Source organism: Tenrec ecaudatus, chromosome 9 (genome assembly GCF_050624435.1).
Source record: "Tenrec ecaudatus isolate mTenEca1 chromosome 9, mTenEca1.hap1, whole genome shotgun sequence".
In the NCBI taxonomy this organism is placed as follows: domain Eukaryota; kingdom Metazoa; phylum Chordata; class Mammalia; order Afrosoricida; family Tenrecidae; genus Tenrec; species Tenrec ecaudatus.
Window position 1 is genome coordinate 160,460,149 of NC_134538.1, and position 65,439 is coordinate 160,525,587.

The 65,439-nt window shown below is 41.1% G+C and overlaps 2 protein-coding genes and 1 pseudogene across 2 annotated transcripts; all 3 read right to left on the reverse strand.

Annotated features, from left to right (window-relative positions):
* Nucleotides 1–19,007: 19,007 nt before the first annotated feature.
* Nucleotides 19,008–19,940, reverse strand: LOC142456643 (olfactory receptor 2A2-like). The gene has a single exon (XM_075557791.1). The coding sequence runs from the start codon at nucleotides 19,938–19,940 to the stop codon at nucleotides 19,008–19,010; it is 933 nt and encodes a 310-aa protein (XP_075413906.1).
* Nucleotides 19,941–39,646: 19,706 nt separating this feature from the next.
* On the reverse strand, nucleotides 39,647–40,584 carry LOC142456256 (olfactory receptor 2A5-like; annotated as a pseudogene).
* Nucleotides 40,585–57,290: 16,706 nt separating this feature from the next.
* LOC142456644 (olfactory receptor 2A12-like) lies at nucleotides 57,291–58,223 on the reverse strand. The gene has a single exon (XM_075557792.1). It carries the CDS (start codon nucleotides 58,221–58,223, stop codon nucleotides 57,291–57,293), a length of 933 nt encoding a protein of 310 aa, XP_075413907.1.
* Nucleotides 58,224–65,439: the final 7,216 nt, after the last annotated feature.

Here is a 65,439-nt window from a genome sequence, read left to right on the forward strand (position 1 = left end):
CAGTGCTACACACAGCATGACACAGGGCTCACCTATCTCTTATCTATTTTTTCTTTGATTTTTTTTCTTTTTTTTTCATCTTCATTCACTTTTTCTTCTTTTCCCCTCTGCTTCTATCTCCTCCTTTTCCTGCCACAGTCAGCAGATTCAATTTTCCTTTTTGTTGTTTTCTTTTTTGACTGGTTTTGCTTTTGTTTTGTGTTTGCATTTGTGGGTGTGTGTTAACATGTTTGTTGTTTTTGCTCCTGTCTTTGTTGTCTCCTTTCTCTTTCTTCTCTTCTCCCTCTATTTCCTTTCACAAACCACTACCAGCCTCCAGACCACTCCTGTTTGCCTACGGCAACTCTGAAGGCCCACTTGGGGGAGCTCAGGCCCACATTTGTTGGCTTTATATGCATCTGGGGAAATCATGCCTGTCCTCCTCCATACGTCAAACAGCTAGGGGTTCTGCGCTTAAAATGACTGGGGAAACTCCATCCTAAACCCTGAGACCCTACAAGTGACTGGGGGAACTTCTGCCCACCATCAGTGGTGCTCTATGCTGCTGTGGGAACATCCATTCAACTTCCATGGTGATCACCCTGACTGGGGTAATTCCACTCACCACCCACTCTTCATGAAGGATAGTACACCTACACACCCTACTCAGCATGCCAGTTGCAAAGGGAAGCACCACACACCACCCAGGGTGCTCCAAGAACCATGCAACAAACCACTACTGTTTACTTAGTGATCAACCAGAGAAACGCCACCCTCATGAGTCCACAACCACAAGACCAGCATCCCGTGAGACAACTATGCAACTAACATTCCAAATAGCAGAATACTGGTCGGCAAGGGTGGTAGTGAAATCAAAGGAAGATACAGAGGTAGTTTGACACCACCACCACCACCACCACCCCGTGCAGCTACCTGCAGATAGTTCACAGAAGCACTCATAAGAGTTTCCCAAAAGACAGCTCAATGCTCTTCGACTCTGGAAAATGGCTCTGGGCTCCTCTAAAACAACACATTAACAGAAATCTTCCCCAACAGGGAAGCAATACAGAAAAAGGATGAAGTGATAAAGGAGATAAAGGCAATGCACCAAAGGGAAATACAAGACATAAAGGATGAAATAACAAAATCCAGTGGCAAATTAACAGACTTTGCCAACAGACATGAGGATGCAGAGAATCCCAACAATGACCTAGAGGAAAACCAAGAAGACCTAAAGAAACGGGAAAAACAGTCAAACAAGATAGCCAGAAAAGGTGAAGAAAACCCGCGAGCCATGACTGATGCTATGAATAGAAACAATATTAGAATAATTGGACTACTGGAACAAGACGCAACAAAGAAGGCAACAGGGAAAATAGTGAGAAAATTCTTAGGGGGAACCTTCCCCAGCTTAATAAATGAAAATCAGGCAATCATTGAGGAGGCTGAAAGAACACCAGCCAGATGGAATCCCAAGAAGAAGTCACCCGGACACATAATGTTCAAATCATCCAACTATGAAGAAAAGGAGACCATAAAAGCAGCTACGGAAAGCAAATAGTCGCGTATAAAAGGGCCCCAGTCAATGGATGTTCAGCCTAACAGTGAAAATGACGAAGAGGAGGGAATAGAGCAACATATTCCAAAAATTTAAGGAAGACAACAATGCTAACCCAAGAATACTTTCCCTGGCCAAAGATAGATGGAGAAGTAACTGTCTTCCCAGTCAAGGAAAAACTCAAAGAATACATACAAAGTAATCCAGCTCTACAAAATATCTTTGCTGATTCAGTATGGGCAGAAGATCAACACTCACCGAGGGCAAATAAGTGACCATCGCATATAACAACTCCAATGGATTAAAAAACTGTGGTACATACTTAAAATGGGGTACTATGCATTGCTAAAAAGCAGTGATGAATGCATGAAGCGTATTGCCTCATGGGAATAACTGGACGAAATTATGCTAAGTGAGGTAATCCAAGTTCAAAAAGACAAGTACAACATGAGTCCGCTGAGATAAGCTTAAAAAACAATGCAAAGGGGCATAGGGAAAAATCTACTGTATACAAACATTTCCTGGGTAGTATGGCAGGGGCCAGACAAAATCCAGGGATACATATGGTAGCTAACTAAAAAGGAGGCAGGGGGTGGATAAAGGGAAAAATGATAGAAATATGTAGCAGGGGAACAGTGCACTAAATCACCCAAGGGCAGGGTATTGTTAATATATCCACGGGGAGAGAGGGACCCAGACTTAAACCTGGTGCTCACTCCAAGATGTGAATGCAACACACTGGCATGAAACAGGAAACCACTAGAGAGTTCTGAGGGCTTGGCCCCAATCCCAACTACGTGGACAGTTGCCCCTACCCCCAGTAGAGTTTACTTCAGAAGACAGCACTGAAGCTACAGCTCAGGGACATGTCTGATCAGAGCACATGGGAACAAATGAAGGGGGTGGAAGAGAGTGGAGCACCTCCTGGCACACCAAGCCTTGAGGACAATATCCCCGCTCAGACCAGCCAATCCACAGAGAGGACCACATGACTGGCCTCACTAGGAGATACGTCATTTCTCACTAACCCATAGACCTAAAGGAGCAACACTGGAGACACAGTGTCTCGATTGCCCCTGATCTGGCCCCACCTCACCAAGACAAAACACTAAGGCCATGCAAGAGGACAGCAAGGGGAACAGAGAAAGGAAGTCTGAGGGAGTACCAAAAATAGACTTTGGGGTTAGGGCATGGCACCCCATCAGACTCAACTGGAAAACACTCCTAAAGGTCAATGAACAGACCTTCAACAATTTACAGGCTTTTTGTTTGTTTGTTTGACATTGTTTTTTATTGTTGTCGTTTTCTTTTCTTATTTCACATTGTTTTGCTTTGTCTTGTTTTTTGTGCATATTATCTCTGCAGGTCTATCTAGATAAGATAGGCTGGATATATAGTATGGAGAAGAAAACAATGGAACTGATTGTTCTGAAGGGACATGGGAGAGGGGGAGTTGGGGGAAAGTAAGTGTTGTTGACCAACCCAGGGACAAGGAAACAACCAGTGATCCACAATCAGTGGCAAAGGAGGGTGTAAGAGGCCTGGTAGGGATTGATCAAAGGCAATGTAACTGAGAGAAATTATTGAAACCAAATGAAGGCTGAGAATTATACTGGGACAAGAAGAAAGTAAAAGGAAATAGAGGAAAGAACTAGGAGCCAAAGGGCATTTATAGAGATCTAAATATAGGCATGTAAATATGTAAATATATTTATATATGAGGATGGGGAAACAGATCTATGTGCATATATATATAAGTTTAATATTAAGGTCATTGATAGACATTGGACTTCTACTAAAGTACTCCCTGAATGCAAGAACACTTTGTTCTATTAAATTGGCATTCCATGATGCTCACCTTCCCGACACAATCGCTGAAGACAAATGGGTGCATAAGCAAACGTGGTGAAGAAAGCTGATGATGCCCGGCTATTAAAAGATATAGCATCTGGGGTCTTAAAGGCATGAAGCTAAACAAGCAGCCATCTAGCTCAGAAGCAACGAAGCCAAAATGGAAGCAGTACACCAGCCTGTGTGATCACGAGATGTCGAAGGGATCAGGAATCAGGCATCAAAGAACAAAAAAGCATAGCCCATCAGTATGCAACTGGACATCCCCTTACAGAATGGTAGTGGGAGGAAATGAGCCACTCAGGGTGCAGTGTAGCAATGATGAAACTTACAACTTTCTTCTAGTTCTTTAATGCTTCCTCCCCTCTGCTATCATGATCCCAATTATATGTTACAAATCTGGCAAAACCAGAGGATGTACACTGGTACAGATAGGAACTGGAAACACAGGGAATCCAGGACAGATGATCCCTTCAGGCCAAGTGGTTGTTAATATTTTGAGCAAAACCGTACAGATATATATTCTGGTTTATGGTAAGGATGAAGAAGGTCAACTTTGGTCCCTTGTAGAGACTATTAGATACATTTTTGTACAACCCAAAAGGTCAGCGAAAACTTTAGAATACTTCACATCATTCCTCTTTTTGGAGAAAAATACTCAAGATATGAGAAAACCTAGGTCAGAAACCCAGTCATTAAGTTAATTTTGTCAAGTCAGTATATACTGCTTTTTCTATCACCTTAGACAGCGATTCTCAACCTGTGAGTTGCGACCCCTTTGGGGGTCAAGTGATGCTTTCACAGGGGTCACCCAATTCATAACAGTAACAAAATTATAGTTATAAAGTAGCAACAAAAATAATTTTACGGTGGAGGTTCACCACAACATAAGGAGCTGTATTTAAGATTTGAGGCCTTAGGAAGGTTGAGAAGCACTGCCTTAGACTAAGGGATCTCCAGTGATGTCAGGAGGGAAAGATGGGACTGGGAGATAAGGGTGGAGTGGGAGGGGAGCTGAATGCATGGCATAATGCTGTTCAAGAGACTGATGCCACGGCAATCTTTATAAAATTTTGTGAAATGTTACAACAGAAATTTATTATTTTATAGAACTATTTGTAGTTATTTATTACAATGAAATATTTTTATATGTGTACCATGTACATATCCATATGCCTACAAGGCTAAAACTTTATGCTAATTTTTTTGAACTTTTTAATGTTCTCTGGTTAGGGTATTATTTCTATAATGTAATAAGGCTTTGAATCAAGTGCTTTCACCTGCATGTGGTACAAGCACGTGCTATTAATTTCTTGCTGACAGTGTTTTTATAGCTAGAGATTTTGTCAAAATGTCACATGGTTTAGCTACAATTTTGTCGTAAGGAGTATATGTTAACCAATATCAAAAACATTTTTTGAGAATGAGAGCAATTAAAGGAAAATAATTTGTTTTAATTGAAAGATTTCTTGTTAATTATTAAAATGGCAATTCTCTTCCTGGTATTTTCTGCTTTCAGTCAAGATCCTCCAGATGTCCATAATGGTATCTCTTATTCCACATCCTCTTCAGAAACCAGCATGAACCTTTGGCAGTTTCTGGTCAAAATTACTGCTGGGACCATTGGTGGATGGTTTCGGCAAAAATGTATTTGTGTGTAATATTAATGATATTGTTCTATCCATTGAGCATCTGTTAAGACACTTTTTTCTTTTCTTTCTTTTTTTAAGTCCTTTTATTAGGGACTCATACAACTCTTATCACAATCCATACATACATCAACTGTGCAAAACACATTCGTACATTCATTGCTCCCATCATTCCCCAAACATTTGCTTTCCACATAAGCCCCTGGCATCAGCTCCTCATTTTCCCCCTCCCTTCCCCACTCCCCTCTCCATCATGAACCCTTGATAATTTATGAATTATTATTTTGTCATATCTTGCCCTGTCCGACATCTCCTTTCACCCACTTTTCTGTTTTCTGAGGAGGTCACATGTAGATCCTTGTAATCGGTTCCCCCTTTCCAACCAACCCTCCTTCAACCCTCCCAATATCGCCACTCACACCACTGGTCGTGAACGGATCATCTGCCGTGGATTCCCTGCATTTCCAGTTCCAGTGTACATCCTCTGGTCTAATCAGATTTGAAAGGTAGAATTGGGATCATGATAAGTGGGGGAGGAGGAAGCATTTAGGAACTAGAGGAAAGTTGTGTGTTTCATCATTGCTACATTGTACCCTGACTGGCTCTTCTCTTTGGAATAAGTACAGATATCTATCTCTTCCAGTCAGATGGCCAAGTCTTGTGTTCTAAATTTCCTGGCATCGACGAGTGTTTTCAGGGTTTCATCAGCTTGTTGAAACATTTCAATTGGTAGTCCATCCATTCCTGAGGTTCCTTGTTTTGGGTTAATGCTTTCAGTGCACCTTGAACTACTTCCTTCAGTACCATTGGTTGTTGATTGTGTGCTACCTCGTGAAAAAGCTGAATGTTCGTTCTTTGTCGGAGAGTGACTCTGTATTTTTGCCCTCCCCTTTTGATGCTTCTTGTATCACTCAATATATTGTCCATGGAATCTTTCAATATTGCAACTTGAGAGTTGATTTTTTATTAGTTCGTTCTGTATAAGTTAAGCAAGCGTGATCTTCCTTTGTGTTTTTCTAACTCTAGGTATTTGTACATTTCATTACAATATTTTACTTGATATTCTCTCGCTTACCTATGAAATATTCTGTTTGGCTCTTGACTTCATCATTTCTTCCATGTGCCTTAGCTAAGGAGCAAGTGTTAGTATCTTCTGTAATCCACGCTGATTTTTAAAATGATATTTTCTTTCTTTATGTGTAGTGATCTTGATGTCTTCCTGCAGCTTATCTGGCTCCTGCCCATAGTGTTTAATGCTTCAAATCTGTTTTTGAGATATTCTTGAACTTCACAGCAGATAGACTCTAGGTTGTATTTTGACTCTTTTGGACCTGTTTTAAGTTTTTTCAGCTTCAACCTGAATTACAGAGGAGCAATTGATGGTCTGTTTCACAATCATCTCTTGGCCTGATTTTACCTACTAATATTGAGCTTCTCCATTGTCTCATCACACAGAAGTAATCATTGCATGCAGATTTTTCTGTTTTCTGTCTATAGGAGTCCAAGTGTACAAATACTTTCTGTTATGTTGAACAAGTATTTGGGAAGAAATTGTTCGTCATGCAAAATTCTATTATGCAATTGCCAGTTTTGTTTCTATAACAGGGTAGATTTTCCAACTACTGTTCCTTCCTTCTTTCTGCATGTAAAATAAGACATTCACAGTGTCCAGAAATTAGAATGTGGACATCTTTGGGAGCTTGTGTTCTATCTAAAACAGTTGGTACTCTGACTTCTACAGATGGTGTCTATCCCACATACACACTATGGTTGCAGAGTGGTCCCTATACGGCTGAACTGATCACATCATTAGATCCAGTCCCAATTTTTATATGCATATTAAAGACTCACAGCTCATCAGACAAATCCTGGGTGGATGCAACTGAGACTGTGATCCTTTCTGAAGTGTCATTCCTCTCATCCTCAGACCTGTGAAACTAGAAAACACCTTTTCTTCTCTACTTATGCACAGGCATGAGACACCAACTTTAGACATTTCATTTTAAAATGGAAAACATGGAAGGAACATAGAAGAAATTAATGGAATTTTGAATTCTTCACGGGAAAATTCTTTAGGTTTTCTGGGCTGGAAATCACCCTCTGTGAGGCGAGATTCTGCGACCTGAGCTGCATCCCGCCCTGGGGCTTGATCTTCCTTGTTCATGGTGAGTAGCTGTTATTTGCAGCCTAGGAATTTCCTTCCTGTTCAACATTGGAGCCAAAATCCTTCCTTTGATTCTGACCTTTCCCTCTTCCTTTCATCCCGCACTGACTCTGTTTCTGCTGGTAGAACCGTCTCAGAATCTCTAGATCTCTGACATATGTATTAGAATTCAGACCATAAGATAAGTGATTTATCAGCAGATATTTACTGGAAAAGGTCTATTATATTCATTTAAAATATAAGCTGCAGATAGAGTTTTTGTTGTTGTTTTTGTTTGTTTATTTTCCATGTGAGGAGCTCCACTAAATTAAAGAGCATAGCAAGCAATTTTTTCTTGATCGTCGCAGAAGACAAATGGGTGCATAAGCGAATGTGGTGAAGAAAGCTGATAGTGCCCAACTATCAAAAGATATAGCATCTGGGGTCTTAAAGGCTTGAAGGTAAATAAGCGGCCATCTAACTCAGAAGCAACAAAGCCCACATGGAAGAAGCACACTAACCTGTGTGATCAGGAGGTGTTGAAGTTATCATATAGCAGAAATCAAAGAACAAAAAATCATATCATTGTGAATGAAGGGGAGTGCAGATTGCGGACTCAAAGCCCATCTGTAGGCAACTGGACATCCTCTTGTGGGGAGAAGATAAGCCAGTCAGGGTGTACTGTAAGCAACGATGAAACATACAACTTTCTTCTAGTTCTTTAATGCTTTACTGCCCCCGCCCCCCAGACCCCCCGCCCAATCAGGATCCCGGCTAGACCAGGGGATGTACACTTGTGCAGATAGGAACTGGAAACACAGGGAAATCAGGGTGGATGATTTCTTCAGGACCAGTGGCGAGAGTGGTGCTCCCAGAAGGGTAGAGTGAAGGTGGGATAGAAAGGGGGAACCAATTACAAGGATCTGCATATAACCCCCTTCCTGGGGAATGGACAACAGAAAAGTGGGTGAAGGGAGAAGTCAGACAGTGTGAGACATGACAAAATAATAATAACCTATAAATTGTCAAGGGTTTATGAGAGGCGGGGAATGAGAAGCTGATACCAAGTGCTCAAGTAGAAACCAAATGTTTTGGGAATGATAATGACAACAAATATAAAAGTGTGCTTTACACAATAGATGGATGTATGGATTGTGATAAGAGTTGTACAATCCCCAATAAAATGATTTTAAAAGAAGAAAAGAAAAATGTGCTTACCTTATCTCAATGTCAAGACATATCAGAGACACACAGTTTGTTTTTTTTCCTTTGGTGCTTTATTTCTCAGAGGCTGGTAAGAATGATTCTGAGGACTAACTAAGGCCAGTTGTGCTGCAGGTTCGAGCTGTGTCTATCTCACTGGAGTTGACTCTTCCATAGAATGATCTATCTAATTGGAGGGCAACATGGGTGGCTCTCACAGGCAGTGTGGGCAGGGTGATCATGTGCTGCTAGGGCTGTGCTGGGCAGGATGAATGCCTGGCCCTCACAGCTGTGGCCCTGGAGAGCGCTATAGAAGGAGCTACTCAAGGGGGCTACGTGTGTTAACAGACTGGTGTCAGGCTTTTCTTGCTGGCAGCAGCAGCAACAGGTTTGTCATGAGCACTGAGGATGCATTGGGCAGACTGAACATGCTCATCCAGACCAGCATTCACTGGGACCCCTTAATTTCCCATTGTGGATGTTTGTATTTTCAGGTTTTCTGTGCTGATCCATTGGTAAGTGGATCTATCACTATACCTGTACCAGGCTGTTTTTGACAGGGAGTTGTCTCCACAAAATGCCTTGGCAAAACAAAAATTAGCCCTCCAAGCCACAAGAAAGGGGTTTGAAAGAAATCACACACGTAGTAGTGGGAAAATCCAACCTGTAGGAAATCCAACATGAGTCCACAAACAATGCTAGGCACCAGCGACATGACATCACACAAGTACTCTTAAACTCATCCAACAAGATCGGCCAATACCCTCAACCATGCCCCCGCCTACAGTAGGGATAGGAAGGATACATGTCAGACTGAGGATAAGCCCCACACACTTGTTCAGTTGTTCTTTAAGCGGGTGTGGAGAGGGGCACATGAACTGCCTGTGCCATATCGGGGCTCAATTTGAGTTCTCTTTCAGGGTGCACTCTTGGGATTTTCTGCACTTGGGTCTGCACACTGGTTCTGAGCTCCTCTTCTGGTATTTCTTTTCCGTGTTTTTCCTTGCTCCCCCGACGTGGCTGGAGTGGCCATTTCAGTCACAAACTTTCTCATGGCCCCCACCATGCAGCTCTGCACACTTTCCAGAGAGAGCATGTACCTTTGATAATGTAATACCTAAAACTTCCATTTCCCTCATAAAAGGTACTTCGATTACAAAAGTGCTTCTGCTGCATGATTTTTTTCAGTATTGAGAAGCAAGGACCAAGGCAAATCACCCCAGAAACCCAACATATTAATCACCGTGGCTCTGTAGTAGGTTTTGAAGTCAGGTAGTGCAAGGCCTCCTGCTTTATTCTTCTTGAGGAGTTCTTTGCCTATCCTGGTCTTCCCTTTTCATATGAAGTTGGTGATCAGTTTTTCCATTTCTTTGAAGAATGATGCTGAAATTTTATTGGGATTGCATTGAATTTGTAGATTGCTTTAGGTAGTAATGACATTTTCACTCTATTCAGTTTTCCAATCCGCCATCATGAAATATTCTTCCATTAGTCCTTTGTAGTAATTGGCTGTGCTTTTCTTCATGCAGTTCGTTTGTTTCTCTGGGTTAGGTTTGTTCCTAGGTACTTCAGTTTTGCATGGCTATTGTCAATGGCAGTGATTCATTGGTATTTATTTTGGTGTTCCCATCACTAGTATGTAGGAATCGTGTGTTAGACAGGGTTCTCTGGAGAGACAAAATCAGATTGCTAGTAATTATATATATATATATATATATATATATATATATATATATATATATATATATATATATATATGATAGATAGCTAACACAGAAATTAACTGTTAAATTATATAGATAGATAGATAGATAGATAGATAGATAGATAGATAGATAGATAGATAGATAGATAATACAAAAAATGAACAGTTAAATTATACAGCCGTACAAAAACCTCAGTGCAACTCACTCCCCTGAGAGAGTTGTAAGACACTGGCAGTCCTTTAAGTCTTGAAGGCCACCAGTTCTGACAGAGGTCCAGTTACGTGATAAATACCTTGGAAGGAACCACTACCACAAAACTCCATACAAATCCAAAGTTTATCTCACCTGAGATAGCTTCCAAAATAAACAACGATATTTGCATGCTTACGGTCTTTCATCATAATAATTTCTTGCTGCACAACTGCAAAATCTTCTCCTGGTTCCAATTTTATTACTTTAATTGCTGCCAATTGGCCAGTGTTAACATTTCATACCTTTATATCTCTGTGCATTTGCCCTCTACTGAGAAGATAATATAATCCCTGTAGTGTTTCTGTGCTAACATAAGCAATTTTCAGTTCATTTCTTGTGTTATATATATATATCTTTATAAATATATCTTTATAAATATATATATATATATATATATATATATATATATATATATATATATATATATATATATATATATATATATATAATTACTAGCAATCTGGTTTTGCCTCTCTAGAGAGCCCGATCTAACACATTTTGGTACCAGGAGTGGGGTGTTGAAGTAGCATTTATAGTGTTGTTAAGACTAATCATGCTGGAGAGCCAATTTAAGACACCCATATTTATGGTTTTATTTCTGTAGAAGCACTCCTGGTACCCAATTGATTTCTTCTTGTAAATCTACTATCATAGTATTCTACTAAACTGTTTCCAGCAATCGTGTTGTGGACCCCTTAGGAATCTCAATATATAAGATAATGTCATCTGGGGTGTCTGCGAAGAAGTTTCACTTCTTCTTTACTCAATTGTACACCCTTGATACCGTGCCGTTGTCTTATGGCATTGGCCAAGACTTCCAGCACAATGTCCAATAAATGTGAGGATAAGGGACATCCATGTTGGGTTCCCCTCTTCCGTGGAAGGGTTTTCAGCTTTTTTTTGATTGAAGGTAATATTGGCTATTGGTTTTTCATATATGACTTTTATTGCATTGAGAATTTTCCCTTCCAATCTTATCTTTTTGAGAGCTTTTATTATGAATAGGTGTTGGATATTATCGAATGCTTTTCCTGCATCAATTGATAGGATCGTATGGTTCTTGTCCCTTTTCCTATTAATATTGTGGATTACATTAATTGTTTTTCAAATGTTGAACCATCCCTGTATCCCTGGTATTAATCCCACTTGGTCATGGTATATAATTATAATTATTATTATTTGATATGCTGTTGGATTCTATTGGCCTCTATCCTTGTGCGGTCTTTGCCTGCTTTTGATATTAAGGTTATGCTGAATCCATAGAATGAGTTTGGGAGTTTGCTGTTCCTTTCTATTTTCTGGAAGATTTTGTGTAGCATTGGTGTCAGCATTTCTCTGAAGGCTTGGTAGAATTCTCTTATGAAGCCATCTGTCCCTGGGATTTTTTTGGTTGGGATTTTCATGATGACCTTATTATTTCTTCTTTTGCTAGGTTCTATTCAATTTCTTAATATCCACTTGCATTAATTGAGGGGAATAGTGTTTTTCAAGGTATTTGTTCATGTCCTCCAAATTACTGAATTTGTTAGTCTACACACTTTCATAGTGCTGTGTTATCAATATTTTAATTTTGCTAGGGTCTGCTGTAATTTCCCTGTTTCATCCATACTTTTTAATATGGATGTTTGCCCCTTCCTTTCCCTTGCTAAGTTTGCTAGTGGTTTGTCAATTTTGTTGATCCTTCAAAGAACAAGATCCTTGTTTTGCTATTTTTTCCTGTTGTTCTTTAGTTTTCCAGTTCAATTATTTTTGCTCTTGTTTTAACGATTTCTTTTCTTTTACTTTTGGAGAGATTATGCTGTTGCCTCTGTTCCAACGGCAGTCGGAGCTGTGTTATGGAGCTGACCATGGTTCTCTCCTCTTTCTTCATGTGTGCATTTATTGTAATAAAGTGACCTCTGAAAAACACTTTTGCTGCAACCTATAGATTTGTTACGTTTTGTTATCATTATTGTGAGTTTCTAGGAACTTCCTAAATTCTTCTCTTATTTGGATTAGTATCCAATCCTTTTTGAGAATTGAATTGTTGAGTCACCATGCTATTGTCTTTCTATTTTTTTTAATTATTTTGATTGTTGATTTCCAGCATAATGACACAGTGGTCAGAGAAGATGGATTGAATGATATTTCTGTGTTTGAATTACCTCAAAAAATCTATATGTCTCAGCATGGGGTCTATGGTATAGTATCAGCTATGTGCATTGGAGAACAATTTGTGTTTTTTTGAAGAAGGCTGGAGAGCTCTATAAATATTAATGAAGTCAAGTTGATAAATTGTCTTGTTCACCTCTTCTGTTCCTTTGTTAGTTTCTTACCTATTGATCATAGAGAACAGGTCACTGAGGAGGATGGTTCAGGTGAACAAAGCATGTGGGTCTCAGGGGTGGGTGGTATGGGGCAGGGAGTTATTTCAAGGGACCAGAGTGCTCCAGTTTCCTGGTTGGGAAATGCAATGGACCAGAGTGTGCATGTCACTAGGACAATGGTATGCAGGGAGTCAGTTTACGTGTGTTGCTGGAGTGTTGGGGTGGGGGTGGATAATTCAAGTAGGAGCAATGGTGCAGTGGGTCTCCTAGATGAGGGATATCACGGGTGAATTGCAGTGGTTCACTGAAGCAGGAAACCTCAAGAAAGGGCCACTCACAGGGAACCTGGGGTGGAGGGGCATGTGGCTTTTGGGTTGCTGAGTTGGAGCGGGGCAGGTGAATATGGTGCTTGGGTCTCCAGGGAGCAGGGCAGGGGGTAGCACAAGGGAGCACGGTTGCTCAGGTCTCCTGGGTGGAAACACCATGGACCATGGCTTGAGTGTTTTCAGAAAGGGACACAGGGGACTGCAGGCCATGTCGCCGGTGATAAGGAATACAAGGCAGCACAGCACACAGAGCGCTCCAGAGAAGGGAAGGGAGTAGGCAAGGGAGCACATCGCTCTAGTCACTGCAGCAATGAAATCAGGGACCATGAAACATGGGTCTCCAGGCACAGGAAACACAGGAGAACCAGAGTCTCGGTGAGCACGGTTGTTCTCTTTGATGAGAATATAACAAAAGAACCCCGGGAGCTTCAAGATCACGGTCCTCAGCAGACCTCCCCGAACAGGCCTGCTCACTGCACATCTGGAGATCACACACATGAAATTCCTGAAGGGTGACTCTACCTAAGGATCATGGTCCCAGAAGTCTCGGATTATTATTTTTTCCTCTGTTGGCATGATTTTATTATTCTACAAGCCATACTTTATGGTTCATGTGAAGAGAATTTCATTGCTGCTAGGTTCCATTGAGTTGATTCCTACACATAGTTACCCAACACACGACCACAGGACACATTGCCGTCCTGCACCATCCTCACAGGTGTTTCTATGCCTGAGTCTGTTGTTGCAGCCACAATGTCAATCCATCTCATGAACATCCTTCCTCTTTCCTGTCACCTCTCCACTTAACCAACCATGACATCCTTCGCCAAGGACTAGTTGCTCCTCACAAATATGTATGAATAGATATGAGATGAAGTCTCACTCTCTTAACCTCTAAGGAGCATTCCGGATTTATTTCTTTGAAGACAGATTTGTTTGCCCTTTTAGCAGTTCAAGATATTTTCAATATTTGTCTCCATCCCAACAATACAAATGCATTGATTCTTCTTTGGTCTAGATTCAATGTTCAACTTTCATGCATATGAGGCCATTTAAAATCCTTGGTTCAGGTCAGACACACCTGGTTTGGTGCTTCAGATTGACCTAATGCAAATTGCCTTTTGATCTGTTAATGACTGCTTCCATGAGCATTGATTCAGTATCTAAGCAAGACCAGATGCTTGGCCACTTGAACCTTTTCTCCATTTATCATGATGTTATCTACCGGTCAAGTTATGAGGATTTTAGTCTCTGTACACTGAGTTTGCATCCTTATGAAGGTTGCAATCCTTGATCTTCATTAGCACGTGCTATAAGTCCTCCTCATTTTCAGCAAGTAAGATTGCATCATCTGCATTTTGGGTATCATTAATAAGTCTTCTTCCAATTCTGATGGCATATTTTTTCTTCTTACAATCCAGCCTTTCTGATTATTTTCTCAGTATATGGAAAGAAGTATGATGTGGGTATGCATCCCTGGTTCACACATTTCTTGCCTTTCAACCGTGCAATATTTCCTTGTTTTCTTTACATAATTAACTCTTGATCCATGTGTAACTTGGCTCTTGATCATCAGTTGTACCTGTCCCTATGGTCCCTTTATGGAAAGGTTAAGGTTTTATCACATGATGCTACCCATGACTCCCCAGAGAACATGTTGGGGTCTCTCCTCTAAGGCGTATATACTCCCAAGGGAGAGAAATATATTTATCCCATTAAAAATGAATGATTAAAACTTCAAATATTTTTATAACTTTGAACTCATAGAGACTGAGTCTTATTCCCCCTGTGCTCATCTCCCTGTTTACTTGTAGTCACTCCCAAAATCTTATACACGCACACATACATATGTTTGTGTATATATATATATATATATATATATATATATATATATATATAATTTTATTGGGGGTTCTTGCAAGTTCTAATAACAATCCATATATCAATTGTACCAAACACATTTGTGCATATGTTGCTATCATCATTTTGAAAATATATTGCTTCTACTTCAGTCCTTGGTGTCAGCTCTTCTTTTAATCCTCCACACACCACCTTTTTGACATCTTGATAAATTATTATTATTTTCATATCTTACACTGTTGCCTGTCTTCCTTCACCCACTTATCTGTTTGTTCATCCCCCTTAGGGGGAGGATATATGCTCATCATTGCGATCAGTTCTCTACATCTTCCCATTATCCTTATGGTATCGCTACTCCCATTAGTGTTCCTGAGGGCTTTATCTGTCCTGGATTCGTGTGTCGAGAGCTCTTATCTGTACCAGTGTACATGCTCCAATCTAGCAGAATTTGTAAGGCAGAACTGTAGCCATGATACTGTGGGAAAGGAAGCTTTAAAGAACTAGATGAATGTTGTGTGTGTCATCTGTGCTCTACTGCACCCTGGCTGACGCTTCCCTGCCTTGTGACCCTTCTGTGACGGGATATATAATTGTCTACAGATGGGCTTTGGGTCTCCACTCTGATCCCCCTGGTTTGCAAACATTGAAGGTGCCTGGTTATTAAAAATATAGCATCTGGGGTCGTAAAGTCTTGAAGTTAAGCAAGCAACCATCTAGCAAGGAAGCAACAACAGCCACATGGAAGAAGCACACCAGTCTGTGTGATCAGGTATCAGGCATCAGAAAGCCACCCAAAATCATATCAACTGTGTAAATAATCGCTCTATGTTTAAACTCCCAACACAGACATCCTCTACACTTACGTAAACTTTGTCAATTTTACTGGACACATTTACATGCTAAATTAGATGTTAGGGGCCATTAAGTCCATTCCTGTTCATAGAGACCCTACATACAACCCTGCCTGGTCCTTCGACATCCTCACAGTTGTTGTGATGGTTGAGCCTATTGCAGACACTGTGCTAATCCATCGCATTGAGGACCTTCCTCGTTACCACAGGTCCTCTAATGATCATGATGTCCTCCTTCAGGGACTGGTCTCTCCTGATAACATGTCCAAAGTGTGGGAGACTGGGTCTACCCATCCTTGCTTCTGAGGACCATTCTTGCTGTATTTTCAAGGTTATCTCAAGAACTGATGTGACACATTGAATAAGAATGGCAGAAGACTTGACAAACTTAGAGATGGTTAAGAGGCAGAGCTATATTAAACGGACCTATCATTTTTACTTCCATAAAAAATAAGAGTGGATTATTTTGGATACTCACTTGCTATAGAAGAAACCACAGCTGTAAATTTATAATACAACCCATGTTTATAGTTCTGTTATTTGAATATAGGGATTGATTGATGAAAGTAACATTGTTCTTTTAAAGCATTTGTTGTAAATAAATTCAAACACACGGAGATTTTTCAAAATTGTATAAAGGATTTTTATATACTTTCAACCATATTCACCAAACTTTGAAATTTTAAATTTTGTTCAAAATAGCAATAGGAACATTTTTGGGTGATTATGTATATTTAAAATAAAGTAAACAAAAAAATAAGAAGTAAGAGGATAAGGTCTAGTAACTTTTATATAATTTAGCTGCACTAACAGCAATAGCTGTTTGCAAAGCAGTGTACTATTATTTGGAAATGAAATGGATTACTTGTAAATTTATCCTTTGAACTTTAGTGAAAGAAACCACTGAGGTTTGTTTGTTTGTTTGACACTAGCGTGTGTGTAACCAAAGAATTTAAATCAGTCTCAGTTGTACTTTTCTCACTTTTATAATCACTCAGACCACTCAGACCATTGATTGGATCTGATGGGTGTGGAATCTGGAGGGTCTTAATTATCTTTTCCATTTATGGGGACAAAATCCCACACAGAGAATATCAGCATACATGGAGATGCCCTATCACCCAGCACATCGGAACAACTACAGCACGCGTGGGACGCTTTGTTCCCCTTTGTCCCTTCCTGCCCCTTGCCTTCCTCGTCTTCCTCCCCTCCACTCTCCTCATAGGCCTTTCCTGTCGTGTAGTTTATTTCCTTCTAATAATGGCACCATTAAATCTTTATCTTTCAGAAAATGGCTAGCTTTTGTTGAACGCAATGTCCTCCAATGGTGTCCCTGTCATGAAATGTTTACAGACCTGTCCTCGTACTGATGCCTAATCTTCCATTTTGTGTATGTGCCAGAGTAGGTTTGTGCATTCCCTTCAGATGGGATCTTGAATTTTCCATGGCTTTGCAGTTCTATAAATTGCGGTGATAAAGATGGGTGTGCATATCTGCATTCGTGTTTTGTTCTGTAATCCTTTAGGACATATATGGAATAGAGAGACTATAGGTTCATATAGGACTTCCATCCGCATTTGCTTAAAGACATGCATGGAGGTTTCTATAGTGACTGCACCATTATGCAAGCCCACCAGTAATGGACGAGCATTCCAGTCACCCGACATCCTCTCCAGAATGTACTATTTTATATGTTTGGGGGAGGAATTTTGCTAAAAGTACTATTGAGTAAAGACTTCAAGGATATAGAATGACTTCCAACAATGGATTCAGGCATAGAACAATTGCCTGGATAGCTCAGGACCCTACAGTGTTTTGTTTTATTTTGCAGAGGTCGCTATAGGTTGGAACCAACTCAACGACACCTAACAACAACATTCTCAAGATGTGCAGAGCATATAATTAGGTTCAAAAGCGGGAACTGGCCTTCAGCTTTAGTCTTGCAGGTATCTTGAAACATCTAAGGCAGTGGTTCTCAACCTTTCTAATGTCCCCACCCTTTAATACAGTTCCTCATGTTGTCGTGAGAACCCCTGATCTAAGGTAAGCTTAAGAAAAATATTTTTGTTTTCATAATAACTAGAAGAATATCCTTAGAAATAGGATAAATTTCTGCTGAAACACTCCGCAAAATTTTACAGCCTGTCATTTGGCATCGCCTCCCTCTGTTAGTGAAACCCCATGCAGTCTTTTCCACCTCCCCAATCCAACCTGTACTGACATCAATAGCAATCTCTTAGCTAAAGGTGAGGCTAAAAACCGACTTACTGGATTTCCCACTATCATCATAATAAGAGTGTTTTACCCCAGTTTTCTCAAACTTGAAAGTGTTTTGTCACACAAAAGAGTAATGATTGTGACTGTACCAAAGTGGGCCCTTGGTGACAAGATTTTAACATTGGTAAAGCGGGAAGCCAGTGGGACACCATTGATAAAACTCATATGCTGGCAAAATAGCCATATGGCAGCCCCAAACCTTATACCCTAGCTTTTCTTGCATTCTCTCCCAAAATTGGGACTTTTAAAAAATGCCTTGGGATGCGGGAAAATTGTTAAAAATTGGGACTGTCCCTTCAAAAGCGGGACGTCTGGAAAATGTATCTGAGAGTCTTTATGGGGATCATATTTCCCCACTTCATACTTATTACAACCCAGAAATAGATGAAACAGTGGAGTTTTCTCAAAATTCTTTGTACAAGGTTAGTTTAAACTCAAACAAGTACATTTCATGCATTTGCTCCTAATTCTTGAAGATTGCATTATGATATTTTTATTGGATTAATACATTCTCCATTATTTCTATATTTACTCTAAAGTATTTCTAATAATGACCTCAGAATTGCTGCTTATTTTATTATCTTCGCCACTGAAGGTAGAAGTATATATCCCTGCAGCAGTGTCACTATAAAATTTCTCATTTCTTTAGGAGTTTTCATTTAAGGACTTCACTTCTTCTTAGTTTCCAGCTACAGCCATATTTCTCCTACCTGATCAGCCAGAATGAAGTCTGAGAGTGACTTCATGACAGAAAACCAAAATTTTCTTCAAGTAGCCATATTTCTGATTTTTAATCATTCAAAATTTTAAAGAGATAGGGTATTGTTGTATTGTTCTGCCATCGCCTAAACAGCTACTCAAACTAAGAAGTTATGCTAAAAAATTGGACTTTGTCCCAGTCTCAGATCTAAAATTGAAACACTTCCCTTGCTTTAATCAAGTATGTTACTTTGGGTTTGCTTTGAGTTTTATCCCATCAGCAAAACACATCTCTTAGGGGCAAAACCAACCAACAAAGACCTCCCTGAACCACATCTTCCTCTCCCTCACATGGTCCTGGTCTTCTTCAGCACCCTGCAGAAGGCACTTTTGACCTGGGCATTCCTCAGGCTGTAGATGAGGGGGTTCAGCATTGGGTTGAAGAGACCATAAAACATTGAAAGAATTTTCTGCTGCTCCTGTCGTTGATCACTGTCTGGAATTAAATAGATCAACATAGCTATGCCGAAGTATAAACCAACCACACAGAGGTGGGAGGAGCAGGTGGAGAAGGCCTTTTTTCGGCCTTCCCCAGACTGGATCTTCAGGATGGCCCTCAGGATGCGCGTGTAGGAGACCAGCATGATGGAAATGGGTCCGACTATGATAAGCATACAGGCAGAGAAGATAAGTATTTCATTAATTGAGGTGTCAGCACAGGCTAACCTGAGGACAGACAAAACCTCACAGAAGACATGGTTCACTTCCCGGGGTCCGCAGAAGGGCAATCTTAAGAGGAAGATTATATGTACGAGGGACAAGAAAATCCCACCTCCCCAGGATATGACAGCCAGGGCAACACACACCTTCCAGCTCATGATGATGGTGTACTGGAGAGGGTGGCAGATGGCCACATACCTGTCATAGGACATCACCACCAGAATAAAGCACTCAGTAGCCGCAAAAATCATATACAGAAACATCTGTGTAATACATGAGGCAAAGGAAATAGTTTTTTCATGTTTTGCAATGTTTCCTAGTATTGGGGGGACATTGTTAGTAGCATAAGATAGGTCAAGGACAGCCAAGTGTGTGAGGAAGAAGTACATGGGGGTTTGCAGTCTGGTGTCCAAACAAATGAGTACCAAGATCATCCCATTGGCCAGCAGACTCAATATGTAGAACAGGGAGAAGATCCCACAGAGGAGCAATTCCATATCTGCAGAGAGGGTGAATCCCAGCAAGATGAATTCTGTGACCCGAGTGCGGTTGTCCCCCATTGCTTGTGACAGCTTGTCAAGGACAAAAGTGTGATCCTGGATCAGAACATGACAATGAATGACAATCAGGATCACTTACCTCACAATGATCTCAGTAAGATCCCTTTTGAGTCAGCATTTTTCCTTTGTGCATGTTTACCATTTTCATTTTAGTATTTTATTGGGACATTAGTTCACACTTCCATAAAAATGCCAAGAATTATATGCAGTCCTCTCTCATATGCAATTTTCATGTATATTTCATTGCTCCTTTTCCTGATGAACATGTGAGTTACACCTGTTTTCTGAATCATTTGAATTTATAGTCGACCCCTGAGGCCCATTTACCTAAAATCCTTCATTATTCTTTCCCATGAAAAAGCAGAGTCGTAATTGAACTATAATGCAATGACCAGATTAAAACAAGTGAACATGGTCATGATTGACTCTTTTAATCACAATTGTCTACCTTTTAATCAGTGGTACAAACTAAGGTCCCAGATTATTTCTTCTCTTTAATCTGAAGTAGTCACTCAGGCCTCTTTGCCTGATTGGACTTTGATATGTGAACAGCACAGATCAATGTTGTGTAGGCTGTCCTATTTGGGATCCTTGTTTGGATTCATGTTCTGTCTTTCGTCAGGGGAAGGAGGTGGGAGAAAAGAGCAATGGCCAACATATTGCCTTCCAGCGTTAGGCAGACAATATTAATGTGTCCAGATGTTGGTAGTGCTGATTAGGATCACTTGTTCATAGTGGTGTATATTTATTAAAAGTGATGTAGTATTATGCTTTTACATATTAATATATTTATAATTTGTATATTGATGATGCAATTAACATTTTAATAGCCATTATCATGCTGTTATTTTTCATAGTCTAATTTCTGGGAAACATATTGAAAAGAAATCTGAAGTGGCAGTGGGTTATCCTAAGTGCAGAGGCAGCAGGTTGCACCAGCCAGAGGCTCCATGGGAGAAAGATGAGTCTTAATACTCCCTGTACAGATTTACAGTCTCTGAGGCACACAGGGGCCATTCTACTCTGTACTCTAGGGCTGCCATGAGTCAGAACTGACTAAATGGCAGTGAATTTTCAGCATACTGAAACTATGATATAAATACTTTGTTTCTCGTGAAAATCTTCATCAGTAATTTTAGTTCCCATTGATGAACTTTCTTGGGTCAATTATTAGTAAAGTTTGAAAAATGGGAGTTCTCATGTCAATGATGAATTTCTATTATTTGGCAATTATACAATAATAATGGATTTCATTGATTTATCTGTCTGCCACTAGATCAATGTGGAGTCACTGCTTTTCCTTTTTCCAATGAATTAGAATCCACTTTAATAGTAGTATAACTTGATAGCTGACTTCAGTACACCCTTAATATGTTTCCATAATTTTAAAATCATCTGTATAGGTAGTTTCCCATATTTAACTTTTACATTCTATAACTCAGTCATGGAGGTCATCATTTCACCAAGGAAAGATTTATCATTTTAAACCAACATATCAATTTTATTGCACTTCCTTCATATGAAATTTTTATCATGGACTTTGTCAATATCTTTTATTCATATTAAAAATATATAATTAAGGACAATAGACAAATTGTTGCAGGGAACAATACATGCTTTAAATTACTTTTGAAAACAATTCAGCTTTACTGACTTCCTTTCAGGTGTCAAACCTATTGATTAAAATAAGAATAATTTAGCCTACATTGGTTATTATTATTAGTAGTAGTACAATGTTTTAATAGCACATTATGTTTGAAAAATAAGACTAATATTATCTTAATTACATCTTTTTAAAAACTATTTTCTTCCTATTAAGATATTCATAGACTCTTAGATATTTTTACCCTAGGAGTTCAATCTTTTGCATAAGTTTTTTTAATATAAAGTAGAAAACTTTATTTAAGAGACTAAGGAAATAACAACCCGAAATATAAAAGTAGGTATGATAGTAATTTATAAATGCAATCTACTTAATCTTGTAATGTGCCTATATGTCATACATATCATTTATTTTCACATTTATGGAAGTTATTTATTTTTTCATCAAGAATCATATGATGTGCATTTTTCAATGACAAATTATCTCTCTATCGCACTTTAAATAGATGCATACTATTCCATTGCATACAAATGGGCATGATCTTAGACCATTATTAATCTTTACTACAATGAAAGCATTCCTACCCTCTGAGAATTGGGTGTTGTGACACGTAGTCTGTTTGCAAGCCTGTAGAGCACAGTTGTACTGGGGGTTTTATGAAGTCACCGGGAGGTGGAATCCGGTGGTTGTTTCTGTCGTGTGCTTTCTTTCCCAGCTACTGCATACCTGACTTAATACGCCTTTTCTTCTTCATTGCCATCCTTTCAAGTTGGGGTAACAAAATAGCATCAGTGAAGATGGAATGAAACTCTACAGCAGCTGTAACACTGAAGTAGATCTACGCATTAAGATCTTTAAGCAAATATCCCCACTTTCAACAGGGTGACTGTAAAAGCAACAGTTCATGACACATACATCCGAATGGTCGGCATGTTCATTCTCCACACAGGCAGTGCCTACATGGAATTAGCAAGTCTCCCCTCTGTTCTAATTCTGAGCAGCGTAAGTAGCAGTCATTCTACTCTATTTCTAATCGACCCAATCTTTGAGGAAATAGAGTGATTTCAGAATCTAACTACAATCCAGGCTGGATGACAGGCTAGAAAAGCCTCATTTAGACATAGTTACAGGACACACTTACCTCTGGCATGGTTAGCACAACTCCTCTTAAAATTTTGATTTCAGTTGAAAGAAGTTATGCTGGACTTGTCGGGAAAACAGAGTGTGTGGATGTAGGCTGGGTGACGTATATAAATTGCAATGTCGCTCTCTGTGATCGGCTTCTGCGTCTTGGTGCCCCTATGAGACAGAGTAGAACACGTCCTGTGAGTTTCCAAGGCTGTCTCTAGTTACAAGAGTAGAAAGTCTCTTCTTTCTACTCCTGAGAGATTAGTGACTTTGAACTGCTGACCTTGCAATTAGCAGCCCAATGTGTAACCCACTGTATCACTGGGCCCCTCAGGTAATATACAAGGTGCTTTTAATTTGGGGTTATAAGCAAATCTTATATGTGGCAAGGCCTGAATATGAACCCAGTCATGCTTTTAGGTCTGTCTTAACTTGTAGATTTGTGCTGGCTCTAAATCATCTGCAGTCAACACAATGGGGAGTGCTGGTGGGACACATGCTGAGGGAATCAGTGGGCAGAGCTCTGAGCCTACAGGTAAGCCTGCAGGTAAAGGTGTACATGTCTATTCCGTTTGTCTGTAGCTCACACTCTGAGCCAGGATGCAATGTCACCCAGAATGTCACCGCACCCACGGTGCACAGTGCTCTCCACTGCCACCCTGCACTGATGCTATACCCTGTACTGAACATCCGGTCCCAATGCAAGTGAATGCCTTCCACATAAAAAGTAGGAGGTGATACCACTGACTTTCCCTCAATAATCTACTTTGTGCTAGAGCTGCCCTACACAGGTGACCTGCCTCTGTAAGATGCTCTTGACGCGGTAGGAGGAACAAATCCTAAATTTAGAAGTGTTTACTCCCCTTGGAGATGGTTTTGCAACAGAGTTCTAATTAATCCTACAAGAGGACAGGTTTTACTTCAGGATGAGCTGTGTCTCTACTGAAAACATGTAATCCCCAAGGGCCATGAAACTTTGAGTCAACCTACCTTCTCCCTAAGGAAGAGGAATCCCTGAAGCTTCTCTCTGGAGGAGAGCAATGAGGGTGCCTGCTTGTCCTTGGAGGAAAGTTCTAGGCAATGAGGAGGGCAATACAGACATCACATTCCATCCACTGTTTTCCAAAAGTAGACTGTTAAGACCTGAGGCAGCCCATTAATAGATGAATAGATCATCTAAATGTGACGTGCACACGCAATGAACTATTACTTACAATATTAATATTGTGTGGTGTGCCTTGTACTGCAAGATGCCACTTATGTAAAATGTAGAATATGCAAATGTGTAGAGACAGCATTTGGTCAGTGGTTAACAAGGGCTAGCCTGGAGCAAATGAGAAATATTGTCCAATCAATACTGAGTTTCAGTTTGCATTCATTTAAATTTTTTGAACATGAATAATGGAGATGGTTGGAGCATGTTGTAAATGTCCTTATGCCACTGATTTGCATACGTAAGATTGGTTTAAATGGAAAATGTTAAATATATCCCAACATAATAAGACTTTTAAATATTGGGAGATATGTTGCCAAACACGGTATCCATACCCTAAGTGTCATTACATTAAAAAATGTTTAAATATTTTTATTGGGGGCTCGTACAATTCTTATCACAATCCATACATCCATCCATTGTTTCAAGCATATATGTGTATTTGTTGCTATCATCATTCTTAAAACAATTGCCTTCTACTTGATCCCTTATTGTCGCCTGCTTATTCCCCCCTTCCCTACTTGCCCCTCCCTAATGAACCCTTCACAATTCATAAATTATTATTTTGTCATATGTTATACTGTCCGACATCTACCCCCGCCCCCTTCTCTGCTGTCTATCCTCCAGGAAGAAGGTTACATGCAGTTTCTTGTAATTGATTCCCCCGCTCTACCCTACATTCCCTCCACCCTCCAGGCATCACCAGTCTCACAGCTGGTCTTTAAGTAGCCATCTGTCCTGGATTCCCTGTGTTTCTAGTTGCTACCTGTACCAATGTACATCCTCTGGTCTAGCCATATTTGTAAGATAGAATTGGGATCATGATAGTAGGGGGTGGGGGCAGAATTTAAGAACTAGAGGAAAGTTATTTGCTTCACCGTTGCTACCCTGCACCCTGATTGGCTCATCTCCTCCCCACAACCCTTCAGTAAAGAGGTGTCCAGTTGTCTACCAATGGGCTTTGAGTCTCCACTCTGCACTCACCCACATTTACAGTGATATGATTTTTTGTTCTTTGATGCTTGATACCTGATCCCTTCAACAGCTCATGGTCACACAGGCTGGTGTGCTTCTTCCTTGTGGGCTTTGTTGCTTCTGAGCTAGATGGTTGTTTGTTTATCTTCAATCCTTTAAAACCCCAGATCTTTTGATTGCCAGACACCATCAACTTTCTTTACCACATTTGCTTATGCACATGTTTCTGAAGGTGGGCACGCACTGATATGATTTTTAGTCTTTTGGTGTCTGATAATTGGTCCCTTCTACACCTTGCGTAGCAATTGTGTTGGGAAGAAAGTGTCCGTCCTGGAATTCCAATTTAATAAAACAACATGGTCTTGCATTGAGTAAGTACTTGAGTGGAGGCCCAATGTCCATCTGCTGCCTAATACCAAACCTATAAATATATGCATGTAGATCTGTTTCCCCACACTCTTACATAAATATATTTACATATGTACATTCTAATCTTTAGACCTCTATAAATACCCTTTGTCACCTAGTTCTTTCCTCTATTTCCTTTTACTTTCCTCTTGTCTCACTATCATGCTCAGCCTTCATTTGGGTTTCAGTAATTTCTCTGTTACCTTGCCCTTGCTAAATCCCTACCAGGCCTCTCACACCCTCCTTGCCACTGATTTTGGATCAGTTGTTGCTCCCCTGTCCCTCCCTGGGTTGGTCAGCACCACCTCCTTACCCCCGCTTCCCCCTCTCCCATGTCTCCCAGGAACCATTGGTCCCATTGTTTTCTCCTCCAGACTATTCATCCAGACTTTCTTATCTAGATAGATTTGTAGAGATTACAATATGCACCCAAAACAAGCCATAGCAAGACAGGTGATGAATGAGAACACAGCAATGACAACAAAAAAGAAAACCAATTACCCATAGAAGAATAAATTAATTAAATGGAAAAATTTTTTAAAGAAAAACGTATAAATAGATCAAGGTCTGAATTTTGATCTCTAGGCGTGTCCTTCAGTCAGGTCTGATGGGGTACCATGCTCTGGACCCAGAGTCTGTCCTTTGTACTCCTTCGGGGATTCCCTGCTCTGCTCCTACAGTTGATCGGCCGCACCCCTTTAATGGTTTGCCTTGGTGTCGCAGGGTGAATCCTGGCCAGTACTGACAATGAGTCTCCAGTGTTGTCCTGCTTAGGGCCCTGGGCCAGCAAGGGATGGCGTGTCTCAAAGTGGGATCATATTTTCCACTCTGTGCATTGGCTGTTCAGAGCGGGCATATTGTCTTCCAGACCTGGTGGGCCAGGATGTGCTCCACTCTCTATTCCTCCGCTTTCCTTTGCTTCCGTGTGCTATGATCAGACATGCTCCTCTCCCTGAGCTGCAGCTTCAGTGCTGTGCTCTAAAGTAAATTCTTGTGGATAGAGGGGCAGTTGTCCACGTAGCTGGTATTGGGGTCGAGCCCCCAGGCCCCTTTACTGACTCCTCACTCTGTGCCAGCAAGCTGCATTCATCTGGCACTGGCTTTAAGTCTGGTCCTTTTTCCCTGAGGAGACACAAACAATACCCTCCCCTTGGGTGGGTCAGTGCCCTATTCCCCCACCACACATCATTTTTATTTCCCTTTTCCTCCTCCCCACCCCTTTTTAAGTTGGCTACCATATGTACCCCTGGATTTGGTCTGGCCCCTGCCATACTACCTGGACCTCACGCCTGGAGTGTTTGTATACAGTAGCTTTTCTCTGTGTCCCATTTTCATTTACTTTTCTGTTCTTTCTTTTAATGTATATATAAACTTACATCAGTGGACTCATGTTATACTTGTCCTTTTGTGCTTGGCTTATTTCACTTAACATAATTTCCTCCAGTTCTCCCTATGCAGCAATAGGCTTTATGTGTTCATCACTGCATTTTAGCTTTTTAATCCATTCATCTGTTGGTGGAAATTTGGGTTGCTTCCCACTGCTTTCCATTGTGAACTGTGCCACAATGTACATTGGAGCACAGATGTCTGGCTGTGGTTTGTTTCTTGCCTCTTCTGGTTATATGCCCAGTAGGGGGATTTCTGGTTCGTATGGTAGCTCAATTTCCATCTGTTTTAGAAATCATCAGATCGATTTCTATAGTGACGATACATACCTACAGGTCCAGCAGCAGTGGACAAGCGTTGCTATCCCCCCAGATCCCCTCCAACACTTGTTACTTTCTGATTTTTTGCACGTGGCTATCTTTGAGGGTGTTAGGTGGTATCTTGGAGTTGTTTTAATTTGCATTTCTCTTCTGGCTAATTATCAGGAACATTTTATCATATGTTTATTGGCCATTCAGATTTCTGCCCCTATGAAACTTATGTTCAGGTCTTTTGCCCACCTTCTCAGTGGGCAATAAGTTTTTCTCTTATTGTAAGCTTGCAACGTATTGTAGATTTAGTAATAAGGCCTTTGTCTGATGTGTCATTGCTAAAGATGCTTTCCCAGTGAGTGGCCTTTCTTATTACTCTCTTGGTGAATTCTTTCAATGTACACAGGTGTCTTATCTTCAGTATATCCCACTTGTCTATTTGTGACGCCTCTGTATTTGTATCCTTCCCTATTTATGACAGCCTATGTATTCCCTGTGCTAAGGTTCCCATGTTTGTCCTTATTCCCTCATTAATGACCCTAATTGTTTGGGGTTTTATCTCAAGGTCTGTGATCCACCTTGAGTTTATTCTTGTGTGTGGAGTGCGGTAAGGGTCATTTTTCTGTATGTAGTTATCAATTTTTTCCAGCACCATTTATTGAAGATGGCATCTGCTTCACATTTAATATTTGGGGGGCCTTATTAACGATCAGTTGCCTGTATGCTGATGTTTTTATTTCTGGGTCTTCACCTCTTTTCCATTGGTCAGAATATTTTCATTATACCAGTACCACTCTCTTTTGACTACTGTGTCCGTATACTATGTGCTAAAGTCAGGGAGTGCAAGCCTTCCCACTTTGTCCTTCTTCTTGAGGAGTTCTCTGCTAATTCTTGGCTTCTTCCCCCTCCATATGAAGTTGGTAATCTGTTTTTTCCAATTATTTGAAATAGGATGGTGTTATTCGTGTCAGGATAGCATTGAACTTATATAGTGCCTTGGGCAGAAGTGACATCTTTACTATATTGAGTCTGCCCATCCATGAGCAAGGAATTTCTTCCCTTTGTTGAGCTCACTTGATTTCTTGTAGTAGTGTTTTATAATTTTCCTCATACAAATCTTTCATTTTTTTAGTCAGATATATCCCTAGGTATTTCAATTTATGCTTGGTTTTGTAAATGTTACTACCTTTTATAGCATCTCTTGCATGATCATGTCTGATGTGTAGGGCAGTCCAATAGACCTCTGTTTGTTGATTTTGTATCCTGCCACTCTGCCATAATCCTCTATTGCTTCCAACACTCCGTTTGAGTTTAAGGGATCTTCGACATATAGAATCATATCGTCAGCCAATAATTAAATTTCACCTCTTCCTTCCCCAGATGAATAACTTTAATATTTTTCCTTTGTCTTATGTTGTTAGCTAGGACCTCCAGTGCAATGTTAAAAAGGGATGGGGACAACGGGCATCTTTGTGTGGTCCCCTTTTTCAGTGGAATTGTTTGAGTCTTTTCTCTGTTAACTACCACGTTGGCTATTGGTTTTTTCATATATGGCTGGTATAGTATTGAGGAATTTTGCTTCTATTTCTGTCTTCTTGGGTGTCTTAAAAAGGAATACATGTTGCATGCTGTGTAATGCTTTTTCCACATCTATCGATGTTATCATGTTTCTTATAATTTTTCCTACCAATGTGGTGAATGGTGCTGATGGTCTTTCACATGTTGAACCATCGCTGCATCCCTGGTCTGAATTCCACTGGTCATGGTGACCTATTTTTTTAATATGCTTTTGCATTCTGTTGGTTTCCAGAATTTTGTTAAGGATTTTTGCATCGATGTTCATTAGGAAGATTGGTCTATAATTCTTGATTCTTGTGGCATCTTTGCCTGTTTTAGGTATCAGAGTAATTAATACCAGGTTTATAGAAAGAGTTTGGGAGTTATCCGTCTTTTCTGTGTTCTGTAAGAGTTTGGATAAGACTGGTGTCAGTTCTTCCCTTAAAGCTCGGTAGAATTCTCCTGTGAAGCCATCTGTCCAGGGGGATTTTTTATGTTGGTAATCCCTTGATTACCTTGTGTATTTCTTCCATTGCTAGGGGTCTGTAGAGCTTCTTGACATCTATCTGGGATAGTCTTGGGAGGGATTGCGTTTCCAAGTATTTGTCCATGTTTTCCAAATTGTTGAGTTCATTAAGAGTATAGACCTTCACAGTACTGTGTGATTATCCTTTTGATTTCATTAGGGTCCATTGTAATGTCCCCTGTTTCATCCCTCATCCTTGAAAATGTTATTTGTTCCTTCCTTTCTTTGGTTAGGTTTGCGAGAGGTCTAGCAATTCTGTTAATTCTTTCAAAGAACTAACTTTTAACGGCATTGATCTTTTCTATAGTTTTCCTGTTTGCGCTCTCCTGTATCTCTGCTCTGATTTTTATTATATCAATCCTCTTGCTATTAGTAGGGTTGTTCTGTTGACTCTGCTCTAATTGGTGTAAGTTTTGTACCAGTATATCATCCACGAGTCGCTCTTCTTTTTAAATATGTGCATTTATTGCTATCAGCCTTCCTCTGATAAATGCCTTTGCTGTATCCCACAGGTTTGGGTACGTCATATTTTCGTTCTCACTGGTTTCTAGAAACTTCCTGATTTCATCTCTCATCTTGTTCAATATCCACTCCTTTTGCAATAGGAAATTGTTCATCCTCCAATTATTTGCCCTTATTTTCTTCACTGTCCTTCGTTTAATTTGCAGCTTTATGCCGCAATGATTGGAGAGAGATATCTGTATAACCTCTAAGTGCTTGACTTTACTCGAGTTCGACTTGTGTCCCAGCATGTGGTATACTTTCGAATATTTGCCATATGGGCTTGAAAAGAATGTGAAATTTTTTGCATGTGGATGAAAATCTCTGAAACTTTCTATCAAGTCCAGTCGTCCAATTGTGCTATTTAGATCTGTATCCTTTATGGAGTTTCTTTTCCAATGATCTGTCTTTTTCAGCGAATGGTGTATTAAAGTCACCAACTATAATTGTTGAGCCTGTGATCTCTTTTTTCATCTTTTCAGGTGTTTGATTTACGAATTTCGCAGGGCTCTCTTTAGGTGCATGTATGTTTATTATGCTCACTTGTTCTTTGTCTATTGTTTCCTTGAGCATTATATAGTGTCCCTCCTTGTCTCTTTGTATGGCCTGTAACTTGAGGTCAACTTGGTCAGATATTAAGATCACTACCCCTGCTTCTTTTGCATTACCATTTGCTTGGCATATTTTTCTCCAGCTTTTAATTCTCAACCTGCTTTTTCCTTTAAGCTTGAGATGAGTTTCCTGGAGGCAGCAGATCGATGGTTTATATTTCCTGAGACAGTCTCTTAGCCTCTGCCTTTTAATGCCTGAGTTCCGGACATTGATATTCAGTGTTATTGTATCCATCTGTGGACTCTGTTATGTCATCTTGTTTTTTTGTTTTGGATATTTTCCTATCTTATCCGCTTGTTTTTTGTGTTTGTGTTCTGTGTTTGCCTTCTTCCCACTATTGATCTGATGCTATCCTGGGGGCTGTTCCTCTTTGTCTCCCTGTGGGTGGAGTTGTTCTATGTGTTGGTCTCTCATTTGCCCTTGGTGAGTGTCTATCTTCTGCCCATACTGGATCGACAAGAGTCTTTTGCAGTGCAGGGTTTCTTTTTATGTATTCTTTGAGGTTGTCCTTGTCTGGAGAGCATGAATTGCTCTACGGAGGACTAACTACCAGGTGGCCCTCAAGGCTTGGAGGACTGTCGGTTTACTAGCAGACCTACGGAAGTGACTTGCACTGAGGCATTTGTACTGCTTTATTGACTTATTAACTTTATTTCTTATGTTATCAAGCTATCTATATAAATATATTAAAAAGTATTGGTGTCTGGTTTTGTTTCTCCAGAGAACCCTGTCTAACACAGAAGGGATTCACCAGAGGGTTCACACAGATGTGTTTTTCCTTCACTTTTTTTTAACATGTGGAACTTTTAAATATGTCACACACAAAAAGAGAGCATTTCAGATGTTCCATTTTAACCATTCAAGTCAGATGTTGCACTTTAATCTTCTATGATGTCTGCCAAACTTTCTGTCTGATGAGCAGGTGATTATATCCCTTGACTGTGGTTAAAAGGAAATCCCTGGAGGTTTAATCTATGTGCCCATCAACATGACATGTTTTGAAAACTTGATAAGTGGAAAAGTCTCAATCTTCTTGTGAGAAGATGTTAAGAAAATATGTCAAGACAGCTATTGCAGAGAGATGTATAAGTGGGATTTTTGATTCATATTTTTGGGGACTCTTACAGCTCTTAAAACATTCCGTACATCAATTGTATCAAGCATGTTTGCACATATGTTGCCACCATCATTTCCAAAACATTTTTTACTTGAGCCTTGGAATAAGTTCTCTTTCCCCCCCTCCTTCCCCCTTCCTCATACTTCCTTGATCAATTATATGTTATTATTATTTCATACCTTACACTTTCCATTGCCTCCCTTCACCCATATTTCTTTTATTCATCCCCTTCGGGGTAGGGGGTGGGTTATATATCTAATCTTGTCATGGGTTCACCCTGTCTCACCATTCTCCATGCCTGACCAGCCCCCTAACCTCATGATATCACTACTCCCACTACTGTTCCGAGTGGATTATCTGTCTTGAATTCCATGTGTTAAGGGATCTTATCTGTACCATTGTGTGTTCTCTGCTCTAGCCAGATTTGTTAGGTTGAACTGGTCCTGGTAGTGTGGGGGGTGGGAGGAGACGAAGTATTCAGGAACTGGAGCAATGTGTGAATCTTTGGTGCTATACTACACCTTGGTTGAATCATTTCTTCCTTATAACCATTTGGGAGGGTGGGAAGGATATCCAATTGTCTACAGATGGACTTTCGGTCTCCACTCCAAGCCCCCTCATTCACATAAATATAATAGTTTGTTTTAGATCTTTGATATCTGATCCTGTCCACACCTCATGATCACACAGGCTGGTGTGCTTCTTCCTTATGGGAAGCTTATTTGCCTCCCTGCTGGATAAGTGCTTTTTAAACTTCAAGTCTTTAAGACCCCAGATGATATATCTTTTGATTGCCGGGCATCATCTGCCCTCTTCACCACATTTGCTTATGCACCCATATTGTCTTCAGTGATTGTGTCAGGAGGTGAATATCAAAGAGTGCCAGGTTATCAGAACAAAGTGTTCTTGTATTAAGAGTCCTTGATTAAAGGCCCAAAATCTGTCTGCCATCTTAATATTTAACACATAAATATATGCATATTGGCCTCTATCCCCTTCATTATAAATGAATGCATTTACATATATACCATACATACCTAAGCTATAGCTTTTCTCTCCTATTTCTTTCCTCTATTTCCTTTCTCCTTCCTCTATCAAGTGAGATATTTTGTAGAACCTGGGAACTGGTATATGTGGAGGATTTGAAGGTTAGATGTCAGTGTGCTCATCTTAATATTAGCTCAGAAAAAAGGAGAAGAAAACAATAACACATGATTCTACGGCGGAAAAGCCAGTGACCCTTAATGGGCCCTGAGATTATGTAGATTAAGACAATGTCGGCTCTGAGTTTCTTTTTTTAATGTACTTTTTAAATCATATTATTGGGGCTCATATGGGTCATCGCAATCCACACATACATCAGTGTGTAAGCACACTTATACATTTGTTGCCCTCATCATTCTCAAAACACTTGCTTTCCGCTTGGGCTCCTGGAGTCAGCTCCTCTTTTTTCCTTTTCCCTCCTTCCCTCCCCACTGCCCCCTCCCTCATGAACCCTTGATAATTTATAAATTATTGTTTTATCATATCTTACCCTGCCTGATGTCTCCCTCCACCCACTTTTCTTTTCTCCATCCTCCAGGGAAGAGGTTATATGTAGATCCTTGTAATTGGTTCCCCCTTTCTACCCCATTTCTCTTCTCCCTCCTGGTATCACCACTCTCACCACTGGGGTCTTGAGAGGTTCATCTGTCCTGGATTCCCTGTTTCCAGTTCCTATCTGTACCGCTGTACATCTTCTGGTCTAACCAGGTTTGTAAGGGAGAATTGGGATAATGCTAGTGGGAAGGAGGAGGAAGCCTTTAAGAACTAAAGAAAAGTTGTGAGTCTCATCAATGCAGCACTGCACCCTGAGTGGCTCATCTCCTCCCCACTACCCCTCTTCAACGAATGTCCAGGTGTCCCCCTCACGCACTCACCCTCATTCATGATAATATGTTTGTTTTTTTCCTTTGGTGCTAGATTCCTGCTCCCTTTGACCCTTTGTGATCACACATGCTGGTGTGTTTCTTTCTTGTGGGCTTTGTTGCTTCTGGGTTAGATGGCTGCTTGGTTACCTTCAAGCCTTTAAGACCCCAGATGCCATATCTCTCAATAACCAGCCACTATCAGCCTTCTTCACCACACTTACTTATGCACACATTTGTCTTCAGCATTTATATGGAGAAGATAAGCACACAATGATGGTTTTGTTCTTTGGTGTCTGCTACCTTCTTCCTTCAACGCCTGATGACCACACAGGCTGGTCTGCTTCTTCCCTGTGGACTTTGTTGCTTCTGAAGTAGTTGGCCGCTTGTTTACCTTCAAGCTTTTAAGAACCTAGACGCTATATCCTTTGATAGCCAGGCACCATCAACTTTCTTCACCACATTTGCTTATGCAAATATTTGTCTTCAGTGATCGTGTGTTGGGAAGGTGGGTATCATGGAATGACCATTTGGTTGAGCAAAGTGTTCTTGTGTTGAGGGAGTGCATGAGTGCAGGCCCAATGTCCACCTGCTACCCTATTACTAAATCTATAAATATGTGCACAAAGATCTATTTCCCCCATAATCATAAATAGATTTACATACATACATGCCTGTGTTTAGGCCTCTGTGTATGCCCGTTGCCTCCTACTTCTTTCCTGTATTTCCTTTTGCTTTCCTCTTGTCCCACTACCATATTCAGCCTTCATTTGGGTTTCAGTAATTCCTCTCAGTTACATTGCCCTTGATCACTCCCTCCCTACCAGTATTCCCACCCCTCCCTGCCACTGGATTTGAACCACTTCTTGTTCCCTTGTCCCTGGGTTGGCCAACAGCTCTTCCCTTTCCCCAACTCCCACTCTGCCATGTTCCTCTGGGACCATTGGTCCCATTGTTTTCGTGTCCACATTGTTTATCCATCCTAGCTTATCTAGATAGACCTGCACAAATAATAATATCTGCAGAAAATTGCAGATGGCCTCGACAGCACCAAACAAAGTGGCATATAAAAACAAGGCAACGACGGCAGCAACACCAACAAACTATGAAAATCCACTGACATACAAAATCTTAAAGAAGAAAAAAAACAGAAGGAAATAAAGAAAAGTCTGTTAATAGTTTAAGGTCTGTTTGTTGACTTTTAGGAGTATTTTCTGGACGAGTCTGATGGGGTGCCACACCCTGGCCCCAAAGTCCACCCTTGATACTTCCTCAGGACCTCCTTGCTCTGCTTCCCCCGCCATTCTATTGCATGCCCCCAATGTTTTGCCTCAGTCTGGTGGGGTCAGCTCATTCACACATCCCACACTGTGTCTACAGTTCTGTCCCATGTAGGGCCATAGGTCAGTACAGGCTGTCGCACATCACAGTGGGGCCAGCCATATGGTCATCTCTGTGCATTGGCTGCTCCCAGCAGGGCTATTGTCCTCTGAGCATGGTGGACCCTGATGTACTCCACTCCCTTCCTCACCCTTCATTTGCTTCAGCTTCCTTCTGGGAATGGTAGGTCAGTTCTTTTCCTTCACCAGATGATCTATTTCCATTTTCTGTGGCACACCCTTCCATGGTGGGGGTCAGAAAGATTCTGGTTGGGGCCAGGCATATAGTCCAGTCTTTTTGTGGATTCCTCCACGCATTACATTGCCTTCCTGGTTTAACGTGTCATGGTGAGGTCTATATGCACATTCCAGTTCTGTGAGGACACACTCAATACTCTCCCTCTGGATGGATTCGTGCCTGGTTCCCCCCACTTCACATCTCAATTTCTCCCCACCCCAATTCTCACTCCTTCTTTCCCTATTCCCCTTCTTTAAATTGGGCTCTCATGTGCTACCCTGGGTGTGGTCTGCCCTCCCCCTAACTATCTGTGCTTCCACCGTTTATTGTAAGATAAATGTCTATTCTTCTCTTCTTGCTGGACTGATTGTACTTACCTCAGGGAAATCATGTTATACCTGTCCTTTTGAGATTGGCTTACCTGCTTAACATGATTCCTTCCAACTCTTCCCACGAAAGGGCGTGTTTCATGTGATCCTTGGTGCTTTTCAGTGCTGCAGATTACTCCATTGTTTCCATGTGCAAGATTTTACTAATCCACTCGTCTATCGATGGAAACTTTGGCTGTTTCAAAGTCTTTGCGATTGTGAATTGTGCCACAAAAAACATTGGAGTGCAGATGAAAAGTCGTGTTTTATTTGTTACCACCTCTGGGTACATGCCCAGTAAAGGATGACTGGGCCATACCGTAGATCAATTTCCATTTTCTTTAAGTATCTCCAGATTGCTTTCCACAGTGGCTGTACAAATCTACACAACCACCAGCAGTGGAGGAGGGTTCCTACTTTACCACAGCCCCTCCAACACTTGTTTCTCTCAGATTTACTGATTTGAGCTAGCCTCAGGGGTGTTAGTTGGTGTCTCCTGGTTGTTTTAATGTGCATTTATCTTATGGTTAATTACCAGAAATAATTTCTCATATGCTTGTTGGCCATATGGGTCTACTCCCTAGTGAAAATTCTTTTCAGTATTTTTGCCCACTTCCTGTTGTGGAGTTTTTGGTATTTTCAATGTACAGGATCATATCATCTGCAAACAGCAATAATTTCACCACCTCCTCTCCCATTTTGACCCCTTTGATGTCCTTCCACTGTCTTCTATTGATAGCTAGAACCTCCAATATGATATTGAATATAAGTGGGGAAAGGGGGCATCCTTGTCTTATACCCTTTTTCAGTGGGATTGTTTTAATCTTTTCTCCATTAACTATGATGTTGGTCATTGGTCTCTCATAGATAGCTTGTATCAGCTTCAGAAATTTACCTTCCAGTCCTATATTCATGAGTGTCTTAATTAGGAATAGGTGTTGGATGTTGTCAAATACTTTTTCTGCATCTATGGATTTTATCCCTTTTCATCTCAATGTGGTATCTGATATTGATGGATTTTCAGATGTTAAACCATCCCTGAATCCCTGGGTTGAATCCTACCTGGTTGTGGTGGATGATATGTTTTATATACTTTTGTATTTTATTGGCCAATGTTTTGTAAAGGATTTTTGCATCTATGTTCATTAGAGATATCAGTCTATAATTCTCAATACCTGTGGGGTCTTTACCCTATTTGGGCATCAAATTTATGCTGGTTTCATAGAATGAGTTTGGGAGTTTGCCATCCTCTTCTATGCTATGGATTACTTTGTGGAGGATTGGGGTCAACTCTTCCCTGAATGCTTGGTAGACTTCTACTGTGAAGTCCTCTGACCCGCGGGCTTTCCTTGTTGTTGGTAGGTTCTTGATGACCGTCTCTATTTCTTCTTTCGCTATGGGTTTGTTGAGATTCTTGACCTCTGTCTGAGATAATCTAGGGAGAGACTGTTTTCCCAAATATTTATCCATGTCTTCCATGTTTCTGAATTCATTAGATTAAAGACCTTCATAGCACTTTGTTATTATCCTTTTAATCTCATTGGGGTCTGTTGTAATTGCCCCTGTTTCATCCCTCATCCTGGCTATTGAGGTTTGCTCCTTTCTATCCTTGGTTAGATTTGCAAGTGGTCTATCTGTTTTGTTTTTCTTTTCTTAGAACCAGCTTTTAGCTGTATTTATCTTTTGCATCATAATCTTGTCTTCCCACTGGCTTAACTCTGCCCGATTTTTATTATTTCTTTTCTCTTGATATTGGAGGGTAGTTCTGCTGACTCTCTTCTAGTTGTTGGAGGTTTTATATGATCATATCTGTCATAAGCCTCTCTCCTTTGATCACATATGCATTTAATGATATCAAGCTACTTCTGATAACTGCCTTCACAGTATCCCATAAATTTTGATACATTGTATTCTCATTTTTGTCAGTTTCTAGAAACTTCCTAATATCCCCTCTAATCTGGGGTTGTACCCATTCATGTTGCAGGAGATCATTGTTCATCCTAACAATTGGTTGCCCTTTCTTTTTTGGACGTCATCTTACTAATCTTCAACTTTATGTCATATTCTGAGAAAAACATCCAATAATATGTATGAGTTTGAATTTACTCAAACTTGAATTGTGTTCCAGCATGTGGTCTACTCTTTAAAATGATCCATGTGGGCTTAAGAAGAATTTTTTTTTTTGCATTTTGATAGAAAGCTGGAAAATGTCTATCAGGCCCCATTGCCTAAATACATTGCTTAGCTATATTGCCTCTTTGCTGAGCTTCTTTCCCAATTATCTGTTTTTCTCTGATAGCGGAGTGTTAAAGCCACCTACTATGACTGTTGGATCCGTGAATTATTTTTTCATCTTTTTAATAGTTTGATGAAATTTGCCGCACCATTATTGGGTTCGTAAATATTCAATATGCTAAGTGCTTCTTGGTTTACTGAACCTTTGAGCATTAGGTAGTGTCCGTCTTTGTCTCTTTTTATGGTTTGGATCTTGAGGTCCATTTTGTCGGAGATTAAGATTGCCGCCTCTGCCTCTTTGGAGTTGCCATTTGATTGGTTAACTTTCTGCCAACCCTTTATTCTTAGCATATTCTTGTTTGTGCGCTTAAGATGTGTCTCTTGCAGGCAACATATTGATGGATTATGTTTTCTGATTGGTCCTCAAGCCTTTTTCCTTTAATGTACTAATTGACTCCATTGGTTTTCAGAGTTATTATCACTATCTGTGAATTCATAGTTGTCATACCCTGTTTTGTGTTTTGGGTCTTTACCTATCTCCCTTCATATCAGTGTGCTGTGTTTGGATGGAGAGTTTCTACCTTGTCCTCTTTTCCATCTGAGACCCTGTTGTCCTGGTAATTGCTGCTGGTCTGTTGGGGTGCCGATGAAGAAGTCACAGGGAGTAATGGGGGTGTATCATCCCACGTGGAGCTCGCCCAGGCAGCCACCAGTAGATTGCAGGTCAGTTATGGGATCCCAGGGTGAATGGAGGGAGGGACCCAAGGCCAAGGACAGATCATGGGGAGAGGGGAACAGCGGTATTGGGAAATGTCTCTCCTAGTGGGGTCCCATGAGCAGACAGCAGCTGTATGGGGTCCTGCCACAGCTGCGCATGGCTTGGCAGAGCAGCCAGGCGACTCTGGACACGGGGCCCGCTCTAGGGGTGGAGTGGGGCTATAGCTGGCCATGTCTACGGTGGCAGCAGCCTGATGATCCGAGGTGTTCCAAGAATCTGATCCTGGATTACCCAGGCCCCGGCTCAGGACAAATGTGTGGGGTGAGGCTGGGGTGCTATCCCAGGAGGATCGTTCACTCACCAGACTTCTTCCACTTGGCTACCTGGACACCAAATCCGCCTTATTCAATAGAGGCCTCAGAGAGTGCGGCTCACCTGGTCCACGAACTTTCCTCTCTCCAGCTCTGAGTTTCAAAGAAATTCTCAACTTTAGGATTCTCCTAAGCTATTGTCTACATAAATATCTTTGTTACTTGAAAAAGATCCAGCTATTAAATGAACTCCAAAGTGGAAACCTTCCTCAGATTTAGAGCATGAGAATGATGTCTTACAAAAGTATCCACCTACCAGTGGAATTTGGCAGTTATACATCCCATTGAGTGGAGAGTGTCTTTCAAAACACATAATAAAAAGCTAAGATTTGTTCAATTACAGTGATAAAATAACGCTAATAAACTAGCTGCAAACTTTTTGAAATAAACAAAACCCAAGACCCTGGTCAACCCAATATTAGCAAAACCAATTGATACAAGATACATCTGTGCTTGTGTCTATTGAACTGCTGAAGCTAAAATTTATCATCTAAGTGAATCTCATTCCCAAATCTCAGGTCAAATTAGTGATGGACAGCATGGGAACTGCTCTGAGTTTCTAATGATGATGGAGCACCATAGGCATGTGAAGTTCAAAGGGTATACTTCAGGAGTTTTCAAGAGAGGACAAGCTGACTCTGGAGTGGTCCCCAGATGTCCTCGAAATCTTCCCCTCTCAACAGATGTAGTCATAGTGGTTTCTGGGGCCACCGACAGTTGGCTTCAAAGTTGGTTTCAACTGAAACTGAATGAGCTTTCAGATGCAAATAAATTACTACTACACATGGGCTCAATCTGGCCAGAGTTTTGTTTGCAAAAAAATTTGTATTAGAATACAGCAGTACTCATCCATGTATACTTTACCTGTGGCTCCTGTAATGCTAGTATGTTTGTTACAACAGAGACCAGAAGGCTGGCAGAATCTCACATGTTAACCATGAAATGTTGAGGACTCATTACACTTCTTCTGTCTTCTCAAAAACTCAATGTCAACCTCAATATCATGAAAATGGTCTCCTTTTCCTTTTTCTAGAAACACTACAGTTCAAACTTTTAATGTTTGGGTCAGGAATGTTGCATTTAAGTGTGCATTCATTCCAGCACGTGGTAAACATCTGCAACTTTCATGTCCCAGGAGAGCAAAGGCCCAACCCTAGCACTCTCGCATATCTGTCAGGTTGAGCTCTCCTTGCACAGCACCACTCACCTCTGCGTTCCTCATGCTGTAGATCAGGGGGTTCACCATAGGGTTGAACAGACAGTAGAATAGGAAAAAGACCTTTTGTTGCTCCTCAGGGTGGCTGGATTTGGGGGAAATGTGCATGATGATGCCACTGCCAAAGAAGAGCCCAACCACTCCGAGGTGGGAGGAGCAGGTGGAGAAGGCCTTTCTGCGTCCATCTCCAGACTGAATCCTTATGATGGCAATGAGGATGCGGGTGTAGGAGAACAGTACCAGGGAGAGGGGCTCCAATAAAATAAACACAGAAGAAACAAAGGTGATTAATAGGCTTAGCCACATATCAGCAGAGGCCAGCATGAGCATGGACAGGAGTTCACAAAAGAAGTGGTCAATCTCATGAGGGCCACAGAACGGCAGACAAATGATGAGAATGATATGAATTAGGGAAAAGAGGGAGCTGAATGCCCAGGAGAACACTGCCAGAGCAATGCAAACCCTCCAGGTCATGATGAGAGCATAATGGAGCGGGTGGCAGATGGCCATGTAGTGATAATAGGACATCACCATCAGGAGAAGACATTCGGTCACACCAAAAGCCAGATACAAAAATGTCTGAATGATGCAAGGGACAAAGAGGTTGATTCTTTTCTTGCTCAGGAGGTTCGCCAGCATCTTGGGGACATTTATGGAAGCATAGGACATGTCAGCAATTATTAGATGGGAGATGAAAAAGTACATGGGAGTGTGTAGCCGGGGATCCAGGCAGATGAGCCCCACAATAGCCCGTTTCCCAACAGGGTAAAAGCATAGAAGAAGGAAAATATCCCAAAGAAGAAAGATTCCACTGAGGGGTCCACGTGGAATCCCGGTAAGGTGATCTTTGAGATCCAGGTATGATTCTCCCCCATGTTCAAACAGATGGGGCCAGGGCTGCAACCGGGTCAGAGCTGAAGAACTATCCAAGATGCACAATATATAAGGAGTGATGGAAAAAGAGAGTATTTAGAAATGAATCATTGCACATGGATTTTCTTTATTTTATTTATAGATAAATATATCATTTAGATCAAAGGAATCCTAATCACATAGTGGTTAAAAGTTGGTCTGTGACCTGCATGGCCAAGGTGTGAAATCCCCAGCCTCTATGAGAGAGAAAGATGGGGCTTCTTACTTCTGTAAAGAATTACATCAGCTGCAAGGGGCTTAAGTGGAGAGCAAATGCCTTGAGAATGATTGGGGCAGGGAATGTATGGATGTGCTTTATACAATTGATGTATGTATATGTATGGATGGTGATAAGAGTTGTATGAGTCCCTAATAAAATGTAAAAGAAGAAAAAAAAAAGAATTACATCAGCAGAAACTTACAGGGGCAGTTCCTACCTGTCCTATAGACATCAACTGGGTGGCAGTGAGTTTTGAGTTTTGGCCATTTAATTTTTAGATATATTATCAAACTAAGTCAGTATTCCAATAAAAATGAGAAAAATCATATCTATTCAAGGATATACTAGAAACAATATGTGGGCTACTCTGTATGTTTTTGTAATGCCATCAAAACTAAGAAATTTGGTAGACAACTAAAGAAAAGTGGAACAGAGTGTTAACTGGCCAACTGATCTGAGAGATGCATATCCGTGCCCCTTCCAAGAAAAGGTGAACCAACAGAGTAGAAATTATGAAACAATATCATTGATATTATCTGCAAATCAGCTTAGCTGAAGATAGATTAAATAAAAGTTGGATCAGGAAACCCATATGGAGCTGCCTGAAAGTCAAGTTGGATTCAGAAGAGAATGTGGAGTCCGTAATATCATGGCTGATGTCACAAGGATCTTGGCCAAAAGCAGAGAATTCCAAAAGGTGCTTAGTTGTGTTTTATTGATGCTGTAAAGACTGTGGACTGTTTGAACTATAACTCGCTATGGATAATATTGTACAAAGGAATTGTAGAAGCCCTGAAACATGGCCCTGTGGTACCTGACCTGAGAACAAAAGGCATTCGTTCCAACCAAACAAGGTGATAAAGCATCATTTAAAACCAGAAGCGATGTTCATCAAGGCTGTAACCTTACATCTTATTTTTTACGGCCCACAGGCTGAGCAAATAATACAAGAAGCTGGACTACATGAAAAAGAATTTGGCTTCAGGACAGGAGGAAGGCAATCCTCAATGCACTTGATAAACCTTGCACACTAAAAGAAAAGAAGTTGTGAAGCACTTAGTGATGAAGACCCAAGAATGTGCCCTTGAGTAGGTATTGCACCTCAACATCCAGAAAACAACAATCCTCTCAACTGGATTCATGGACATCGTAACAAATGGAAAAAAGAATGAGTTTATCGAGGATTGGAGTTTAGTTGAGTTGACAATCAAAGTTCATGGAAGTAGCATGAAATCAAATGACATCTCATATTGGGTGAATGTTTCCCAAAACAAGCAAACACAAAAACTCTTTAAAGTTTTAAGGAGAAATACTACAATACTATCAGTTGGGGGCTTAAATTACACCTGACCCACCATGGTATTTTTTATTTCTTCATTTGCATTTGAAGGCTGAACCATCAATAAAGAAGAATGGACAAGAACTTAGGCATTTGAATTATGGCTTTGGTGAAGAATATTGAATATACCATGGACTGCCAGAAGAACAAACCAATCTGTCTCAGAATAAGTACAGAGAGAATGTTCTTTAGAAGTGAGAATGGGTACATCTGTCTCCAGCACGTAGGCCATGCTATACAGAGGGGGCAGTCACTGGAGAAAGACACAATGGTCGGTCAAGTAAGAGTCAGGTAAAGAGAGGAAGCCTCTCAACCAGAGTCATGGATGTAGCAGAAGGATCAAACATAAATTGTGCAGAAGGGGCAGGACCAGGAAGTGTTTGCTGTTGTTGAACAAGGGGTTGCTATGAGTCAGCCCTCATGGGAAAGCATCTAATAAAAGCAACATGCCAGGGGATTTAAACAGTTCATGGGAAAATGCCATTAACTTTTAACTGGATTTTTCCATCATCATTTCTATGCCCTGTAAGCAGTGGTACCTCACTTTAGGTCCACCATGTGTTCTGTGAGACAGTCTATCCTGTAATAACAACTAGTCTGAGCAGCAGAGTATGCAGGCATTCCCCAGATTACAAATGAGCACTATTTTTAACTCTGCCTCTAAGTCAAATTTCTATGTAAATGAAGTACTGTTCTTTGTATATGCATTAGTTTTCTATAGAGAAAAGCATAAAAAAGGAACTTTGAGATGCACAAGGCACATTTAATACAATAATACAGTAATGACAGTATTAATTCTGCTATTCAGACCCACTGCATTTGTCTCAAAAGTTTAATAAAATAAGCCTATGGGAGCTGGGACCAGGATATATACTTTGTATTGCTCACGTGGATGTCACATGGAGCATGACTGTGTGTTTACTATGTTGAAAATAGATGACATTTATGTGTCACATAATGAAATACTTTGCGCTATAACCATCGCACCTAGCATTATATATTATATTAACAGAATAGCACACACATTGTTTCAGAGAGTTCAAGAATGTGGATTTCCTTTCTGGACACCAAACCAAAACTTATCGCCATGGATTCGATACTGACTCACAGTGATGGAATCAGGGTAAAACTGCCCTGTGGATTTCAGCCCCTGTAACTCTTTATAGGAATATAAAACCTCAACCATCACCCGTCATGATTTGTGATGCATGCAGAGGAGAGCTGATTCCTACAACGACCCCCCCTGGGCAGGCACTGCCTTTGTCTCAGCTGTCTTGCCTTCATGAACCAAGAGAGGAGATGGTCTTGTCCTCTGTCCCTGCGCCTGGGTCACTTATCTCTGAGATTTTTCTCCTTTCTGCAACTTGGTTCAAATTTGAAATCCAATCTAAATAACTTCTTTACTTTCACTTTCTTGATATCTTCCAGCCCCCCCCCCCACCCCGCCACCTATTTTCAGCATCTAACTGGTACCCCTCAGAAGCACCTTCTGGTAGCTCTTCCACATCTAGCGTTGGGTTCACACTGAAAGTTTCATTGGCCTCAGCCATCACCTGACACTGGAACTGACTTCAGGTGGAAACATTTTTGGCTACAAATGAGCACCTGTGCACATATGATGCTAAAACAGAGGGAAGCATGATGGCCTTTCTGCAGCCATCCAGGGGTGAGCTTAAAGGAGGAAAACTGCTTCACAGTAACGGCACCAACACTTAGACTTGGGCGCTGTGGTGGAATTTGTTTCCTGTATTCCCCACTTTTACAGGTGAGTGCCCACGACAGAAGTCTCAGGGCTTATATTAGGTTCTGCTCTGACAGATACTTTTTTTCCCTTAACTGTATGGGACAGAGATATATCCTCTCAATATACTAATACAAACGAATTGCTGTATACTCAGCAAATTCTCAGAAAAGTTCGATTATATGAAGAAGAATGTGGCATCAGGATTGGAGGAAGGTTTGTTAACCTGCAATATTTAGATGGCACAACCTTGTGTGCTGAAAGGAGCAGGACTCGAGGCACTTGAAGAGTAAGATCAAGGACTTCAGCCTTCCTTATCAATTAGGACACAGTGTCAAGAAGCCAAATCCTCACCACTCGACCACTAGGTAACATCACGATAAGAGAGGAAGGTGGAAGTTGTCATGGATTTTGTCTTGCTGGGAGCTGGAAATCAGTGCTCGCGGTAGCAGCAGCCAAGGTATCAAAAGGTAAGTTGCATTGTGTAAATCTGCTCACAAGACCCTGCAGAGTATCGAAGAGCAAGTATGTTACTTTGAGAATTGAGGTGCACCCGACTCAAGCCATGGCATTTTCAATTGCCTCATATGCATGTGAACAATGGATATTGAATAAGGAAGACTGAAAAATAATTCATTAGCAAACACATATGTCTTAGAAAATTATAGTTAGAATACTCTAGGGGTAAGGATGGGGAAAGGGCTTATGTTTGCCTACTTTGGACATGTTAACAGGAGAGATTTGTCACTGTAAAAGGATATGGTTCTTGTAAATGGAGGGCAGGTAAATATTGGGAGGCCCTCCAGGCGCAGGATTGGCAGAGTGGCTGCAATAATGAAGTCCAGCAGGGGGGCGTTCGTGAGCATGGTACCAGAGGGAGCAGACATGGATTCTTTCTACTGTGCATGGCGTTACTGTCGGTCTGAACCAAATCAATGGCACCGAAGAACAACAATATGTTGGATCAATTTTGGCTATTCCTTCAGCTATCAAATCCCCTGGGGACCTTCTGTGCTGCCACCTGTTGCCACGCTCGTGATGGATCTGTGAGGGTCACTGGGAGGGGGATCAGTCGGTCAGCTGCTGATTGGCTCTTTCTAACGTTCAGTTCCTGGGAGGCCTGGATTTGCCCACAGACAAGGGATGTAGGCTCGGGATTGTGGGACAGTAAGATCCTTTACCACAGTTTCTGGTGTTACCCCCTTCCACTTTCTTCTCAACTTGGCAGTAACCGTCTAAGAGTTAACTTTGATTTTGAAGCAGACCAAAAGTTCAAACCTAACAGAACATTTTAAACTGTCGCTGTAGTGTTTCTCTTAAACATTTAGAATATAAACTAACATATATGAGTATATTTATAATTGGGATACTGATTAATCTAATTTGTAAACCACTATTCTTATGAGTCTTCTTAGGTGCCATCTATTTGCGCCAACTCCTAGGACCATATGTAAAAGGAAGAAAACACTGCCTGGTCCTTCACCATCCTCACACGTCTTATGTATGGTGTCATTGTTACTGCCTCTGGGCCAGTCCATCTCCTCAAGGGTCTTTCTCTTGTTCACTGCCCTTTCACTTTACCAAGAATAGTGTCCCTTTCCAGGGACTGGTTTCTCCTGATCACAAGTCCAATGTAGGTGAGAGTAAGGCTCTGCATCCTCACCCTGAGGAGCATCTGCCTGCAGTTTTCTGAGACAGGTCTGTGTGTTGTTAGGACAGTCCATGGCACTTTCAATATTCTTCTGCAGCACAATTCAAATGTATCGAGTCTTCCTCAGTCTCCTTATTCAATGTCCAGCTTTCACATGGCTCTGAAGCACTTTAAAATACCATGTCCAGGGTTAGGCACACCTTAGTCCTCACAACGACACCCCTGCTTTTCAGTCCGCGAAATAAAGGGGGACCCGTGTGTCAGAAGTGCTCAGCACAACACATCTTGACTGATGCTTCCATGAGCATGGGTTGTGGAGACAAGCAAGATTATATTCTTGTCCTTTTTTTCATCCATTTGTCATGATGTTACCCATTGCCCGTCTTGGAAGGTTTTGGTTGTCTTTATATCGGTTTGAAATGCACACGGAAGGCTTCATTTTTTTAATAAGCTTAATCAGCAAGTGCTTAACATGCTCTTCAATGTTGGCATCAGGGTTGTATCATGTATGTAGTGAGCATAGTCCTAATGTTGAAATAATATTTTAGAGATATGAATAAGAACAGTAAATACTGTATTAAATTACAGGTTTTGTTTTATTTTCTATTCTGTACAATTTCTCATTGTTGGCTTCTACTGTTCCTACTTTCAGTACATTGGGAAACATTTCCTTTTAGACTTGTATGTCCCTATTTTCAGTACGTTGGGAAACATTTCCTTTTAGACTTGTATGTTCTACTGGATCCACGGTTATTTTTTTGGTATGTGTTCTAGGACTTCAAGTGCAGACTCTCAAGTTAGAGACACTTCAGTCACCTGACACTTAATGCCAGCTTCCTTCCTGCTCATTCACACCTTCTCAGTCCCCAGGGACCGCGTGGGCTACTTCAGCCTCTTGCCATGTGGCCAAAGTAACCTCCGCTTAAGTGAGATGTGGGCAGTCAACGCCAGCATGGGCTGGGTGGATTCTCCTACCCAGAAGCAATCAGTACAGAATCCCTGCTCCAGAAAGCCTGGTGAATTTGGGGACAGGAAGACAGTGGAGGTCAACTGAGGGAGCAAGTACCTGGAAATACTCCTGCCCTTCTTTTTATAGCATTAAAGGTTGGGAACCAATATAAGCTGGGTTAAATTTGTTTTGCTTCTCCCGTGACACAGGATACCATTCAGCCCTACAACAAATGGCCTGAACCTGTCTCCCATGTAAAGTAAATGAGATGTGGGTATGAATCCACTGCGGTTTTAAACTGCAAACGCATTTACACACGTAGGACCTTGAGGGACTTTGTAGCCTGTGGGAGAATTCTGCAGGTTAAATGTGCAAGCTCTCACACTGGTTGTTTCCAGTGGATCCTGCCTTCAACTCTGCCAGGTTGTGCATGGAATTTTGCCTTATTTTTAGAAAACTGACTGATTATAAGAGGACAAAATAAATTATTCCCATAAGTAAAAATCTATAAAGCAAGAGAAAATGTTAATTGCATGGAATTGCTACTTTGCTGCAGGGTTAACCCCTACGGAGTTTCACAAGAAATCTGGATTCTGCGGGATTTTTCACAGTGTTTCACAGGGGAGCTGCAAGTTTGAGAAAGGGTGAATCCTTCACTGGAAAGGGGATTGGAATTCCAATTTCCATTTTGTTTAGAGAGGCACAATGTAAGCAGTTGTGGTATAGAATGTGCTGCCCGACTGACACAGTGAATAAGTCTTCCACTGCTAACCAAAATGCTGGTAGTTTGAACCATCAGGAGTCCTCGGGAGAAAGAGGAAGTCGTCTATTTTCATCAAGATGTACAGCTTTGGAAACTCTGGGAATGCCGTTCTGCTTTCTCCTATGGTGTCACTGCCAAGACACATTAACTCCACGGCAGCGGGCTTGGTTTGGTGCAGAAGAGATAGGATTCATTGTTGGTTAGAACTAGAAGCTGAGTGTCTACCCAGAAACATGATGGAAGACTGACATGATGATCTGATTCAAGCCGTCACCCATGGACACTCTGTGGGGCAGAATTCTACTTTGATAAAGGAGGATATGCTGTGCCATGAGTTGGAATTGACTTCCAGCAATTAATTTTTGTGCGGCTATTCTCTTTCAAGTTATCTGGGTCTTAAATCGGGAAGAAATTTATTGTAGCATCCACCAAATTGTAAGTGAGATCACAGCAAAGAAAAATCCCAATGTTGCAGAGTAAAGGAAATGGTCTTTGTCATGGGGAGAAGTGCATTTCGTGCTTTTGTATTTTCTATTTTGTTTATACCTTTATAAATATATATATAATTATTAGAAGTTGTATATTACCTTTATAAATATATATATATAATTATTAGCAATTTGGTTTTGTCTCTCTAGAGAACCCTGTCAAACACACTGATCTTTTTTCTTTTATCATTTTATTGGGGGCTTGTACAACTCCTATCACAATCCATACATCTATCCATTATGTCAAGCATGTTTATACATCTGTTGCCATCATCATTCTCAAAACATTTGCTTTCTGCTTGAGCCCTTGGTATTAGCTCCTCATTTTTACCCCTTCCTCCCCACCCCCCGCTCTCATGAACCCTTGATACTTTATAAGTGATTATAGTTTTATCCTATCGTACACTCGCTGACGTCTCCCATCATCCACTTTTTTGTTGTCTATCCCCCAGGGAGGAGGTTCTACGTAGATCCTTGTAATCAATTCCCCCTTTTCACCACACCCTCCCCTTATTGCCCATCTCAGCACTGGTCCTGAAGGGATCGTCGGTCCTGGATTCCCTGTGTTTCCAGTTCCTATCTGTACTAGTATACATCCTCTGGTCTAGCCAGATTTGTAAGGAAGAACTGGGATTATGTTAGTGGTGGTGGTGGTGGGAGGAAACATTTAGAAACTAGAGGGAAGTTGTATGTTTCATCATTGCTACCCTACACCCTGACTGGCTCATCTCCTCCCTTGACCTTATGTAAGGGGATATCCAGTTACTGACAGATTGGTCTTGGTTCCCCACTCTGCAGTCCCCCTCATTCACAATGATTTCAATTTTTGTTCTTTAATGTACATGTACAGTTGTATTTTCTGATCTTTGATGTAGAAGCCAGTTGGTGTAGTGTTAAATGACTGTGTATGCATAGAAGTTCCAAATTTACAAGTATTTGGATTGGAAACTCTTTTTTTTTAGATAATCCAAACTTAAGAAATTTAATTGCAGAAATGAACAAGCACTCATTGGACTCAACAAAAATTATATCAATAATTGTCGCCCTGAAAGAACAAAAAGACAAACTCCAAAAGCCAGAATCCTGAGTTCTTAAGGACACACTGTATATTTTCAGGCTCTATTTTAAAATTATTCCCAGAACTAGGAGGCAAAGGGCATTTATAGAGGTCTAAACACAGGCATGTGTATGTACATATATGTACATATGTAAATATGTTTATATATGATGACAGGGAAATATATCTATGTGCATATATTTATAGATTTAGTATAAAGGTACAGGTGGACATTGGGCTCAAGTACTCCCTTAATGCAAAAACACTTTGTTCTATTAAACTGGCAATTCCTATATGCTCACCTTCCTGACACGATCACTGAAGACAAAGTGGGTGTATAAGCAAATGTGGTGAAGAAAGCTGATGGTGCCCAGTTATCAAAAGATATAGCATCTGGGGTCTTAAAGGCTTGAAGAAAAACAAGTGGCCATCTACCTCAGGAACAACAAACCCCACATGGAAAAAGCACACTACCCTGTGCAATCGTGATGTGTCGATAGAATCAGGTATCAAGCATCAAAGAACAAAAAATCATAACATTGTGAATGAGGGCGAGTGAGGAGTGGTGACACAAAGCTCATCTGTAGGCAACTGAGCACCCCCTTACAGAAGGGTCGCAGGGAGGAGTTGATCCAGTGAGGGTGCAGGGTAGCAATGATGAAACATACAACTTTCCTCTACTTCTTAAATGCTTCCCCCCACCCCAATATCATGATCCCAATTCTGGACATAGGAACTGGGAACACAGGGAATCCAGGGCAGATGAACCCCTCAAGACCAGTGGTGAGAGTGGCAACACCAGGAGGGTGGACAGAGGGTGGGGGAGATAGGGGAAACCGATTACAAGGATCTACGTATATCCTCCTCCCTGTGGGAAGGACAACAGAAAAGTGGATGATGGGAGACATGGACTGTGTAAGACATGACACAATAATAATCATTTATAAATTATCAAGGGTTCATGAGGGAGGGTGGCAGGGAGGAAGGGGGAAGTTATGAGCTGATAACAAGGGCTGAAGTAGAAATCAAATGTTTTGAGAATGAAGATGGCAACAAATGTACAAATGTGCTTGACACAATGGATGTATGCATTGATTTGATAAAAGTTGTATGAACCCTCAATAAAATGATTTTAAAAAGAAAGAATACATAGAATAAAATACTCCCATTAGCTCTAAAGAGTAGGGAAGGAGACTAATGATGGAGAACAAAGGCATGACTTCAGAAGGCCTGTCTCTCAAGGGATGGAGCTAATAGCTGAGTCCGCTCTGAAGAGACACGTGTGACCCAAGCAGCTGAGTGGTGACAGTCTAAGGCAGTGGTGGAGTGCAGGGAGCAGTCTGGTCCTGTGCAGGGAACATGGGAGGCAGTTTGGGAGGGCCCAGGTGAGCTCCCTCAGTGAATTGTTCATCTGTATCCTTCCATACCCAGGCTGCTTAAAAACAAACCTTGGGTGCTTCAGAATCAAATGAGAACCACCATGACCACTAGAAAGCTATGACGCATCCAGAAAACTCACTATGAAAATAATCCAGGATAAAGGATTTCATATGTGACACACTTTTACAGAAATTTCCAGGGGGAAAAAACCCATAAACTAACAGTATAGAATAAAGTATTCATACAGGACATATATCAAGTTTGCCAATACACTGTGTAGTATAACAATCTTTCCATTTCATCAGATGTGAACAATATCCAGACCACATATTATGGGTGTAACACTCAAAACCCATCACACTTATGCCATTACATAGAAACAGTTATGACACAAAACCTCTATCACGAAAAATAACTGTTGTGAGTTGTGAGACCCGGGAATGTGGTAAATCAGTAGAGACAAAGACACAGCTAGTATTTCGGGTTCGCATGTCAGAGCACCTTCTTTCCCTCTACAAAGGCCTGGGGTGAGCCCACCATCACCGATACCGCAGTGAAGGGTGTCACTGCCAGATTAAGTTCTCATCTTAGAATGACTTCAGAGGACAGGATGAAAGAAGAGCTGCAAGATGCCAGCCTTGGTCCATGTGGAAACGGTACAGTCAGCCCTGCCTGAGGAGGACCTGCGCCCGAAAGTGGGACGCAGGGGTCAGTGGATTAGGAGAGGTGGTCAGGCTACCATCTGATTGTGGGTCACATGGACTTGGGTTACATATTGCAAGTCTCATTACTGTTGGCTGGAAAATTACCTAATGGGCAAATGTGAAAATAAATGCCATTAAACTTGCATGTGTTTCAAGAATGGGGAGAAAAAGCTAGTTGCATTACGGGAGACCACAAACTAGACTGACAGCGAATCCTAACAAATGGAGTAAAAGTTCTGGTAAATCCTTTACAGTCCAGCAAATGCTTTCCAGATCACCTTGTCTTTCCTAAGACCTGTTCATGGTGTCCATAGCAGGGATAACAAGTCTGAGATTCCGGGCCTGACGATGAGGATAGGCTGGTGTCAGAAGCTCATGATCCAGGGAAGGACATTTGTCACTGATGTACAGACAGTGGTGGCTGTCCTTCCCCAGGTCCATCTCCCACCTACAGTCGCTGTCTTGGGGAATGAGCTTTTTACTTGGAGCGCTGTTGTCTCCGGCCATTTCTTTAAACACAGTCTAGGATGCAGAATGCTCGTCACCAGGAAGGGAGAGCCTTTAGAGTGGGGTTGAGTCTTGATGCTAAAGCCGCCGCACGGTGAGGGAAGCCCTGTTACAAAACACTAACCGAACTGCATTGCGATTTTGTCTTTTGAGAGCAAGGGCCTCTTCAGGCACCAGGTGAGCCCAGCTCACTCTCCAGACACACAGCAATGATTCAGAAGGAGCCATGAGGGATTCCATCCCCTCCCTCTCTCCCTAGAGGGAAGGGAATAATTGGCTACTGCCTTATTAGCATGGGACCCAGTGAGTGTATCTCCACGTGTATTCTCTGTGTTCTTTGGGTAGTCCCAAGGGAATGAGTTCCTCTGTGCTGGTTTGGAGTCGATGACTTATTGTTTCTGAAAATGATGCAAGATCCAGCCAGAGGAATTGAAAATATTATGGTCAAGTCATAAATTCATTTCTTCCAGTACTCGGACTTGTCTCCACAATCATGAGGCAGTTCCCTTGACCACTTCTCCATTTTCAATGTGAAGAAGTGATTAATATAGCGGGTTACTTATTGGTCTTCTGCATTAGCTTGGAGGGAACAAGACATGGGTTTCTGTTCCAATAACGAGCTTGAGACCCACATGGGGAGTGTTTATCTTATCCTGAGGTTAAGTTAACACAATGGCAGTGAATTTAGTTTGAATTCAGATCACTCATTGCTTAATCACCCAATGGTACCCTCTAGGGTGTCCTCCATGAGAAAAAAAGAAGAAAAACATTTCTTAGAAAATTCTCAGTTTAAGTTTTTCAATCACAAATCATTTTGTTTTAACATTTCTGAATAGCCACCTCTTCCTTTTAAATGTCTTTTATGAGTTAACCTCCATCTCAGACACCTCTAGCTCATTTAGCCTCCGTGTGGCCTTTCTCTTCCTGCATGGAGGCCAACACAGCAGAGACGTGTGTTTCTCACACAGCCTCTCACATTCTTGTCCCTCTCTGTTCATGATCTGAGTCTCCTGTCAGTCTAGGTCTCCACAGAACTTTGGTTCTTCAAATGGGATGCAAGCGGTATATTCACAGTAATAATAACATATTTAATCTACATTAGAACATAGAAAAATGTACTTTAAAGCAGATTAAATGAGGGGCATTTGAGTTGTTTTTAAATAATCGATGTGAGCAGTCGATCCTCGCTGCAGTCACACGCTTCATCTGCCATGCTTGCCCCTCTAGCTCTCAGTCTTGAAGTACTTATTTTTATTTTCTTTTTTATGTCTCCATGCTTCATCCATTTGTGTCCTAACATAGGTTATGAAAGACACTCCTGCGTCTTCTTAAATTATCCACCCTACAAGCTTTTCTTCCTTTGCTGATAGAATAAGAATTTACTGTTAGCACACTTTTCTTCCTTCTCTGATACACTAAATTGTTTACTGACAACATGCTTGAAAGCTGTGCCTAAGGAATAATTTTACAAAAGTCTGTGACCTTGTATCAAGTGTGGGATCTGGATGATCAGATCAGCGGAGCACAGTATAGATCAGGGGGAAATAGAAATGTACAAGGTGTCCTGATTATGACCCCTCTACTGTGGTGAGATTATGCCATGTCCCTGTTGCTGAAGGGAAAGGAGTAGCTATGGATAGATACGTGGCTGACTGCCAAGTTGTTTAGAAAATATGAGATTTTGCAGGAAACTAAACAAAATCATGTTTTTAAGGTACTATTTTCTGAATCATGGTGAAGGAATAAGAGAGACATTTGTCCCACCTTGACACTTTTCTGTAGTTCCAAATGGATTTTAAAAATATCTATCAAAACAAAAAGATAAGAAATCTCATAGGAGGTGTGCTAATTAGGAACCAACATGCAACCTCAATATAAGCTCACTTTTGAGTTAAGTAACTTCAATTCTTATTCATAGCTCTTTGCTGATTCCTTGAGAAATCGATGCCTTACAAGCTGTTGTCCAGAAATGAGATGTGATCAATCCTGGGTTAGAGATCTCATCTCAGTGGATCTCTCAGGTCAGCGCATCCATGGAACTGCTTCTCTTCTGGATCTTCTCCCTGTTCTTCATGTTCAGTCTACTGGTAAATGGAATGACCTTGGGGCTCCTGTATCTGCACCCCAAAGTACTAAACCCCATGCGATTCTTTTAAAATTTCATTTCATTGTTGTGTCATTTGCTTCCAATTATCTGCCCTAGTAAAGTTTGAGAAAAATTTATTTTGTAAATATATTTTGCAGATTTTTATTTTTCTTTCTTTTCCTTTTTATTTTTGGCTGCTTCTGACTGTCTGGGCTCCCATGGGTACACAGCAGCCCAGGCAACACTCATGAGCAGGCTGTGTTGAGGAGTTCTGCATCAAAAACCCACTTGGAGATGTGATATAGTGTGTGCTGTCTCAAGTGAGTCCGGCATGAGGTCCTACTAATCCTGTTGTCTTTGTCCTCGGTTTGTTCATGTCCATCAGAGAGTCAAACATAACAGGCAGTTCACAATAACAAAAGCAGACCTTCAAAACTGCTCAGAGAAGGATCCGTTGTCTTTCATCCAAGCTCAGTGCTGGAAATCCACAGTCCAGGTCTATCTCTCTGTCTCTGTGGCATCTCCAGGGCCTGCAGGTGAAGTCCGTCTCTGCAGAGCTGTGTAGTGCAAGAAGACAGAGTAGCTGTGATTTCCTGACTTGGGGGAACTTCAACCTGACCATTGACCCTAGACCCAACATTCCTTCATCAGCAGATTTGTCTTAGCTGGAGTCAGCCTGCCAGCTCTTCTCTCACGCGAGTGACCAGAGAAATCAGGCCTTTTCTCTAAGGGAATGCCAGCTCACTGGTCAATCTAACCGAGGTTACTGTTATAAGAGAAAGCAAAAAACTGGATTCCAGTGAGCCTCATGAAAATGTACATGTTGGAACGGATGGAACGGGATGTAAAAATAAGTGTCATAAATAAATTAAAGGGTCAACTAATTATCTTAGCGTCTGACAAATGAAAATAAATCATCCAGAGGAAAGTAATTGGAAACGATGGTAACACGTCAAATGTAAGCTGCTATGATTAAAAGAAGTGTCTCAAAAGTGGCATAATTAAAATTAAAAGAGAATGTCAATTCCGTTAAATTGCCGAGATAATCATATACGATAAGTGACCTTCTCAAAAGAGAAAGAAAATAAATGAGTCAGAAAATACAAACAAAAATATCAAAAATTGAAGAGTTGAAGAACCAAACTCTATGTAAATTTAAAACAAAGGAAGATGAGAAGATGTCTAAAACTTGACAAATCTCAGTTATGGGAAATAACATGAGGAACATGAAAAACAATAAGGATAGATATACAAAAATATAAGTATGAATATTGATTAACTAAATGCTCAATAAATGCTTCGCAAAAGAAAAGGAAGAAGTAAAGGAAAATTGAAAGATATAATAAAATAATAGATTAACAAAAATATAGCATTATAGGGAAGTATTATAATAATAAATAGCTAGAAAGTTACTTTGGAATTTAAAATTTTGAACACCACCCACAACCACAAAGTCCCATTAACAGGAAAAAAATATAATTGATGCATTTAAATAGTTTTATTGGCATATACTTCACACAGCATAACATTTAATCATTCAATCATTATAAGAAGGGTTGTATAACCATCACCACAAGCAATTTCACAACATTTTCTCTCATACCCATTTTATTAGCTCTCCGTTACCCTCAAACTTTCCTGCTGTGCCCCCTGGTTATTATGAATCCAGTTACTGTCTCTATAGTTTTACCTATCCCGAATTTCACATAGGGAAAATCAAATAAAACAAAAGCAAGATGTGAACAACAAAAACAATTATGACTAGACAAAACAGAGAAAAAACAGCCCTCTATCGAAAATAAAGCAGAAAGTATTAAAAACTCAAACAACTTTGAAATGGGTCAAAAGGGAGATCAAATGAAAGAGTAGTACATTTTACCTAACTACATCTGTCCTAATTGCCTTTACAATGCTCTCTGTGATGATAACATGACAATTCACATCAGGGGATTCACCAGAGGCTTAATCCATGTGGGGACCCAGCAAATGAATTTTAGGTTTCCACTATCATCCATAGCATTCTAAAAATCAGATGTTTATCACTTAAGCTGCGATACTATTTCCTCCTTCAGATTTGGATTTTATTGGTTACAATCCTTGGATCACACAGACTGGCGTGCTTCTTCTGTGCAGACTTGGTTGACACCTCAGTTAGATGAGAGTCTGTTGGAAGACAAGCCTTGGAGACCTCAGACACTGTGCTTCCTGGGAGCTGGGCAACATCACAATATATTTCTATAGCACTTAAATCTTGAGCGATCTTTTCAAAATTATGTATATTTGAGACAATACTTTTTTTTCTGTAAGAGATTAAGGATTTGTCATACCCTGAAATTTACAATTTCAAACTAATTCTATATATCCAAATTTCTGCATTCTTAACTTTCAAATTATATATATATATATATTTTTTAATTTGATAGCTGGGACATTCAAATCTTCTTATGAGAAGATATATTTTTGTAATGTTACAAATAAAAAATAGCAGAGAAATGTATTAGTGGAAGATTTTTTAGAAACTGTTGATGGAGAGTGTTTGAAGGTTAGAAGTTAGTGTGTTCACCTTAACATTGGCTCCGTGGAACCAGAAATGGAGAAGAAAACAACAACACACCTTATTATCAGGAGATGATTGCAACCAACACAGTGTCGGCTCTGAATTTCAGAGACATCCTCTGGTTTGGGATCCTTCTGAGCTATTGTCTACATGAGTCTTCTCTTTATTTGAAAAAGATCCATCTATTACAATAACTCCATATGATCCTGAGTTTAGAAAGTGAGAGTGGCACTTTGCAGGACTATCTACCCGCACGTGGACTTCAGCCAGTATACTTCCCCTTATGTGGAGAGTGTCTCTCACCACCAATAATTAAAGCTAAAATTAATTCAACACATAGTGAATTACTGTAGGTAAGTACTCCTACCTAATTAAGGTAAGTATTCTTAATAAATAAGCAACAAACTTTTATAAAGTAGCATAATCCAAGATCCTGGTTAAGCCAATGTTAGCAAAACCAATTGGTACAAGAGGGTTCTGTACTTGTGTCTACTGGATTTCTGAAGCTCTAATTTATAATGTTTGTGGTTCTCATTCCAGGTCTCAGGTTCAAAGGAGTGATCGATAGCACGGAAACTGCTCGGAGATTCTAATGATGATGGAGCAAGCACTGGTCATTGCAGTCGAAGTTTAAGACTAGATAAGCTTTAGCACTTGCCAAAGAAGTATAGGATCACCCCCAAATGCCCTCCAAGTGGAACCCTCTGAAGAGATCCAGTCTCAGGTTGTGGTTTTTGGGGCCTCCCAGGATTGGTCTCTAAGTTGGTATCAACTGAAACGGAATGAATTCTCAGCTGCAAATAAAGAATCAGTAAGCCCCCACTCCTGGGTTTAATCTGGCCAAGTTTTCTTTGTCAATAAACTTTGATTGGAACACAGAAATGTTCACCCATGTACACATTCTGTGGCTCCTCTTACCTAGTATGTTTGTTACAACCGAGACCAGAAGGCATCCAGAGCTTCAAGTGTTGCCCATGAAATGTTTCCGACTGCTGTTACTTCTTGTGTCTTATAAAAGAATCAATGCCAAACTCACTGTCATGAAGGTGTTCTCCTCCTCCTCCTCCGTCTTTTTCTTCTTCTTCTTATAAGCACTTTAGTTTAAGTTCTTAAAGTTTGGGGCTGGCATATTACATTTAGGTGACATTTCTTCCAGCATATGATAAAAAACTGCAATGACCATGTCCCACAGGGCAAAGTCACCAATCCAGGGCTCTCTGACATCTGTCAGGTTGAGCTCTCCTTGCACAGCACTCTCCGCAGGGCACCCTTCACCTCTGCATTCCTCATGCTGTAGATCAGGGGGTTCACCATAGGGTTAAACAGAGAGTACAACAGGTAAATGACCTTCTGCTGCTCCTCAGCATGGCTGGAGTTGGGGGAAATGTACATGATGATGGCACTGCCAAAGAAGAGCCCGACCACGCAGAGGTGGGAGGAGCAGGTGGAGAAGGCCTTCCTGCGTCCATCCCCAGACTGGATCCTTATGATGGCGATGAGGATGCGGGTGTAGGAGACCAGCACCACGCAGAGGGGCCCCAATGCAATCAACGCACAACCAGCAGAGAGGACCAATAGGTTGAGCGATATGTCAGCACAGGCCAGCTTAAGGATAGACAGGAATTCACAGAAGAAGTGGTCAATCTCATGAGGTCCACAAAAGGGCAACCTAAAGATGAGAATGATATGAACCAGAGACAAGAGAAAGCTAAGTATCCAGGAGGTCACTGCTAAGGTAATACAAACCCTCCAGCTCATGATGACCGAATATCTAAGGGGATGGCAGATGGCCACATAACGATCATAGGACATCACCACCAGGAAAAGGCATTCCGCCACGCCGAAGGACATAAGGAATAAGGTCTGCATGATGCAAGGGACAAAGAGGATGGTTCTTTTCTTGCTCAGGAGGTTCACCAGCATCTTGGGGACATTGGTGGAGGCATAGGACATGTCCACAACTGCCAGATTGGAGATGAAGAAGTACATGGGAGTGTGAAGTCGGTGATCCAGGCAGATGAGCCATACAATAGCTCCATTTCCCAGCAGGGTTAAAACATAGCACAAGGAGAAGAGCCCAAAGAAGAAGTATTCCAGTGAGGGGTCCACGTGGAATCCCAGTAAGGTGACCTCTGTGATCCAGGTCTGGTTGTCCCCCATGCTCATGCGGCTCAAATGGATGGGGCCAGGGCTGCAACAGGAAGGACGGAGCTGAAGAGCTATCCAAGGTGCACAATATGTAAGGAGTGATGGAAAAAGAGAGTATTTACAAAGGAATCATTGCACATGGATTTTCAGTTTGGAAAATTACATCTTTTAGATAAAAAGGGTCAAGGCCCCATAGTGGTGTCAAGTTCCTCAGCGACCTTAGTGGTCAAGGTCCAAAATCACCACCCACTCTGAAGGAGGAAAACTGGGCTTTCTACTGCCACAAAAATTACAGTCTCTGAAACTCACAGGAGCAATTCTATCCTGTCCTGTTAACATTGACTGGATGATTGACTGGCAGTATATTTTCAGTTTGGGTTATTTAATTTTTAGTTGCATTATTAAACTGTCAGTATTCTCATAAAATGAAGAATAATCTTTGTTCAATGAAGTTTTTGAAACAACATATGGGCTGTTCTGCATGTTTCAGTAATGCTATGAAAACAAAAAAATTGGAAACAAACTAAAGAAATATGGAATAGTGAGTTAACTGGACAATTGACCTCATAGATCCATATCTGTGGCCCTTACCAAGAAAGGCGACCCAACAGAGTAGAAATTATCAGCCAATATCATTGATATTATCTTCAAGTCAGGTTAGCTGAAGATAAATTTAAAAAAACCAACAAAAAACGTTGGAGCAGGAAACCCATATGGAGCTGCCTGAAATTCAAGTTGTATTCAGAAGAGGGCGTGAAGTCAATGATATGGATCATGGCTGATGTCACATGGATCTTGGCTGAAAACAGAGATACCAAAATGTGCTTACTTGTGTTTTCTTGATGATGTGTAGACATTGGACTGGTTGAATTATAACAAGCTATAGATAATAATGAATAAGGGAATTGTAGAATCCTTTAAACATGGTCCTGTGGAACCTTACCAGAGAACAAATGGCAGTTGTTCCAATAAAATAAGGGGAAAATTAATCATAAAATCAGAAAATATGATCATTGAGGCTATTTCAGTTCAATATATCTTTGTCAGACTGTAAGCTGAGCAAATAAGTGAGACACTGGACTATGTGAAGAAGAATGTGGTCAGGATGGGAGAAAAGCAATTGGCACAACCTTGAACTTTCAAAGACAAGAAGTCCTGATGCACTTAGTGATGAAGACCCAAGAACTTACTCTTCAATGTGGATTGCACCTCAACAGCAAGACAACAACAATCCTCACAACTAAATTCATTAGCAACATCATAACAAATGGAAAAAAGAATGTGTCTAGAAAGGATCAAATTTTAGCTAGGTTCACAATCAAAGTTCATGGAAGTAGAGGCCAAGAAATCAAATGACATTGATGTGTGAATGTTGCCTCAAACAAGCAAACACAACTCCTGTTTAAAGTTTTCAGGAGCAGTACTACAATACTATCACTTGGGGGATTAAAGTATTCCTCAACTACCGTGGTAATTTTATCTCATATACAATAGCAGCCTGATTAATGAATGAGGGAGACCATAGAGTCTTCTTCTGTCTTCCCTATTCAACATGCAACTTTCACATGGACATGAAGCCCTTAAAATACCACGGCTACTGTTAGGCACATCACAGTCCTCACAACCACACCCTTGTGCTTCAGTCTTTTTAAAGAAAGGAAGTCTCATTTGTCAGTTTCGTTCAGTGCAATACATCATGACTGATGCTTTCATGAGCATGGTGTGGATACAAGTTAGATTAAACTCTTGACAACATCATTTCGTGTCCATCTTTCATGATGTGACCTCTTATACTTTGTGAGGAGGAGGAACTTTTTTACTTTGATTCGCAATGCATACAGAAGGCTGCAATTTTTATCCTCAACATCCAGTGATTCAAGGGCTCCTAACTTTCACAAGCAAGGATGTGTCACCTGCATATTCAATATAAGTTGAAACAATATTTTACCGATACTATTAAGAGCCACAAATACTGTATTAAATCACTAGTTTGATTTTGTTCTGTGTTTTTTTTTTACAATTTTTTATTTTAGGAAATTGTTAGCTCCTGCTTTCCCTATTTTTACAACATTGTGAAGTATTCCATTTTAGAGTGGTATTTGTTAGTATATCCATGATCATGTTGTAGGATATATTCTAACCATCAAAGTGCAGATTCTCAAGATAAAGACAATTCACACACCTACCTGATGCTTAATGCCAGCTGTCATCCTGTTTTTTGGTACCATCTCAGTCCGCACTGACAGTGTGGAATCATCCAGCCACTTACCATGTGGCCACAGCAATCTCTGCTCAGGGGAGATGTGAGCGGTCAGGCCCAGCAGGGGCTGGAAATTGTCCTCTCCAGGAACAATCAGTGCAGAGACCCGGGTCATCTGTAGAATATACTGGTGAATTCTGGGTCAGGGGGTCAGGCAACCTCAACTGAAGACTGAGGATCTGGAATTATCCATTTCCCCCTTGGATTCAGCATGAAATATTGGGAAATGACCGAAGATTCCAATCATTATTGGGTTAAATAGATTGTGCTTCCCCCATGACAAGGGCACCATTCAGCCCTACAACAAATGTCCAGAACCTGTCTTTCCATGTAAAGTAAATGTGGCATGGGTATGAATCCACTGACGTTTTAAAGTACTCACACATTAACACACATAGGTCTTTCTGAGCTTTTGAATACATGTGGGAAAATTCTGTGGGTTAAATGAGAAACCTTCAATACGGATCATTTCCAATGAGTACTACCTTCACCTCTGCTGACTTACAGAGTAGGCTGTGCAAGAAAACTTGCCTGATTTTTATATACCTGATTGATTCCCAGGAAGAAAAACAAATTATTCCAATTTGTTTTTAAAAATGTATAAAATAAGATAAAGTGGTAATTGCAAAATATTGCTACCTTGCATGATGGTAAACAATCACTTAGATTTTCAAGAAACCTGGATCCTGTGGGAATTTTCCTAGTGTTTCAGATGGAAGCTGCACTTGTGAAAAAGGGACGATCTTTCACAGCAAAGAGGAGCCAGAGACCCTCCCTTTGGGGTTTCTTGAGAGAGGCTCCATTGGAAGCAGTTCGGGTGCAGAAAACGGAGCCCTGTTGGCACAGTGACTGACACACTGCCCACTGCTAACCCAAACCTTAGTAGGTGGAACCTCCCAATGTCCTGAGAGGAAGCCGGTTTCCATAAGATTTACAGCTTTGGAGCCGAGGCATACAGTTGACCACTGTCCTGTGGGGTCACCACCAGGACGCAGTCTCTCAAAGGACATAGGTTGGTTTGGGAGAGAAAAGGTCAAAATTTTTTACAGGCTACAAATGCAAGCGTGAGTCTAACCAGACACCGCAGTGAAGACAGACAGGATGATCCGCTCAAAGTGCCAGCTCATGGAACCCAGAGGGCACCTTCTCCTCTGGTCCAGGAGACACGCAGTGCCAGGATGGGAACTGGCGTCCAGCAAGCAACTGTGGTTGGTGATGGTTTCCTTTCTAATCATCTCAATCTCAAACTGGGATGAAATTTGTTGTGGCATTCCACCAAATTGTAAGTGAGATCACAGCAAAGCAAAATCCCCAAGTGGGAAAGTGGAGGGAATGACCTTTGCCATGGGGAGAAGCATGTTTCATGCGGTGCATGTTCTGATCACTAGTGTGGAAGCCAGAGAGTGCAGTGCTAACCTTGCGTGTACGTACGTAAGTGCCGGGTTGCAGGTATTGGATTGGAAACTGTCTTCTTTCCTGGATAAAGCAAGTTTAATGACTGGATTGCAGACAGGAACAAACATGCAATGGAAGCAAAGACGTTATGTCACGTCTGTCCCCTGAAAGAAAGACAGACAAACCCCAAGAGCCAGGACCCTGAGTCCTCCAGGGCATATTGTATATGCCAGGCTCTATTTAAAAATATTCCCACTAGCTCTGAAGAGCAGGGAAAGGGGGGGTAATGAAAGAAAATGAAGAAATTCCTTTAGCTGGCTTGTCTCCAGAGGGATGGAGCTGATTTCTGAGTCAGGCTGTGCAGAGACACATGTGACCCAGGCAGCTGAGAGGGTGGCAGTCTAAGCCAAAGGTGGTGAGCAGGAGTGGCCTGGGCGTGGGCAGGGGATGTGCAAGGCAGTGTGGGAAGCCCCATGAGATCTCCCTCTGTGAGCTGTTCATGTCATCCTTCCATATCCAGGCTGCTGACCACAGAAACCTGGGGTCAGGTGACTCTGAGAGAGGTTATCATCTGACTTTGAATTTGAAAGGTGGCCTCTGGGAGCTTGGGGCACACATTCTGAGTCTCATTACTGTCACCTGGAAAAGCACCTCAGAGGCAAATGTGAAAAACAAAGACCTTTAAACGCTCACCTGTCTAGAGTTTGGGGAGAAAGGCTCGTTGTGCTGACACTTGTATGAGGGGGAGACGACAAGCTAGACAGTTAGAGAATCCAAACATGTGGAATAAGAATTCTAGTACACCCGCTGTAGCCCAGCTAATGCTTTCTGGATCTTCTTGCTCTTATTAATATCTGTCCATGGAGGCCACACAGGGGGTACTAACCCAGAGATTCCAAAGTCTGACTGTGAGGAGAGGCCTGTGTCAGAATCTGATCAGAGGGAGGGACATTTGTCATTAATCTTACAGTCCGTGGGGCCTGTCCCTCCCACTCACCATCTCCCACCTTCAGCTGCTGACTTGGGCGATGAGCTGTTTTACTTACCGCCGTGTTGTTTCTGCCCATTTCTTCAATAGGGCCTTGGGCTCAGAATGCACGTCACCAAGAAGAAGGGACATCCTACAGGGTAAATCTAAGTCTTGTCTCTAAAGCATCCTCACGGGGAGGGAAACCCAGATACAGAGTGCTAACTGAACTGCATTTGTGTTTTGTGTGCAAGGCCCTCTTGTATCATCGGGTGACTCCAGCCACTCTCCAGAGACACAGCGATGATTCAGAAGGAGCCAGGGGGATTGCATCGACTCGCTGTCTCCCTGGGGGGAAGGGAATCATTTGCTACTGCCTCATCATCATGGGACCCAGGGAGTGTATTTCCTTGGGTCCTCTCCTTGTTCTTGATTTGTTATCCCCAGGGCTGTGTTCCTCCGTGCTGCTTGGGCCTGAGTGAGTCCAAGTTTCTGGAAATGATGCAAGATTAAGATGGAGGCCTAGTAAAATTCTCCTGGGGGCAGGAGCAGTTGTTCATGTAGCTGGTGTGGGGGCCGAGCCCTCAGGCCCCTCCACTGGCTCCCCACTCCTTGCTGGCACACTGCATTCATCTGCACTGGCTTTATATATCTGGTCTCTCTTTCCCTATGTAGACACAAACAATATCCTCCTCTTGGATGGGTCAGTGCCCGATTCCCCCATGACTCCTTTTTTTTTTTTCCCTTTTCCTCCATCCACCCCCTTTTTAGTTGGCCATCATATGTACCCCTGATTTGGCCTGGTCCCTGTCACACCTGGAACTCACCCCTGGAGTGTTTGTATACAGTAACTTTTTCCCTGTGCCCATTTAGCACTTACTTTTCTGTTTTTATAGATAGAACTATATATACATGTACATATATATATATATATTCAGCAGACATGTGTTATACTTGTCCTTTTGAGTTTGGCTTATTTAACTTAGCAAAATTTCCTCCAGTTCTTCCCATGTGGTGATATACTTCATGCATTCATCATTAATTTTCAGCAATGCATAGTACTCCATTGAATGTATGTACCACAGTTTTTTAATCCATTCTTCTCTTGATGGAAATTTGGGTTGTTTCCAACTCCTTGTGATTGTGAACTCTGCTGCAATGAACATTAGAGGACAGATGTCTAGTTGTGGTGTGTTTCTTGACTCTTCAGGGTACATGCCCAGTAGGGGGATTGCTGGATCATACGGTAACAAATTTCCATGTGTTTGAGAAATCACCAAATAGATTTCCATAGTGGCTGTACATACCTACAGGTCCACCAGCAGTGGATGAGAGTTCCTATCTCACCACAGGCCCTCCAACACTGTTGTTTTCTGATTTTTTGCATTGGGCTATCTTTGAGAGTGTTAAGTGGTATCTCGTAGTTGTTTTCATTTGTATTTCTCTTATGGCTAATGATTGGGAACAATTTCTCATATGTTTATTGACCATTCGGATTTCAGCCTCTGTGAAACTTCTGTTCAGGTCCTTTGTCCATCTTCTCAATGGGCAATTAGTTTTTTCTCTTATTGTAAACTTGTGAAGTATTGTAGATTTTCGTAAAAAGGCCTTTGTCTGATGTGTCATGGCTAAAAATCTTTTTCCATTCAGTGGACTCTCTTATTATTCTCTTGGTGAATTCTTTAGATGTAGATAGGTGTCTTATCTTCAGTATATACCACATGTCTATTTGTGACTCCTCTGTATTTGTAAACTTCCCTATTTCTGATAGCTTATATATTCCCTGTGCCAAGGTTCTCAGGTTTGTCCCAATTCCCTCATTAATGGGCCTAATTGTTTGGGGGTTTATCTCAAAGTCTGTGATCCACCTTGAGTTTATTCTTGTGCATAGAGTGAGGTAAGGGTCTTGCTTCATTTTCCTGCAGATAGACATCCATTTTTTACAGCACCATTTATTGAAGATGGCATCTGCTTTACATTTAATATTTTGGGGGCCCTTATGAAAGATCAGTTGCCTGTATGCAGATGTTTTTATTTCTGGGTCTTCAGCTCTTTTCCATTGGTCTGAATATCTGTTATTTTGCCAGTACCACACTGTTTTGACTATTGTGGCCTTATGTGACATGCTAAAGTCAGGTGGAACAAGCCCTCCCACTTTGTCCTTCTTCTTGAGGAGTTCTCTGCTAATTCTGGGCTTCTTCCTCCCTCCATATGAAGTTGGTAATCTGTTTTTACAGTTCTTTGAAGAAGGATAGTGGTATTTGTATTGGGACAGCATTGAATTTATGTAGTGCCTTGGACAGAACTGACATCTTTACTATAGAGTCTGCCAATCCATGAACATGGTATACTCTACCATTTCTTTGGGGTCACTCTTGATTTCTTCAAATAGTGTTTTATCATTTTCCTCATACAAACTTTAGTTTTTTTAGTCAGGTATATCCCTAGGTATTTCAATTTGTGGCTATTGTAAAGGGTACTATCTTTTTAATCGTTTCTTCTGTGATCTTGTCTGATGTGTAGAGCAGTCTAATAGACATCCGCTTGTTGATTTTGTATCCTGCCACTCTGCCATATTCCTCTATTGCTTCAAACACTCCGCTTGT

Bases quoted from the DNA above. Each gene is read 5' to 3' on its own strand.
- LOC142456643 (XM_075557791.1), bottom strand. From the start codon at position 19,940: ATGGGGGACAACCGCACTCGGGTCACAGAATTCATCTTGCTGGGATTC.
- LOC142456644 (XM_075557792.1), bottom strand. From the start codon at position 58,223: ATGGGGGACAACCAGACCTGGATCACAGAGGTCACCTTACTGGGATTC.